Genomic DNA, 72,089 nt, shown 5'->3' with positions numbered 1-72,089 from the left:
TAGGTTACGAGGGAGGGACCCTTGCACTTGGATTAGTGCCCTTATAATAGGAGACTCTTGACAACTATCTAGGAACCAGGAAGCAGCCCTCATCAGCCCTCAGTGCCTTGATCTTGCACTTCTTGCTTGCAGAACTAACTATGAGGAGTAACTCTGTTGTTTGTGAGCCACCTGGTCCATTATATCTTATTATAGTCACTCCAATAGTTAGGTATCAGAGTCTTCAAGGAGCTAGAACTAGCTATAGAGAAACAGCTGTACTCAGAATTCTGAGGAATGCTCAGAACTGTAGAACTTGGGAGTTGAAGGAACAGCCCAGTCAGAGTTCCCCATTAGGAGGACTTAGTACAAACGTTCTTTGACTCTGGTCTCCAGATTTTGGAGCTAGAAGCATAGCTCATTGGTACATTGCCTGCTTAATGTGTGAAAAGCCCTGGGTTCTATTCCCAGGACCATTTTGGGGAGGGGAACCATGTTTTTCAGGAAGTATATTCCTGCCTTCAGCATGCCCTGGAAGTTACCTGCACACAATTCTTTTATGTGTTTATGGTTTCCTGTTTCTTCTGCCTGTCTGCAAGTATTTTTGGGTCACCACCTTGACTGAGGCAAGCCAGCAGGTGGAATTCCTATGCCCCTGGAATTAGCCCTCTAACAATAAGAGCTGGAGTTGAAATAAGTGCCCCAATTCTTTGCCTCCCAGCTTACTCTACATGGCTCCAGCTTATGTGCTCACGAGAGTCAGTCGCTTTTTCAGAGAATCTGATAGCCTGTTGTGCAGCCTGTTCTGTCTCAGCATTCAGTGATGCCATGTTGGTGGCTGGAGATGGCTGTGGGGAATATTTATACGAGGATGATTGGCGCATGCAACACTTCAGATGCTTTAATGTTCTGGAGCCCATTCTTAAACATGTACCATCACACCACTGACTTACACACTTTCTTTTATTTATTATTATGTTTTTGAAACAGGGTCTCACTGTGTAGTCCTGGCTTTCCTGGAACTCACTCTGTGCATCAGGCTGGTCTCAAACTCAGAGATCTGTCTGTCTCTATCTCCCTAGTGTTGGGATTAAAGGTGTGTACACCACCATGCCCAGCTTCTTCCCAACCCGACCCTCACCCCTCCCCACACATGGTCTTTAGCCTAGGCTGGCCTGGAACTCGTGTAGTTGAGGATGACTTTGAATGCTGGATCCTCCTGCTTTCATTCCCAAATACAGACAGTACAGGTGTGTATCACCGCACTGGGTTTAAAAGCAACCTCTCCTGTAGCTGGAGTTTTCTCCAGTCCCACTCAGGCACTCAGGCCCACAGCCACTCAGACCTAAGTAAACACACAGAGACTTATATTACTTGTAAACTGTATGGCCATGGCAGGCTTCTTGTTATCTAGTTCTTATATCTTAAATTAACCCACTTTTATTAATCTATAAGTTGCCATGTGGCTTGTGGCTTACCGGTACTTCACATCTTGTTTCTCATGACAGTGGTGGCTGGCAGCGTCTCCTGACTCAACCTTCCTTCCTTTCCCAGAATTCTCCTCTCTCTTTATCCCGCCTCTACTATACTTCCTGCCTGGCTACTGGCCAATCAGTGTTTTATTTATCAATCAATCAGAGCAACACATTCACAGCATACAGAAAGACATCCCCAGCACTCTCCTCCTCCACCACCACCACCCTTCTTCTCTTAAGACAGGGTCTTCCTTTATAGCCAGACTGACAGAAAATGCTGAGATGACAGGTGTGTGTTACCAAGTCTGAGCTCTCTCTTCCCTGGTGTAAGTGTGTGTGTGTGTGTGTGTGTGTGTGTGTGTGTGTGTGTGTGTGTGTAAGGGTAGAGGACTGGTAATTTAACCTACAGCACACACTAGGCTGGTGCTCTGTCACTGAGCTACATCCTCAGCCCTGGTTTGCTTTTTGTTTTTAGACAAGTTCTTACTAAGTTTTCTAAACTGGATTTAAATTTATTCTGTAGCCCAGGCTGGCCTTGAACTTATAGTTTTCCTGCCTCAGCTTCCTGAGTAGATAAAATTATAGGCCACATTATCCTGGGATTTCATCACAATTTTAATGGGCATTTTACTCTTTTAAAAGTAGAGATAGCAAAATAAATAAAATATAAATAAATTGTGGAGACTCACAGAGGCTTCCTAATGAGAACTTATTCAGGGTCAGAGAATCTGAGCTTGCTTTACTGAGCAGGGCTATATAATGGGATGATTTGACCACAGGCGTGGTTACCAGGTGTTTGGAAGGGTCTATACTTGGCTGTACAGTGTACTTTGATCTTGTAAGGAGGAGGTCTTTTGCCTCTCCCCTCAGCATTTGTATAAAAAGTCCTTTTGAATAAATGCCTGAGGCTGTTGGGTATTGACCCAGGCCCTCCCGAAGCTATTTTGTGTCTTTGTCTTTCTTATTGTCTCCTTCTATCTTTCTACCTAATATTTCCTAATTCTTCTCTCCTCTTTCAATAGGTGGGAGCAGGTCAGAGCCGGACTCCCACAGACTCCCACAATAAATAAAATAGAAAATAAAAAATAGAAATAACAGAACATGGTAGCTCCTGTCAGTAATCCCATCATTTAAAAGGATTGCTGTGAGTTGGAGGCTAGCCTGGGATATATAGTGAGTTCCAGACCAGCCTAGGCTACAGAGTGAGACCTTGTCAAAAAAGCAGAGATAAATCAAGCATTGTGGCATAGTTCTGTAATTTCCCCATCTTTCAGGAGGCTGAAGCAGGAGGATGAGTCCAAGGGTAGCCTAGGTTACATAGTGGAACCCTGTCTCTCAAAACAAATAAGGACCCCCTCGGAAATACAGACATCTACCAAAGGACAGTTTCAATGCTGTATATTTGTCTTTATGACATTAGTGGGATGACTCAGTGGTTAAAGGTGCTTGCCACAAACTCTGACAACCTGAGTTCAGATCCCCAAACCCACTCCTGAGAGTTGTCCTCTGACTTTCATATGTCCAGTATGGCATATGAATGTCCCTCTAACACACACACACACACATAAATGTAATAAGTTTTAAAACTTTGTCTCATTACCCTTCTTATGTATCCTAATTGTTCTCCTTAGCTCGGGAACTTGTCTATTGGTCTCACCACCTGTTTGAAACACTGACTTTGGGGAGGTTATTCTTTTAGTCAAAGACTATTAAGGTTTGACTCTGAAATGTCCCCTACAGGCCCATATTGTGAAGGTTCAGGTCTCCAACAGAAGTTTTGAATACTGTAGCTTCTTAGAATGGAGACTGGGTGGTGACTGGGACTGAGACCTTGAAGGTTATGCCTACTTCTGGCCCTACTCTAGCTTCCTGTGCTTCCTGGACAGAGGACCAATCCTCTGCATCAGTCCTCTGTCTCCGCTCTGCCGTCCCCATCATAACAGACTGTATTCTCTGAAACCAGGAGTCAAGACAAAGCTCTCCTCCCTCCAGCTGTTTTTAGTCAGGTATTTTGATCACGGTGACTCATCAAGAAACCAACGCAAGGCCCTCTATTGTAGGTTGTTGTTTGGCTTTTTTCTTCTTTTTGGGGGGTGGGAGGGGCTGCCACACAGCTTCCAAATAAATCACTCATGGAAGCTTATTCTTAATTATCAAGGCCTGGCTTTAGCTTGGCTTAGTTTCTTGCCAGCTTTCCTTAACTTATTCCGACTACCTTTTGCCTCTGGGCTTTTCCTGTTCTCTTACTTCTGTAAATCTTACTCTTACTCCGTGGCTCGCTGTGTAGCTGGGTGGCTGACCTCTGGAGTCCTCCTCTTTCTCTGGCTCCTAGCCAGACTATAAATAGAAGGAGAAATCTGAAAGAGGTGATTGGTAAAAGGGGAGGGAGGGAGCCACTGGCAGCAACGCAATGCAGACCACACTCTCCAGTTTTCAGGGGCTGCTCACTGTCTGCTCTACACAACATGAATGTTTTCACTGTGTGTCCTTTTGACTCATGATGGACTTGGCCTAGTTATTTACAACCTCCTCCCCGACTCTACGGCTCTTAGTGTATAGTCTCTTATATAATAACACTCTTAGTATCTCTCACAGGTTGAGTGGTGTCCTGTTCAAGTCCCAACTCCCATGCCTGTAAATGTGCCTTGACCTGGAAACAGGGTCTTTGCAGATGTAATCAAGTTAAGGTTAGACCATTAAGAGTGGATCACAAGTTAGGATGGCTGCTATCTTCATAAAAAGGGAAAACAGATAGACACACACTGGGGGATGACACCGCAAAGACAGATACATAAGGAGAATGCTGCCAAATGACAGAGATTGAAGTGACACTTCTACAAATCAAAGAATGCCCCAAACTGTTGACACTATCCAAAGCTACACCACAGGCCTAGAGAAGTTGTGCGCTTAGAGCGCTCAGAGGGAGTACCTGCGGCTTATACTGTGACTTGAACTTCTCAGCCTCTAGAATGCTGACAGAACTCATTTCTTTAATTTTAAACCACTGAGAAGTCAGTACTTGTGGAGATAAGCTGATTGGCTGCCTGTTGATCACATGGCTAAATATGTGATCAATCAGAAGCCAGAGCTTTTTTTTTTTTTTTTGCTTCAGACCTACAATGTCAGATGCTGTAGGCTGCAACCCCTGGAGAATGCCAGTGGTGTGGTCAGAGGATTGAAGATGTGTGTGTTAGCGGAGTAGTTTGAAACAACACAAACACACACACACACACACACACACACAAAAGAGGGAGTGGAGAGTTTTCAGGGGTTGGAGGTCAACCACAGAAATAATGTTGGCTAATACTGCATTATTCTAATAAAATATCTTGATTTCTCTAAGTCAACCGTTCTTACAAAACATGGTCCTGTAAACGAAAGACTAGCACCTGGTTAATAAGCAGCTACTACAAGGCGTAAGCATGACAAACAAAATCGTGTTAAAAATCATCAGTCTGGGTCCTTTTGGGCAGCAACTGGCAGCATAGAGGTTTTGTGTTTTGTTGTTGTTTCAAAGCTCACATCCACACCCAGATATATTGTGCAAAGTATATTATGTTTCCCTAATCAGATTGAAACAGCTGTAAAGTGAAAATCCTTTTCAGGGGCTGCTTTCCCATGCTTGGAATTACTATGTATGAAAGCCGGGGAAAACAGGTCTCATGGCGTGCAGAGCCAAGTTATCAATCAGTGCATCTCATAAAAGAAAAGAAAAATCTGAATTTTAGCCAGCTCAGCAAATCCATGGTCCCTCACTCAGTCTAGGAAGTGTGGTGGCCATGAAATAGTGAACAACAGTCTCTTCAGGAAGAAGGGCCCTGATTGGTAGTGTTTCCTGGTTCCCACCCCCTTGGAGGCCAACTCTAAGATCCCAATCCAAGAAGGCTGAATTTGGGTCAGAGGAGGGGTATTCAGCCAGCCCCTGAGCTACCTCCAGCACACTATTGCTAAGGCGTCTTTTATAGCTGTATTTAACGCCTATAAAGAAATGTTAATTTCTCCTTTCCCTAGACCAGGTGCTTTATACAAGAACTCCTTCACACTCAGCATTCTTTTTTTGATTCTGCATTTGATAAGGCAGATTCTATCTTGATTTTCTAGATCAAAAAGAAACCTGAAAATAACAAATAGGAATTTGTGTAAGGCCAGTCAGTCAGACAGAGGCCGCCAAGTATTTACCTCACTGGCCTTCATTCTTGGCCTTCATCCCTTTCAGAAATGCTAACGCCATCTCAAGGATGCTTGGGAGGACTAATAAGATCATGCCTGCAAGATGTCTCCTATGCATCTGTTCTCCATTTGAAAGACAAAAGAGCCACACATGAAATCCTAGCACTGGGGAGGAAGAGGCAGGAGGACAACAGCTTCAAGCCAGCCTGGGCTACAGAATGATCTTATTTCAAAAAGCCAGAAATTGGAAATTTAAAACATAAAGTAATATAAATGTTCTTAGGAAATACTAATCTACCAAGGGGGGAAAATGGTTCTTAACTACTAATGATTTCGGTGCAGAATTCTTTTGTTAAGTACTACAACTGAGGGACTGTCTCAGTAAGCGAGGGGGGAGGGTGGCAAAACAGCTTGACCACACAGCTGCCATGACAGGCTTAGAGGCCCAGATACAGCTTCTAGCAGGCAACACCTGGACCCAGGAAAAGCCATAAGCTGACCCCACCCAGTGGGGCCTGCATCTAAGAGGAAAGACCTGGCATTCCAAACATTCCCTAGAATGACCCCTCCACCCCAGACAAATGTCAGCCAACCTGACATAAACCCTGGAAATCCCCTCACCCCAACCTCTGCTATGATAAAAAGACCCCACCCTGCCTGGACTCCAGGCTCTCTGTTCTCACTGCTGAGAGTCTAAGCTCTGTCTGAGCTTGAAAAGAAAGGTTCGGGGCTGGAGAGGTGCCTCGGCGGTTAAGAGCACTCACTGCTCTTCTAGAAGGACCCAGGCTCAATTCCCAGCACCCACATAGCAGGTCACAACGGTCTGTAACTCCAGTTCCAGGGGACCTGACACCCTCACACAGACATACATACAGGGAAAACACCAATGAACATAAAATAAAAATAAATAAATTATTTAACCGGGCGGCGGCGGCGGTGGTGGACATCTTTAATCCCAGCACTCGGGAGGCAGGAGGCAGAGGCAGGCGAACTCTGTGAGTTCAAGGCCAGCCTGGGCTACAGAGTGAGTTCCAGGAAAGGCACAAAGCTACACATAGAAACTCTGTCTCAAAAAACAAAAAACAAAAACAAAAAACCAAAATCACCTATCATTTTTGAAGAATCAGACTGCAACCCACAGAACCAGGGAGGCTACATAGCAGGGGGGACCCTAGGATGACTGTGGCTTATAATAAGTTTTGGTTTTACTCAATCACTGGGCAAGCCTCAGTGAGACATTTCACTATTAGGATAAGAATTTGTACTGTATCAAGCTGATAATAGAAAAAAGACAAAATAATTAAAAATAAAAAAAAGAAATAAAAAAAAAGAGTTGCCATGATCATGGTGTCTCTTCATGGTAATAAAAAATAAATAAATAAAAAATAAAAGGGAAGGGGCTTTTTATAACAATGTCCAGGGGCATGAGGCAAAAAGGCCTCCCCCTGGTAGAAACAACCAAATGTAGACCCTTCCAAACACCTGGTACACAGGCCGATGGCCCACTCATCCTCATATGCAGTCCTGCTGGGTAAAGCCACTAGGAAACCTCTGCAAGCTCTAACAGGGATCCATCTGGATCGCTGTGAGTTCAAGGCCACACTGGGCTACGGGAGAGAAACAGAACCAGGCAGTGGTGACACACGCCTTTAATCCCAGGAAGTTATACGGCAGGACACAGAAAGGTATATAAGGGGTGAGGAAACAGGAACTCAGCTCTCTTTAGGCTGAGGATTTCGTAGAGGTCAGAACTAGAGGCTGCCTGATCTGCTTCTCTGATCTTTCAGCTTTCACCCTGATATCTCACTCTGGGTTTTTTATTATAAGACCTTTTAAGATTCATGTTAGAGGTGCATGTCGAGGTCAGAGGACAACTTTTGGGTGTCAGCTCTCTCCTTCTACCAGGTGGGTTCTGGAAGTTCAGCCCAGGTCTTCAGACTTGGCGACAAGCCAGGCTTTACTGGCCCGACCATCTCATCTGCCCTGAAATACTTTCTCTATGACGAAGCACTGCAGCCATCTCTGACCACAAGTCTGTTTGCACCATAACAGGAGCTTAGTCCCAGTGCACGCAGGTTATGTTTAAAAATAAATTAGAGCAGGAATAATAAAGTCAGTGCCACTCACATGTGCTAGAGTGCAATCGTGTTCTCTTTGGAGAGAGTTACAAGGAAAAGTGATGCAGTCAAGGCCCTGAGGATTTAATAACCATGTGGGTGGGACACACACACACACACACACACACACACACACACACACACACACACGAAATAAGATTAAGTGTAAAAATCATATCAGCCCCAGTGTGATGGTATATGTCTATAATTCTCAGCACTCAGGAGGCTGAAACAGGTAGATCTCTGTGAATTCAAGGCCAGCCTGGTCTACAGAGTATGAGTTCCAGGAGAGGCAGGGCTATGTAGAGGCTATGTAGAGAAACTCTGTGTGTGTGTGTGTGTGTGTGTGTGTGTGTGTGTGTGTGTGTGTGTGTATTTTTTTCTATAACCTGGATTGGCCTTGAACACCTATGTAGCCAAGAATGGCCTTGAATTTCTGATCCTGTTACCAGCACCTCTCAGGTGCTGGGCTTACAGAGGTGTACCAAATCTGGGGAATGAACTGGGTATAGTGGAGCCAGCCTTTAATCCCAGGACTCAGAAGGTAGAGGAAAGTGAATCACCTTGAGTTCCAGTCCAGTCTGTTCTACATAGCAAGTCCCAAGCTAATTAAAGCTTCATAGTGAGATACAGTCTCAAAGAAAGGAAGAGGGAGAAAGGGAAGAAGGAGGGAGTGAAGGGAGGGAGGGAGGAAGGAAGGAAAACCAGTAGATCCAATCACCATTATTTTATCATTGATAATAAAATAATGACGGTTAGAACTAACACTTCCTTAGCAATCTCCGGAACTTTTCTCTGTTCTCCGTACATGCATCTACAACTGCTGTGTGCCAGGCCTGATGCTGGGGTGTGATGATCCGTGTCCCAGCTCTTTCCCTGGCAGCCTGATTCTAGGAGGGCCCAGCTGCAGATACAGCAGATAAGCACCGAGTGGTGTCAGTTCTCACTCTCATTTTTGTTTTATAGGTAAAATGATAAAGGAGGGGTGGGAATCTGTATGTCAGGAATAGATAGAGAGCAGAAACATTGCCTCTAATCTTCTCATCAAAAACATGCACATAATTAATGCACCACGTTTGCCAAGAAACCCTGCCTCCCTGGGTCCAGTCCCAGCTCGCTTTGGCTGGCTGCCAAGCTGCAGTTGGCAACTGGGTATTTAAACCCAGTGCATGGTAACAACACTTTTAAGAGTTCTTTTGTTCACAGGCAGGATACATTCTGAAAACAGTAGCTCACTTTGAGGAAAGTTATCAGTATTTTCCATAAAATAAAATGAGAACTAGTCAATTGCTGAATCATTTAAAAAGTGTCTCCTGGCTGGGTGGTGGTGGTGCATGCCTGTAATCCCAGCACTCAGAAGGCAGAGGCAAGTGGATCTCTATGAGTTTGAGGCCAGCCTGCGCTACATAGTGAGTTCCAGGACAGCCAGAGCTGTTACACAGAGGAATCCTGTCTGGAAAAACAAAAATAATAAATAAATAAATACATACATACATACATACATACATAATAAACAGACAACAAATAAGTAAATAATAATAATAATAATAATAATAATAATAATAATAATAATAATAAAAGTGTTTCCCCCCAAAGTGCTGGGGATTGAAGCCAGGGCTTTGTGCATGCAAAGCACACACTTTACTTACTATTGAACTCTAATGGTTTTTTTTTCTCTGAGATAAGATCTCCTATAACCTGGATTGGCCTCGAATACCTAAGTAGCCAAGAATGGTCTTGAATTTCTGATCCTATTGCCACAGCCTCTCAGGTGCTAGGCTTACAGGAGTGTACCACCATATCTGACCAAATCCAGGGAATGACTCCATGGCCTTGCACAAGCCTGGTAACTTCAGTTTGATCTCCGATACTCTCTCTCTCTTTTTTTTTTAATTAAAGAAAGCCAGATGGGTGGTTGGCCTCTGTGATTCTAGTACTCCTAGGGAGAGATGGAAGAGAAAGAAAAATGGTGGAGAAGCTTATGGTCAACTAGCCTGGAGTACACAACTTAGCAGCAGAGTGAACTGCACACGTGTGCTATGATATATGCATACTCATACACACATATCATATATATCACACATGTATACATACTAAGAAAAGTGTTCTCAGCTGGGCAATAATAAAATTAAAATATCCATAAACTCTGAAAAATGTTAAGCTATTCTATATCCTGTGGTTCCGAAGTTCAGCCAAGTTTTGTTGGGGTTATCTATTTGTGGTACTGAGAGTTGAACCTAAGGCCATGCATGTGCTAGGCAGGCGCTCTACCACTGAGCTGTGTCTTCTGAAGTCTTTGGAGACAAGGTCTCACTGTGTTGCTCAAGCTGGTCCTGAACTTACTCTATCGGCCCCTCAGGCCTTGAACTTGTGATTTTCCTGCCTCAGCTGACTTTCCCAAGTAGCAGGATTGTGCTATCAGGCCTGGGCAAAATTTAATTCTTTCTGTTTTGCTTGTTTTTTTTTGTTTTCTGTTGTGTTTTGTTTTGAGATAAGTTTTCTCTACCCGGTTCTGGCTATCCTGGAATTGTCTATCTAGGCCAGGTTGGCCCCAAACTCACAGAGATCCACCTGTCTCTGCAGTGTGTGCTACTATGCTCAGCTCAAGAGTAAATCTTTATGTAAAAATAAACAAATTTTCATCTGTCTTTAATAAATAGTAAAACTGTATGTATACCAAAGAGTTACTTTAAAATAAATTACTTTATGCTTTATTGCCAATAAATGTTTGATTTTTATACCTACTTTACTTTTTATTTTATTTTATTTTTTGGTTTTTTTGAGACAAGATTTCTCTGTATCCTGGCTGCCTGGAACTCGCTCTGTAGACTAGGCTGGCCTCAAACTCAGAGTGCTGGAATTAAAGGTATGCACCACGACTGTCCAGTTTTTATTTTATTTTTTTAGGAAGGAAGGATTTGTTTCGACTTGCAATGTGAGGGATACAGCCCCTTACAGAGGAGGAAAGCCATGGGCAGGTGGCTCTGGGGTGGTAGGAGTATGTGGCTGGACTCCTCACCTCCCTGCACATTGGCAGAACCTGTTCAACTATTTTATACTCCAGGTCTTGTAAAACTCTCAAGTAAACACAGGTCTTGAGCATTAGAAGTTCAAAAGGCCTTGACCTATGAGACGCATTCCACAGTGAAGGCTATGATTTAGGACTCCCTTGGAGTAGCAGGGCCACCACGAGGTACACAAACCACTTAACTGATAACGTGGAGAATGATAAATATGCTGATAGTAGAACTATAGTAGAATGTGGGACAAAAGATAAGTATCAGCCTTATATCTAAGTCATAATACTTCTAGGGAAAAAAATGCACACAAAACAAAGCTGATAGTAACTATAACTGCCAAGGAAGAAACACACACACACACACACATACACACACACACACACATACACAGGCACACACACAATACATACATACACAGGCACACACACATACATATACACACATCACATCTGAAAAATCAGTATTTATGACAAAAATAGAGTCTTGCAATATTAAACTCAGTAAGATAGTAGCCACAAAAGGCCACTAACAACAGTAGGAGCAATAATTGGTGGTTTGTTTAAAGCTAGTGTCAACATTGTTATTTTCATGTTAAATGCATATGAAAAATTGAATCAAATAAAACTAATTTGAGTAACTGAAACTGGAGCAGTTTAGCACCAAACAGCCTGACCCCACCTCTAGGAAATTAAGAGAGTAAACAGGCTTCCTGGAGTTCTCAGTCAAAATTCATTAGTAGCAATAAATCTTTTACTGAAGATTTATATTTGTAATGTCACAGACAGAGATGGGCAGAAGACAAATCCAGGCCTAGTTCCTAAATTGAGAACTTTTCCCATGAACACATTTAAAAATGAACATACAAAATGAGATTGTGTGTGGATTCCAGACAATCCAGAATACATTTCATTATTTAATCAAGTAAAATGGCAAGTGTTAAGTATTTTTGTGAAATGTAATGTGCTCAGTGCCCTTTTGGTGATAATAATAAAGTTAATCCTCAAATTAATCTCATGAAAAATGTGTTCGTGGGATTATAATGTCCCTCACATGGAGAGGGAGCACACTGCCAGGTCTTGTTTTAGGATCGATGGTGACAGACTCGTATTGCGATTGGAATAAATGATGCTATCAAAGAGTTCCAAGGTAGGTGTTAGAATTCTGCCCTCACGCCAGCTGCATGACTGCACATGTGCAGTTCAGGAGTAAAGCAAAGGGTCTTGGGTCTTACGTCATCAGTGTGTGCTGACAACTACATGCTTGAGGCGTGGTCACGAAATCAGCGCATGTGTGGTGTAGCTCTGTAGGTCCACCTGTGCCTTAAAGAGCGTGACTCAGACCCCACCCTCTTTCTGTGTTCTGTTCTCTCTCCCGCAGGCCTGGTTCTTCTCCCCCTACTCCTTCTTAATTAAGCTCTCTGCTACTAGGCCGGGCCTCATAACCTTTTCTTGTGGAAACTAGCACCATTTATCACTCATTTCAGCAGGACTATAAAACGTTCCCAGGAACCCCTTCCTCACCTGTGTGGATTCAGGTTCTTTTGTAAATCATCTCTTGTTACTGGCTAGCTGTCTTGCAGAATCCCTCTGTTTCTGGCTCTAGGCCATCCTTCAAATGTGTATGCAGTTATTCCTCAGAGTCTGTAGGGGTTGGCTGCAGGACTCAACTAGGATTACCAAAATGCCCAGGTTTCTTATATGATTAATATAATATCTTCATCTAACTAAAGCATATCCCCTGTTTTTAAAAAGTTACTTTAGGTTTATTTTATATGTGTGTATGTGTTATATGCATGTATGTGTATGTGTGCATCACATGGATATCTGTTGCCCTTGGAAGACAGAAAAGACATTGAAGCCCCTGAACTGACAGAAGGTTGTGAGCTGCCATGTGGGTGCTGGTAACTAAAGAACAAGCACTCATAACTACTGAACCGTGTCTCAAGCCCAGCATACTCCTTTATTCTGAAGTCATCTATTAGTTTCTTATTATACCTAATACAATGGAAATGCTTCTGAAGTATTCCCTATACTGTATTAGCTAGAAAAAAGGCTATGTTTAGTACAAATGCATGTTTTCCTATTTCTTGTCTGTGATTGCTTGAATCTGCCAGTGTGGACCTCATGGATGTATTGGGCCAACCATTTTTGTTACTGTTTTGAGACAAGGTCTTGTTCAGTAGTTCTATTTGATTTGGAATCCACTATGCAGCCAAGGCTAGCCTCCAACTTGTAGCGATCCTGACTTAACTTCCAGAATTCTGGAATTACAGAACTGCATCAGACCCAGACGTTCTGTTGTTATTAATTCAAGAGGATTTGGGGGAGGGGCATGGGTTAGGTCTGCCATCATTAGCCATAAATATTCCACAATAGTAGCTTGACTAAATGGTGATTACAGAAGAATAGAGTTCTACTATATAAACATTTAAAGGAAGTAGACTCTTGAAAAACTTCATCACTGAAGTATGACTAACAGAGAAATGAAGTACAGCTCTTCAAAGGAAAAGGTGGTTGTTTGATGTTTACTATCTCAATTGAAGTGAAACCCGGTTACATTTTCCAAGTTACCTAAGTGGTTGATTGGGGACTGGAGGAAAACGGGAGGGAGAGCTGTTGGGGGAAGGAAGTATAGTTTTAGAAAACAAAGAACAACTCTGGAGAGGGAAGGTCTCTCTGGTTTATTTATTTGATTTATTTAATGTTTGTGGTACCAGGGCTTATAGAAGTCAAAGGGTGTTGGGTCTCTCCCATCCTATTGGTTCCAAGGGTTGAACTCAGGTCTTGTTTGGTGGTTAACCTTTATCCACTGAGCTATCTCAAGGCCCTTGTTTCAGCTTTAATGATTTTTGTTTTGTTTTGTTTTGTAATACATGGTGTCTTTGTGTGTAACAGCCCTGGATGTTCTGGAACTCACTTTGTAGACCAGGCTGACCTTGAACTCAGAGATCTGCATGCCTCTGCCTCCTGTGGGCAGGAATCAAAGGCGTGTGCCACCACCGCCCGGCAGCTTTAGGGTTTTGATCTAAGTATGATTGTTTTGTAAAGAAAGCAAGTTTCAGTCGGGCGGTGGTGGCACACGCCTTTAATCCCAGCACTCAGGAGGCAGAGGCACGCGGATCTCTGTGAGTTCGAGGCCAGCCTGATCTACAGAGCGAGCTCCAGGAAATGTGCAAAGCTACCCAGAGAAACCCTGGCTCAAAAAACCAAAAACCAAAAACAACAACAACAAAAACAGAAAAGAAAGCAAGTTTCCAGAACACACCAGGCTCCTTCATCTTTCTTTTTGAGACAAGGGGCTCCCTTTGTAGCCCAGGTTGGCCTTGAACTCGCTACCTTCCTGCCCTGATCAACCTCCCGGATGCTGGGATTTCAGCCGCACCCTCATGACCTCCTGTCCTTAGATGAGCCAGACCAGGCAGGCAAGGGACCCTCCCTGGTCAGCTCAGGTCTCTGGGCCCGCCTTCCAGGAACGTGCAGCCCGGTCCCCCCCCGGCCCCGCCCCGCGCCCCGGCGCGCGAACGCCGATTGGCCAGGACGAGACCGGGCGTGACGTCAGGCCCCGCCCCTCCGCCCTTCGACCCCGCCCCGTGGGGGGTGGGCTGGCAGTTTAGTCTAGGGCAGCTGAAACCGGTTTGAGAGGCCGCTGTCGCTGGGCTCCGCGCTGCTCCGGGCCACCTAAAGGAGCGCTGGCGAGGCGCTGACGCTCGGCTCCGTCGGCCGCGGCCCAGGTCTCGGCGCGGCGCGGCTCGGCTCGGCAGGTGAGGGGGGCCGGCGGGCGGCGGTGCGGGCGGGCGCTCGTGCGGAGGTGCGGGCGGGCGGGCGGGCCTGGCGTCCCGGAGCCGCGCTGCGCGGCTGGAGCCCCGGCTGCCCCGCGCTGCCGCGTCCCTCCGAGCGGCGTGACCCAGGACGGCCACGGAAATACCGGGCGGAAAATTGGGGAACAAAGAGACGGCAGAGCTGGAGCCGGAGCCCTCCGTGCCTCCCTCCTTCCTTCCCTCCCCGGGCGCCACCTCTGCCATCTCGCGCCGGCGCTGGTGACTCGCGCCGTTTTGACAGCTGCTTATTTTCCCAAATTGCCTAAAATTAGTGCCCACAAAAGGAACTCCGGGGAACAGTACGGGAGGGTGGGTAGAGCCCAGGGCTGCTGGGGAACTCGGTCGTCGGTGCCGTTTTAGGGTTGCGGTCCTCTCTTTCTCGGCGTCGCCGGCTTCATCAGCCGGGTCCGGCCAGAAGCAGAGGGAATCCAAGGATTCTCTGAGCAGGCGAGCCGGCTGGTTGGGGCTAGTGGACCCCTCCGTACTCCTTGTCCTCTGTCGCCCCGCTTTTGCCCACTTACTCTACCCTTCAGGCTGCTGCTTGTTACACTTTTAACACTTACATAACGAAATAGATACAAGCTATTAGTCTTTCCCTCCCGCATTGCCCAATGTTCCAGAAACAAACAGCACAGAAGAAAACAGGTAAACTGCATGCATTGGCTTAAGTACTAGGGGAAATCGGTGTGTTAAACACAATTGAAATCTGCCAAGAAAGCTGCAGGAAACTTGGACCCAGAGTTAATGAACACAAAAGAGAACTAAGTAATATTTGCTGTGTACAAAAAGTTGGCGGGTGAATCAACTATTGGCATATAGCAAAACTGTACGATAAATACATATGAAAATAATATCAACATAAAATGAAATGGATAAATGTCTAAAGTCTAAAGCTGATGAAAATGTTAATTTGGCTTAATGAAATCTCCATAATTGCTTGCTTAGTGGAAAATCCATTCTTGTTTAAAATATTGGCTTAAAGTATATGGAGGTCTGAGAAGTGGGGCCATAATGATCCCCTGTCAACACGAGCAGAAATCAATATGGTCACTTAACCTGTTTCTTGATTGTAGGATATTCTGAGGATCAAAGCTGTGGGAATCTAGGGAAGAGTGAGGAGAATTAGAAACAACTTCTTAGTTTTAAAGGAAAACAGACGTTCCTTTGGCTAGAAATACACGCTTTAGCTAAAAATACCCACTTATACTTCATCTGTAAACGAAATATTCCTGTACCCTTGGTTAGCTTAAATCTCCAGTTTGTTTCTCAAGCTGGTAAACTGGTTAGGTCCACTTTTGAACGTTTAACAAAAAGAGAAAACTTTATTTTGCCAGGTAGGGCGAACTGAAAAGTTTTCATGTAAACAAGTTACAGTGGCATTTAAGAAACCCCCCAGTCTTATAATAACGTTAAAATGGGCCAGGCCTGGTGGTGCCACCTCTAATCCAGGCACTTAAGAGGTGGAGGTAGGCAGATCTCTGAATTTAAGGCCAGCCAGGGCTTCAAGTGAGATCCTGCCTCAAAAATAAGTAAGCAAATTAAGTTAAATAACTGCTCAAATTCAGCTGAAAGTGCTTTGTAGTATCTATCTCTGGACAGTGCAAATTGGAGGTTGTATTGGAAAGAAATTACCAAAGCCTAAACAACAAAAACCTCTCCAGAAATGTAGTGTGTAATAAGGTGATTGGTAAGCTGGTTATCTGTCTGATCAGCGAAGTATGCAAGGTGACAAGAATTTTTTACTACTTTATATAGCTGAAAGACCTCCATCCAAGTTGGGATATTTTTGTTTGTTGAGCAGCAGAAATAAAGGTAGATGTGTCAAGTTTGGGATTCTAGGTAGAAAGATACTTTTTAAAACTGTTACTGTTGTTTTGGAGGCAGTTGGGTGCCAAGCTATATGCTTCAGTCCTGCACCAAAATTTTGGCCTCTGTCCATCGTCAAATAAACTGCCATTGAAGCAGCTTCCCAGGTGACAATTGAACTAGATTGCTGACTTTTGACAATTCAAGTGGACAATTCAATTCTCTCCTGGGGTGGATCAGTGCTTCCTTCCTTGTGTGTGTGTGTGTGTGTGTGTGTGTGTGTGTGTGTGTGTGTCTCTGTCTGTCTGTCTGTCTGTCTATCTTTGTGTGATGCATGCACTGCAGCTGGTCACTGCCGACTTGCTGTAGCTATTTCATTCACAACTGAAAGCTTGTTGGTTTCTCTTTTATTAAATATACAGACTGTTCCTGGTTGTCCTAATATAGTAGGCGTCTAGAGCTAAGTTTGTACCGCTGTTGGTTTGAATACGTGAGAATAATTACGAGTGACTTACTTTACTGAATTGGTTATTGCCAATTGATGAATAGTTGGCTGAATACCAACTCTGCAGTCTTCTCTATAAGATTGTCCTTAAGTTTAGAATTGTAAACACCGGGTAAAAGTTCAAGTTACTGTTAAAAATTGACAAGCTGGTTAGACTCAGCAGAAAGGGATGATTGCTTTTCAGCCCCATTTCAGAAGGCCTAAATTTAATTTCTAGGACGTTCATGGTAGGAGAGAACTGACTCCTGCAAATTGTCTTTTTGACCCTCACACATATACCTTGGTTCTCCCTCCCTGCCTTCCTTTTTTTTTTTTTTTTTTTTTTTTGCGCATACATGCAAATAAATTGAGCATGGTTATTCAACCACATTGCTGAGTTATGGGTTTAAGCTGTTCCTTAAAATTAATTCAGTATTCCAGGCGGTGGTAGCAAACCTTTAATCCCAGCACTGGATTGGCAGAAGCAGGCAGGCAGATCTGAGAGTTGGAGGCTAGCCTGATCTACAGAGTGAATTCTGGGATAGCCAGGGCTACAAAAAGAAACCCTGTCTTGAAAAAACAGCCCCATCCGGTCCCCCCAGATCAGTAACTTTAAATCTTTTTTTGTTAGGTTTAGGGTTTTCTTGATATAATTTGGATCTGTTAAATGGAGGGTTGCAGTGGTTCAATGAACATTTTACTTATTAGAAAATGTTTGTATGGTCAGGATCATACTCAGGTTTTTGTCAGTTATCCTAAAAGAACTATTGAAGTGTGCAGGTAGCAGGCTAATTAATCTAGAACTGTTTTTATATGAAGATGTTCTTGAACAGTTCTAGCACAGGATATATTCACATGAGTAGATCTTGTTTACTCTTAGACACAGGAAATCAAATAAGGTTTTTATAAATTATTTTGCTCACGGAGAAGTTTTCTCCTGTGTAGTCTTGGACTTTTTAACCAAAACCAGTATTGCCAAATATGGGACTCTGTTCAAGTACAGCATGATACCACATTATTAATTTTGTTTTACCTCTGTATGTAAAAATATATATGATATTGTACATTTATAAAATAACTTTCAGCATTACATTTTCTAATTGGCGTAAATGTGACGATGCATCCATAGTGTGTAGCTAATATTAATTATGGACTCTTGATTACTTACCAGCCCTCTCTAGGTATTACACATAGATAAGGTTTTAGGACCTCAGACCTATTGCTGTGGAGGACTGCTCAGTCACTGTGTGATGCTAGCAACACTATTGGCCTCTGCCCACTAGATTCTAGAAGCATCCCTATTCATAAATAAAATGAAATTTAGCTGGTAGATTAAGGGATATGATGCCAAATAAAGATTTTACTGAAATTCTTTTAGAGACCTGGATTATTTCTGCACAAAAGTCTATTTTTTGGATAGTTGAATAATTATTTGAATTGTTATGTAAACCATATGAAGAATGTGTTCTTCGTTTAATCTTAGTAACTATCTTGAGATGTATGTGTTTATGCATATGTATATATTTAAAAAGTAATTTCCTGCCTTCCCTTAGTTATTTAAGGTAGGCTATGGTGAACAAATGTACTTAGCTAAGTCTGGAGGCGGGAAGGAAAAATTAGAGAGAAAATATGAATAAAAAGGCAAAGGATCTTAGCCTTAGAAGTATAGATTTCTGTAAATAAAATCTGTGCAGTGAGGAAGAATGTTCTCCTTGGTTAAGACATAGTACTGAGAAGAGATTTAGAAGCCAGAGTACCGGGAGATGCGATTTTGAATGATGTTGACTGGAGAGAATGCTGTAGCCACATGAACATCAGATCGAGTTTTTTTGATAATAGATTACAGTTAAACTAAATTTAAAGAATCAGAGTGTGCTGTCTATGAAGAAAAAAATCTGAAAAGACATAATTTTGAGGAAAGATGTGTGTGGGTAGCAAGTTAACATTGTATATTAGAAACAGATTCATAAGCTTTTTACCAAACAGCTAGTTTCTGTAAGATGTGCTGAAGGACTTCAGTTGCTTTTTTGTTACTAAAATAGAAGTCTCTAGTTGAGCTTTTTCTGTTTATAGGTTTTCTTTCCTTTCCACACTAACCTGGGCCTGGTTAGGAAAGATAGGTTGACTTAGCACAGCTGCTTATCTAAAGAGAAAGTATGTGGCAAGAGAATCTTGACTCCCTAAAAATAAAAAGTTTGAACACATTTGTTTTGCAATATTTCTGGTCCACACCTTCTTGGATTTTTGGAAAGTGTAACAAAACTGTAAGTCTAGCTGGAAACTTCCTCCTTAATGCAATCAATTTGTATATTAGGACTCTGAAATGACTACTTGAATATTTTGTTTGTATCCTTTCTTTTTAACCTTTTTCTTATCAAAGTTTTTATTTATTTATTTAGTTTTTAGTTTTTAGTTCTTCTAGACAGGGTTTCTCTGTATAGCTTTGCGCCTTTCCTGGATCTTGCTTTGTAGACCAGGCTGGCCTCAAACTCACAAAGATCCGCCTGGCTCTGCCTTCTGAGTGCTGGGATTAAAGGCTTGCGCCACCACTGCCCGGCTAAAGATTTATTTATTTATTTATTTATTATGTATACAGTGTTCTGCCTGCACGTATCCCTTCAGGCCAGAAGAGGGCACCAGATCTATTGTGGATGGTTGTAAGCCACCATGTGGTTGCTGGGAATTGAACTCAGGAACTCTGGAAGAATAGCCAGTGCTCTTAACCTCTGAACCATCTCTCCAGCCCCAAAGAAGCAGCAGCCAGAAACTGATTGTTCTGGAACTTTTTTTTTTTTTTTTTTTTTTAAGATTTATTTATTATGTATACAGAAGAGGGTGCCAGATCTCATTACATATGGTTGTGAGCCACCATGTGGGTGCTGGGAATTGAGAAGGCATTAAGTTGGGATAAAAGGTAGAGGGCACTAGAGGGAGCTGGAGTGAGGTAGTAGGATGTGGATATGATCAAATTGTATAAACATTTTTAAAGAAAAGGTTATTTTAAAAGTTTTAAAAAATTGTCACAGAATTGCATAGTCATTAAATATCTTTTTTTTTTTTGTGGTCTGATTGTTCTTTATTTTATATCTAGAATCCACCAATGAGTGAGTACATACCATTACTGTCTTTCTGGGTTTGGGTTACCTCACTCAGGATGATTTTTTCTAGTTCCATCCATTTGCCTGCAAATTTCATGCTTTCATTGTTTTTCTCTGCTGAGTAGTACTCCATTGTGTATATGTACCACATTTTTTTCATCCATTCTTCCGTTGATGGGCATCTAGGTTGTTTCCAGATTCTGGCTATTACAAATAGTGCTGCTATGAACATAGCTGAGCATGTATCTTTATGGTATAAATCAGCATTCCTTGGGTAGATGCCCAAGAGTGGGATGGCTGGGTCTTGAGGTAGTTTGATTCCTAATTTTCTGAGAAACCGCCATACTGATTTCCACAGTGGTTGTACAAGTTTACATTCCCACCAACAGTGAGGAGTCATTAAATATCTTTTGCTTGTTTAAAACAAGATCTCTTTATAGTCCCGGCTGTCCTGGAACTCAGAGATTCCCCCCCCCCACCTCTGCTTCCCAAGAGCTGGGATTATAGGTGTGAACCAATTAAATATTTTTGTTTGTTTGTTTATTTTTTTAGACAGGGTTTCTGGAACTCCTCATAGACCAGGCTGGCCTTGAATTCTGTAGATCAAGACTACCTCTGCCTTCTGAATGCTGAGCTTAAAGGCAGGCACCACCACCACCACCACCACCACCACCACCCCAGTCAAATAAATATTTTTCTAAATAACACTTATTTAAGTGTATGTATGTATAGAGCGCCGGTCAAGGACAGTTTTCAAGAATCAGTTTTCTTCCACTTGGGTCCTGGGGATCAAACTCATCAGGCTTGGGGCTTTTACTCTCTGAGCCATCTCATTGACCCCCTTCTTTGTTAAGACAGGGGCTCATATATTGTAGGTTGGCTTCCAACTGACTGTAACATGGATAACTTTGAACTTCTGATCTCTCACAGCCACCATGCTAGGTTTATGTGATACTGGGGATTGAATCCAGGGTATTGTGCTCTTGATCAACTGAACAACACCCCTAACCCCATTGTGTACCAATGGTAAAATACTATTATTTTTGTATACAATTAGTGACTATTTTTCTTTTCTTTCCTAGCAGAAATTCTAAAATAAATCTATCAGAATGACACCTTCTCAGGTCACCTTTGAAATAAGAGGAACTCTTTTACCAGGTAAAGTTTTACTCTAGAATATTTTTAAAAAATTAATCATTTAAAAAAATGTCCCCCTTTATGTGTATGGGTTGCATGTATATCTGTGCACCATGTGCATATAATTGCTGTAGAGCCCAGAAGAGGGTGTCAGATTCCCTGGATCCTCTGGAACTGTTGTGAGCCAACATTTGAGTGCCTGGAGTTTAACTGTGGCTTCTGAAGAACAGCCAGTGCTCTTAACCTGAGCCATCTCTGCAGCCCCTCTTTCTGCTTATTGAAGCAGAGATCATATCTGCCCCAGGAATGTCCTTCTTGGTGTTCTCAGCATTGTCCACCAGTGCACCTTCTCAGGTGACACCTGTGCTCCTCTTGGCACCTACATAGAAGGATACAGCAGCATGCCAGTTTGGTGTCGTCCTGTGCTTCCCTCCCCTTTTAAAAATTGCCACAAAGACCTTGCCTTTTTTTTTCTTTTCTTTTCTGTTTTTTTTTTTTTTTTTTTTTTTTGTTTTGTTATTTTGTCAGCTCCCTCCCTCTCCAAGCTGAGGACCGAACCTAGGGCCTTGCGCTTGCTAGGCAAGCACTCTACCACTGAGCTAAATCCCCAACCCTGACCTTGCCTTTGTTAATGTTACCTTGGCTACCTCTTTTTTTTTTTTTTTTTTTTTTTTTGGTTTCTTGAGACAGGATTTCTCTGTGTAGTTTGGTGCCTGTCCTAGATCTTACTCTGTTGACCAGGCTGGCCTGGAACTCACAGAGATCCTCCTGGCTCTGCCTCCTGAGTGCTGGGATTAAAGGCATGCACCACCACCACCACCACCACCACCACCACCACCACCACCACCACCACCACCCCGGCTTGGCTGCCTCTTTTTAAAAACAAGGTCTTTGTATCTCTGGCTGGCTTGGAATTCAGTGATCTTCTTACCTCTGCCTCCCAAGTACTGGATTAAAAGTGTGTGCCTCCCCACCTGGTCAGTGTCACTTTTTTTTTTGGCAAGTGGACACACAGGTGTCTTTTAAAATTTTATTTATTTACATTTTATGTATGAGTGCTCTGCATACCTGTAAGCCAGAAAAGGGCATCAGATCCTATTACAGATGGTTGTGAGCCACCATGGGGTTGCTGGAAGTTGAACTCAGGAAAAGCAGCCAGTGCCTTAACTGCTGAGCCATCTCTCCAGCCCCTCAATGTCTCTCATTTTAAATTCTGCTACTTGTGAATTTTCTTTATATCATTTTCTAGTATCTGTTAAAGTACCATGAAGTAATTTTGTTGTAAGGTATCATACCAAAACACTGCCACACTTGGGTTTGAATATTGCTATTTGCTATGTTCTGCTTATATCAGCTGCCTTTCAGTTCTCCAGATCTGCTACTCCCCCCTCCCCTATTCCTCTTTTGTGAGTTTTTGTTTTTTTTTCAAATTCTGTTTTCCTCTGCCTCCATATGTGACCCTTAACTCTCACCTTTTTCGAGGTGAGAGCCTCTGAGACATTTCCTCAGGTTCTGGCACTATTTTTGCAGCATTTTCTAGAGATTTTTAGAATTACTTGAGTAATTTGCCCTATAGACAAATGGTAAGCTTTATGACAACATGATCTTGTCTTAATGATAAATTTCTGAACCTAGCACAGAGCTTGGTACAGACAGATGAGGAGCATAGTAAATGTCTTCAAAGAATAAATGATTGACTCATTCTATAGCTAACATGCTTGTTCTAGCAATCACCACAGCAATTGATTGTGTGTACCTGCATGTGTTTTCCTGTGTGCACGTGCATTTCTGGTTATGTCCTCAGCCAGAAAACCTAGTACAGCTTTACTCATTTACTCTGGGCTGTTATTCTTCAGACTGCATATTGCCAATGGTTAGCTGATGGTGTGGGTCTCACTGGCTGTTGCTCACCTCTGGACCTATGTGGAGCCTCCTTAGAGAGACTGCAGACTAAACTGTACTCTGTCTGAGACAGGGTCTCATGTATTTCAAGCTTGCCTGGAATTTTCTAGGTAGCCAAGGATCCTCGTGCTTCCATTTCCCAAGTGGTGGGATTACAGGTTTTAGGGATCAAGGCTAGAGCTGTTATACTTCCACAGCCCCCATACTATACTCTTGAAGGGAATTGTAAGTAGGCAGGTTAAGTTAAAAGAAACTGACCACATCAAGCAGATGAACTGATCAGAGTAAGCCACAAAGTAACCAACTTTGGGAATGGGCAGGCACTCAGTTTTAGGGAGTGAAGCAGAGATGGTTGATACTCATGACTAGATGAGAAGGGAGGTAGAGGAGCAGAGGTGGGTGTCGGAGGAGACTTCCCAACAGCTATTAATTAATATTTCTCTAGAATTCTTAGTATGTTTTTGGGAGCACAATGTTAACACTCTGGAGGTGGAGATGGGTGGCTCCCTGTAAGTTCAAGGACAGCCAGAGCTACATAGTAAGACCCTGTCTCCAAAAAACAAAATAAGAAAACAAAAAACAAACAAAAACCCTTTTTGGTGTTTATTTCTTGAAGTTGAAAGTGTCAATGAAGGGACTGCCTTGATCACTTTGCTACTTGCATGCTTGTTATTTGCTTACTAAGTAGTTGAACAAATGAAGAAAGGCTTGTTCCAGTGCCTATTTCTTTTTGCTGCCTCTGGTTCTGGAGAGATGAGTCACATTAACTTACAAGGGGATAGAATGGCAGTGGGTCAGAAGCCGTGCCTGAGGCTCCCTTTCTTGACTCAAGGAGACTCTGAAGACAGTTATAGCTGACTGTTCTCTTCTTGCTTCCTAAAATCAGAAAATTTCCTGTTTGGAAAAGCCTGGCGGTTCTGATTTCTTTTTATTTTTTTTTATTTTTATTTATTTATTTTTTAAAGATTTATTTATTTATTATGTATACAGGAGAGGGTGCCAGATCTCATTACAGATGGTTGTGAGCCACCATGTAAGTGCTGGGAATTGAACTTGGTTCTGATTTCTTTAGGAGAGGTTTTTGCAATATGTGGAAGCTGTGATGCCCTGGGAAACTGGAATCCTCAAAATGCTGTGGCTCTTCTTCCAGAGAATGAGACAGGAGAAAGGTGAGTACAGAAATGCCAGGTTATAGAATAATGGTGACATTTGTATTATAAACTAGGGACTACTGAGGTAATCTGTATATAGTGTTTCTTTTAGTTTAATTTTTATGAAAGTTGTCATGTATACAATTTCAAAGAGTAAAATCACTGTACAAAGTTTGTGGAAAAAGAGATTCCTTAACTTCCATTCCAAACTTTTAACATCTTTTGACTCTTATCATTCTCACCCCCCTTTTATTAATTAACATTTTTTATTGTACATGTATATTTGTGTACGTGTATGTTTGCTTGCCACTGTGTGTGTTTGAGTCAGGACAAGTTGCCCGAGTCAGCTCTCTTCTGCCATCTGGGTGCTGGGGATAGAACTCAGATGAGCAGGCTTGGCAGCAAGCACCTTTACTCACCGGTCCATCCCAAAGAACCCATCTCTCCTGAGAGAGCCCCCCTCCATTTTGGATGAACTGGGAATTTAACCTAAGACTTTGCACACGCTAAGCAAGTCCTAAACCACTGAGTTACACACACAGCCATTTCCTTTATATTTTGAGATGATATCTTGCTGAGTTACCCAGGGCTGGTCTTGAGCCGTGAACTTGAGACCTGTCTCAGCTTCCTCAGTTGTTTGGGCAGGCCTGTGCCACTAGACTGTCTTTACCAACCATTATGTTTCCAAATGGGCTTTTCTCATTTAAAACAGAATCTAGGTATTCTCTCTAGATTTCTCAGTCCATTGCTGCTTTTATCTTTCTTTGTATGTGTGTGTTTGTGTGGGGGGGATCAAATATTGGCCCTCATACATGCTAAACATGCATACTGCCATTGAACTGTTGTTATTATTATATTATTGTTTTGAGACTTTTCTTGAACTTGTGACCCTCCTGCTTCAGTTTTCTGAGTGCTGAGATTGCAGGCACACACATCCACACCTGGTATATGAAGTTATTTTTGTTTTGGGGGAAGTATGGGGGATTGAACATAGGGCCTTTTTGTACATGCAAGAGGAATGTTTTCCTACTGAGCTCTTTACTTGTCCTTTTTTTCACTCTCTTGTTTTTTTTAATTGTATTTGTTTATGTATATATTATTTATTTATGTGTATATATGTGTCTGAATTAACCCATGCCATGGCATGTGTAGACAACTTTTGTGAATAGGTTCTCTTCTACCAAGTGGGTCTTGGGAATCAAACTCAGGTTATCTGGCTTGGTGGCAAGTGTCTTTACTCTATTTGATTTTTATTTTATTTTATTTTATTTTTTTGAGGGTTTTTCTGTACAGCCCTGGCTGTCCTGGAACTCACAGAGGTCAGCCTGCCCCTGCCTCCTATATGCTGGGTTTCTTTCTTTTTTTTTTTTTTTTAAAAAAAGATTTATTTATTTATTTATTATGTATACAGTGTTCTGCATGCATGTGTCCTTGCAGGCCAGAAGAGGGCACCAGATCTCATTACGGGTGGTTGTGAGCCACCATGTGGTTGGTGGGAATTGAACTCAGGACTTCGGAAGAGCAGTCAGTGCTCTTAACCACTGAGCCATCTCTCCAGCCCAAGGTTTCTTTAATTCTTTAACCACTGCCTGGCTAACTGTCTTTACTCATTGAGCCATCTTGCTGCCTCTTAAAAAAAAAAAAAAAAAGAGAAGAAAAAAATTGTTTTTGAGACAAGATCTCACCATGTATCTCTTGCTGGCCTAGAGCTTACTATGTAGATCAGGCTGCCTTGAACTCAAAGAGATCTGCCCTTTTGGGTGCTGGGATTAAAGGTGTACACCACCATGCCTGGCTTAGCTTCTGTTTTTATTTTGTATTTTGAGACTGGATCTTAACTAAGTTACTCAGAATATACTTGGACTCATATTATAGTCCAAGCCAAACTTGATCTTGCAAATTTCCTGTGTTAGTCTCCAAAGCAGTTGGTGTCACAAGTGTGTGTCACTATACTTGGCTGAAACTACTTTCTGGGATGTATGTGATATTAATGAGTAAAACATGTAGTCATTAGTAGCATTAAATTCAGTATAAGCTTGTTGCTAGTGCAATGGACTAGGAAAGGGCAGATCTAGGTGTATGCAGTTAACTGTAATCTTGGGCAGAGTTCATGGATCCAGGCTTTAATTTTCTAATCTTCATGGCAGAGTGGTTAGGATAGAATTGATAGATGTCAACAAAGGTGGCACTTATTTCAATTGTGGACATTTGTGTTGCTGTTGTCCTAAATATTGTACGTAAACATCTAGTGTCCCTATGAGAAATACCAGCGGGGTGATTTTAAGTTAAAGGACAAAAGACAGTTAGGCTTGGGACTATAACTTACCAGTGTTCATGGCTCACTTATGGCCAAAACCTTTTAATGGCCAGTTGGAAGACAAGAGAAGATTGACAGTATATATTGCTTTGATTTGATTGTCTGAAGTTCTTGTGGTTCTGTGTATAGCTGATTCCTTCTCATTCTTTAGCTCTCAGTCAGATATTTTCTCACTGAGGATTCTGCTCTAAAGCTTCCTCCCAAATTTGGAGTGTTTTTGTTTTTTCTTTCTTCTTTTTTTTAAACACAGGGTCTTACCATGTAGCTGAGGCTTGCCTTGAACTTGCTATGCAGTCCACTCAGACCTAGAACTCAGAATTTTTCTGCCTCAACCATCCAAGTACTGGTGTTACAGACCTACACCTCCCTACCTGGCCTTGTTAGTTTAGTGTTTGTTTTTGTTTTTGTTTTTGTTTTTGTTTTTGTTTTTGTTTTTCAAGACAGGGTTTAGTTTTGGTGCCTGTCCTGGATCTTGTTCTGTAGACCAGGCTAGCACTAACATCGAACTCACAGAGATCTGGCTGGTTCTGCCTCCCGAGTGCTGGGATTAAAGGCATGGGCCACCACTGCCTGGCTAGTTTAGTGTTTGTAGTTTGCTATGTATTTGTTTACCCACACAGGAAAGCAAACTCCTTGAGAATGGGGTTAACACTGCATTCTCACTGCCTGCTGGACAAGCCTGGAGTAAAATCATGGGTAGGATGTAGTTGGATTTTTCTTTGAGCCGCCAGCTCACATATGACATGGAGACTTATTAATTATGAAAGTTTGGCCTTAGCTTAGGATTGTTCTCAGCTAGCTCTTATAACTTAAATTAACCTATTTATATTAATCTACGTTCTGCCATGTGGTGTTACCTTTCTTTCATCCTGCACCTCCTGTTTCATCTCCATGTCTTGCTGGTGAATCTTACATGCATACATTCAGCCCTATGTCTTCCTCTCTCTGCCTGGAAGTCTCACCTATTCTCTTCTGTCTAGCTATTGGCCATTTAACTTTTTATTACACCAATCACAGGAACACATCTTCACTTAGTGTACAAGTATCCCACAACAGTAGGGTCCTTATTTGAGAACTTTTGTGAATTATGAGTTCTTTATACATTTTACTTTGATATTGATGTTTGTTTGGTTTCTTTTTTGTCCCCAATCCACCAGTATGTTATGGAAAGCAACGATTGCTCTCAGTAGAGGAATATCAATTCAGTACCGCTACTTCAGAGGGTGCTTTTTAGAACCAAAGGTATGTTTTTCTTTATTTTCCAATTTCTTTAGGACTTTCAAAAGCAACTGCTTTAAGTTTGAAAACATTAGAAGTTAAATGAGTATGTTTTGGTCAAATAGGAATAGAACTCTCAATAACATTTTCATACCAAAAACAAAAACAGAAAAACAAGTAAGTACCTACTTCACAGACAAACATTGTCTGTCATGGGATTTTTAAAAGACTAATAAATAGTAAGTATGTTCTACAGTGTTATCTAATGCATGGATTTTCTGTAACTTTGTAAACTAGTATCAATTACAATTTTTTTCATTTGTTTTTAATATTATATGGCATAAATACATTTAGAGAAGTACGTTAGCCAACTTTAAGCAAGTTACTGTTTTTAAAAATTATTTCATGGCAGTCATCTGTCTCTTAGTGGCTGCATTGTTTAACACCTACCAAAAGCAGAGTGATTCCTCTTAGAGATTTCCATAGATGCTGCTGATCAGTCAGGGTCTTCTCCAAAAGTGTTGAGCATCTGTTGGTTCTCAATCTACCTGTTCACATTTATTATTTTAGGATTGTTTTAACTTTCAGAAAAGAAAATATTAACTTGTTTCCTTAATTTACAGACATTGATTTATTTAGTGAAAGGATTCCTTCTTTCCCTTTGGATTTTTACCTTTGTCACACTTGTGCATGTGAACAAGGGTTTAGCAGGGATGTAGGAAACAAAACATGGACTAGGCCTTTGGAAAAAAATGTATTTCCCTTGGGAATTACAGAATACTTTTATATATGAACATATTAGCAACCACTGTTACCTCACTCTCAGCTGTCATAAAAACGGACAAATCCACTCTAGCTGTCTTTTGCACCTATTACGTTTTTTATTCCAAGAATATTTTGTAAACATTCAGTAATTGAACTGAAATTACATTGTGGGTAATCATGGTGTTGGCTTATCTTGACAATAGTCTAACAAAAAAGAGCATCTGCTTATTTGGTTGGTCTAGGGGTTGTACCTCATGGTCCAGTCCTCCAGTACAAATTGAGCAATATGTATGAGTAAACAAACCATGGCACTCAGGATTACATGTATGAGAGTCCTGGTATACAGAAACTTTGTGTTATGGGAAATTAAATGTTATTTGGAAAGGAGGATCTGGACAGTGAAAGTGAGTCCTTTGGGCAGTTATATAAAACTATTGTCAACACAGGCCACAATAAGCCAACTTGTAGTGTGGTTATTTTCATGAAAAAAAATGTAACCAAAAGCAGCAGATTAGTCCACTGATACCTCTTGGAAAATTGGCAGGAAATCTGCCTAACAGTAACCAACTGAGTTTTCCCTTGTAATACTTGCAAAAGTTTACAGTATATGTTGGTGAGTGTGTTTCTTTAAGTAGGTGCTTGCTCTGTATCGTGTACACATGTACCGTGTGATGCAGGGGCTGCCCTGGTAAGTATGTTTTTCATGGACTAGAGTAAATAGCTACATAAAATCCCATGCATATGGCTACAGTCTTTTCCCCTCATGCCAGCTTAAAGTGACACTTCTAAAAGTTGCTAGCCTTTTTAAAATGAAACTTTTTTTTATTATAATTATTATGAAACTTTGTCTTAACAGTGTATTGCCAAATGATAGATGTAAGGAATCTTGAATAATGAAAATACATGAATGAGTTGAATCCATATCTTATAAATATTATGGTTGATAGGAAAGCTGAAGTGGAAGATAAGCAGGTCACTGGACAGGAGTTTTAGGAGGTCTAGTTAGGCAGCTATAGAACTTGAGGCAGATGAGCTTGTGATTGCTCTTCTCCTTTAGATGGATGCCAGCTCTATCTGTAAGATGAAGGGCTTGAATACAGGCTTCCTGAGTCCCATTCATTACTAAGTTTTATTGTAAGCAAATACAATGTCACAATTCTTGTTTTTCCATACTTTTCTTCTCCTCAACATGTTCTTTTTAGTTTGCTAGAATTGTAAAGTCCTTTTTATCTCAGTTTTTCTATTTTCTTTCTTGGTGTGTGTGTGTGTGTGTGTGTGTGTGTGTGTGTGTGTTGTGTGTGTGTGTGTGTGTGTATGTATGTGTGCGCACGCGCATGTGCACACATGAATGCACACATGCACATCCATGAGTATGTGCTCGAGTACCAGTGAGTTTGATTGCAATTGCTTACAGGTGCATGGGTGAAGGGTTATTTATAGGAGAATAAACAACTTGCCAATCTCTAGAACACTGCAGAAAATATCTATCCCTAGCAAATTGATGATCTGTGGAGCACAAGAAAGGGAGGGTATTGTGAGCTCCTCCTTTTTCTCAGTTTCTCAAAGCTGTGTTTATTCTTATAGGCATTGTAAAGTGAGAGTAAGGTGTTAATGTGATAAATTTCAGTAATTTTACAGGAAGCAATTGTTCCTTTATTTAAATATAGCAAACAAAGGTGATGGACATTCCTAGAATGGAAACTCAGTGTGGGTCCACATAGAGTCTGTTGATTTCACATCTTCACTAAATAATGAAATTTAAAAAGACTTATTTATTTCATTTATGAGTATTTTGCCTGTGAGTCTGCATGCCTGTGCAGCATGTGTGTGCCTGGAATCCCCAGAGGCCAGAAGAGGACATCACAGTTAGGATTAGAATTATGGATGGGTGTGAGCCACTGTGTGGATACTGGAACTGAACCCTGGGTCCTTTGGGAGGACAGCCAGTGTCTTTAACAGTTAACCTATCTGTTCAGGCCCTAAACTACTTTTTTAAGGAATTAAAATTTAAATTTAAGGAGTTGATGATTTTTTTTTAGAGTGAAATGTACCCAATTTTTATTATGTTTTTTGAAAAACTAATTTTTTGTGAAAACAAGCCATTATGTTTTAAAAGTATCATAATTTTTATAATGCTAACACTCATAATTTAATTCATTGTTAACTTTTATTTTGACTTTCATCTCTTAATTTTTAAAATGCTTTAACAAGTCAGTCAGTTATAAGATAATTGCTCATTGTTACAATAGGCTAGCTTGTCATTTTTTAGAGTGGCTTCTTGATATAATAATATTCTTCTGGATGCCAAATGCTTTACTGTTAACTTGAGGTCTACCTTTATTTGATTGTCGGGATGATCATTTTCTTATTGGACTTACTAGAAATGTAGTTACATAATATTGTATTTGGTATTGTAGAGTTAAAAAAAAATCTTCTTATATGCAGGTTGTATTTTAAATTGTGGGACGAATGGAATTAGTAAAGTTTGTCTTTAAGCAGTGCCTTTACCTGACTCACAGTTTGGTGTGCTGATGTATTAAAAACATACAGCAAACTCATCTCCGTGTCCTTTCTCTCTCCTGTTGCTTGTTGTACTTGAGTGGTGTTAGAAGGCAACAAGTGGGCTAGAGAAACCGATCGGTGGCTAGGGGCTGTTGCTGCTCTTCCAGAGAGCCTGAGTTTAGTTCCCCGCACCTACCACAGTTAGCTCACAGTGGTGGGTAACTCCAGCTTCTAGGGATCTGATGCCTCTGGCCTCAAGGGCACCTGCACCACACAGCCACATGCAGACACACCTATACATAATTAAAAATAATTTTTTAAAGAGAAAGCAATAAGTAAATCTTTTCAGAAATTAATGCAAACATTTTTGTTAGTAATGTTTAGAAATATTTCTATAGTCATGATTTTATATATTAAATTGTGAAGTAACTGCAGGTATTTATGTTAATAAAATGCTTGTTACTTTTTCTCCAAAAATAACCTACTGTATTCCAAAAGCTTAAAGTTATCACATCATTTGAAGAAATAAAACTATTCTTTCTCAAAATTTTAAAGAATAAGAATGAATGATTGTATTTAGCCTATAGATTAGCATATTAACATAAAGGATTTTTTTTTTTTTTTTTTTTTTTTTTTGGTTTTTCGACACAGGGTTTCTCTGTGTAGCTTTGGAACCTGTCCTGGAACTTATTCTGTAGCCCAGGCTGGCCTCGAACTCACAGAGATCTGCCTGCCTCTGCCTCCCAAGTGCTGGGATCAAAGGCGTGCGCCACCACTGCCCGGTGGATTATGTATTTTTGAATCATTTCTGAGATTTTAAATTTCCTAATATTTCAGTTTTTTTTTTTTTTTTTTTTGCTTTTTTTTTTTTTGTTTTGTTTTTTTGTTTTTTTGAGACAGGGTTTCTCTGTGTAGTTTTGCGCCTTTCCTGGAACTCACTCGGTAGCCCAGGCTAGCCTCGAACTCACAGAGATCCACCTGTCTCTGCCTTCCAAGTGCTGGGATCAAAGGTGTGTGCCACCACCGCCTGGCCAGTGTTATTTTTTTTTTAAGCCCATCAGTGAAATTTAAATTTAAGATTATATTCTCTAATGTATGTAAAAGTCATAGTCAACAGCTTAGAAATCAATGTACTTACTTTAAAACTAGGGTTTTTGTTTGTTTTTTGTTTTGTTTTGTTTTTGAGATGAGGGTCTTACTATGTAGCCTTGACTGGTCTGGAACTTGGCTATGTAGACCAGGCTGGCCTCAACTCAGATCTATCTGCCTCTGGCTCCTGAGTACTGGGATCAAAGGTGTGTTGTTTTTGTTTCTTTACTCTCTAATGCTGTATCAGCCAACACGTATCTATAGTGGGAATGCTTGTAGACAGAAAGTCACCTATTAAACTATTCCTCATAATTCAAATCTATGTGAATAATAGATCTGTTACTAATTGATGAAAGTCAAGATATTAAAATAATTACTAAAATAGGTTTTCTATGAAATATATAATAATTCATAAGACTGTTTGTAGGTGGTAGGTACTGTAGTCATCATTCCGTAGAGTTATCCTGACGCTGGAACGACACCAAAGCAAAACAAACTCTCTTTTCTTCCTGTTTTTATCCCTGTTAATAGTTCTATTCATGGCACTCTTTTATTTCATATTTGATTACTGATAAGTCCACACCATTTTTGAAAGGTAGTTTGGCTGCCAGGAGGTAGAAGGATGTAATAAAGAGGTAGAGTGAATGAGAAAAAGCTTAGATAACTCTTTGTTTTCATTACTAAGAAACATACCTGTTTTTAATGTATACATTTGCTTCTTTTGAAGATTAAAATAAAAGACAGATGAAAATATGCCTGCATGTGTGAGCATAGGAACACGCACACACACGCACTCACACTCTTAATTAATGTAAAAACAGTTTAAAGACAGTTTTAAGCATATAGCAGGTATTGTAGGATTAAATGTCCTTTTTTTAGTGTATTAGAAATTATAATATTCATCATATTTTAGACGACCAATGTAATGGCAAAGAGTTATTGTGAAAGAACATGTCATTTAGTATCTCAGAGTTAATGATTTGAGTAAACCTCCAGTGCTGTTGTAGTTTTTAACTGTTTATAAATTTTAGAAAAGAATTTACCTGTTTTAAGTTCTGGAATTATATTGTTTAATACTATGCCTGTTTTGTTGAATACTGATTAATTGACATATTTACCAAATTAAATCAATAATTAAATCCAATAAGATTGTGGAATACTTTTATGAAGAGCCATCTAAAGGTGTATAATATACACAGAGAAGCTTATATATTCCAAGTTCAAAGATTTATGTTGGTAGTAATTATTCAGAAATAGTGTAATAGTGAGTAATTTTTGTATTTCCTTTTTGCTTCTCTATATTTTATTTAAATTATCAGAGTATACAAAAAATTCTATCTTACAGGGTTACAGTTTCAAAGTCTGCTTTTAAAATGTTTAAGTACTTTTTTTGGCATATGATTTTAAATATGTAAGTTTCTTTAGTCTGCCTTGTATTTGTTCAGAGGGCCTTTGCTGTTGGTTCATTCCTGTTCTAAAATTGTGTGGCAGCAACAGCACATAATTTTCTTTACTAGTAAGGAAACATGATATCAACATAAGAAATTATTATACCATGGCTTTTAAATTTGAAAGCGTAAATCTCAAATTTGGTGTTAATTTAGTTTCCCTTTACCACAGTTATTCTTCAGACTTGGCTGTTCACTTATGTATTCTTCTAGGATTTCTTGTGCTCTTTGCAAACATGAGTTACTATAATATGAGAAATGTAATAAGCAGTATTCTTAAGTAGAAGATTTTGCTATACCTCTAGGTTCCTGCAGTAATATGTGCTAAGTGATCTTGTCCTGCTCTCATAGGTTGTTTAGGCTGTCTCTTGAACATGTAGGGGAATATTTAGAAACATCCCTTTGACATACCAAAGGAAGTATAATTGATGTTAACTTTAACTTAAAATAGAATTAATATTAGTGCAAAGTTAATTTTTCTTTAAAAAAAAAAACAAAGTATTGTAGATAAATTTGCATTTGGGTTAAAGAGAGTTTTGTGTGCCAGTTCATCTCAGTTCTTTTTATTTATTGCTTTAACTCATTTTTTTTTTTGTAGTATTTCATCATGTTTTGTGACCTGGGTACAAGTCTGATTTGGGACATAATAGTATTGATAATTAGCAAGATGAATTTCTTGTTCTCATATTTAGTGTAAGACTTAGGCCACAAACATCTAATGAAACCATGGGTAGAAATAAGATATAAGAAATTATTGCAGACGTTTAACTTTTAAATTGCAGACTATCGGTGGTCCATGTCAAGTCATAGTTCACAAGTGGGAGACTCATCTACAACCACGATCAATAACCCCTTTAGGTATGGGCATTAACTGCATCTGTTTGAGGCGTATGCATAAAGTTACTAATGTGCTGCACAGTGGCTTAGGGACTTAGTGCATTTTTATTCTGAAATTTAAAATCAATGCATTGTCAGTACTACAGATAATCACTTAACATTTCATGGATCTTATTTCCAAAACTAAACAGTTTGTATAGCCTTTCTTTATAAACTATTAGAAATGCTTGTCTACTTATTTTTATTTGGGGGTTTTAGATTATTATGAGACATTGAAATTTGGAGTTGTTAGAAAGTTAATATTCTTTACTGAGGATTCATGGCTTTATTGTTCAAATTTAGAGAACATTTTAAGAAAGAATTTATCTAAAACAAAAACTCTCAAGAGTTCAATTTTGAATGCTAATAGTTATATTTGTTTTTTTTAAATACTAGTAAATACTTAAATGAATTTACATTTCTTTGTTATAGTTGATATATTCTTCTAATTCATTCAAACTCCCTCTTGGCTGTGCTATTATTTATATTCAGAGGTTTTTTTGTTTTTTAATTCAATTTTCTGTGCCAAAAAAAAGGCAATTCTCTTCATCCAAGTGTTTTAGTTCACTTGTCTATGCTGAAATAGATCTTGACACTCATTTTACATACATGAAACTACTCACTTGTAGTTGTGAAGTGAATCAGTCTGAGAAGTACATGTTTTAGTTCCTCCAGGAAATCAAAGTTGAGGAGTAACAACTGGTTGTGGGGTTTGTAGCTTAGATTAGGAAGTGGTAGGAGTTTCTGCTTTGCCCTCTTTAAAGGACACATGGTGTTTAAATAGATGTCTCACTCCATCTTCCTTATTGGATTTTCTTCTTACATATAATATATGTAATACATTTAATATATTTCTGATAGATTTTACAGCAGCATCTTTACAATTACAATAGTTCATATTGAAGTTGGAGCTTAATGAGAATTAAGTATTTTAAAACACAGTTTACATTTGGATGCATCTTGAAATTAAATATATTTTTGCATTGTGAGAAGTGGGATGACTTTATTTCTGTTCTCATAGAAATTAATGTTCTGCTTTGGGGGGGAAGGTGATGTAAACTTAAAGGCAATGTGCAGTCTGCTGGACAGTGTTCAGGAAACACGCCATTTATTCTAACATGGTTTCAGGCTTGCTTAAAGTAAGCTGAGAAGAGTACTAAGAAGGAAACGTCTTTCATGTTTTACTAGATACAGCTTTGCAGCTTTTTTCATGATCTTGAACTGTTAGTGAAGGGCTGTGCTAGCATTTACTCTTGGTAGCTCTCCACAGCTCTGTATGTACAGGTAAGTTGATGCTGTTTATAAAGCTTTTGGCTGGCTGCAAGAATGTTGGGGTTTGAGGACATTAATACTTAGCCAAGTTCTGGATGTGAACCACATAAGAATAAGCATTTTAATTGTGCCAAGACTGTTGGTTTGAGACATAAGCAAGGAGCTTGGTAGGCTCATGCATGGTGGGTGCTGAGCTTCGTCCCATCCCACAGAGCACCTTCCCAGGACCTTGTCTCTCCTTGTGAACAATCACTCAAGTCTGTAGGACCAACATTGCTTGCTGGCCTCCTGAAAGGGAATACTTTATCCAGGGCCACAATAAACATGCTTATTCACGTAGGCTGCTTTACATTATATATATAATTACCATTGTAAACAGTACTTAAAGTGAATTTTCAGTTGTTCATTCGTTCTGTAGACATCATGAGTTTTTAACTAGGCCTTTTATTTTCCTTGAATTCCAGAAAGCGAAATCATTATTGATGATGGACAATTTGGAATCCACAGTAAGTGAGACTGTATTTTGAAAACATCTAATGGTATGATTAACCTGTTGCCTTAACATCTCATTGGAGATACGTAACATACTGAGATAACACAGTGCGACACTGAAAATAGAGACAAGTATATTCTGTTAAATCATAAATAGCTTCAAGGTTTGCATTTAGTGTTTGGTCATTTCAGATTTAGGAGTTTATATAATTATAAAGAAGTATACCTGGTAGAGGAGGTAGATAATGCTAATTTCTCTGATTTGATTACACATGGGATATATGTTTTAAATTAATGATACTATACCCATAAATAGGTACAAATATTTTTAAAATTATATATATTAGTATTAAAATGTTAGCTTACCATTTCTTTTTAACACTTATATTGAAAATATAATGGTTCTAAACATTTAAAGAGCTAAATGTTGCTTGTGGGCTAAATTGGCAGATTTTATATGTTTAAATAATGTGTTTACAATAAATCCACACAGCCAGAATTTTCTAGTAATTCTTGCTAACTCTTCAAAAACTAATTTATAATAAAGAAACACATCTTCAAAATATGCTTAAGATGTTAATTGTTTTTATGCCTTTCTGCTCCGATAAGTACTTTATCCTCAGAATTCAAACTTCCTGCATGGCGGTGGTGGTGCACGCCTTTAATCCCAGCACTTAGGAGGCAGAGCCAGGTGGATCTCTGTGAGTTCGAGGCCAGCCAGGGCTACAGAGTAAGTTGCAGGAAAGGTACAAAGCTACACAGAGAAATCCTGTCTCAAAAAAACAAAACAAAACAAAACAAAATTCAAACTTTCTCTAGTGGTTTGAAGCCTCCCAGTCCATCAGACTGCCTTGCTGCCTTGTCTTATCCTGAGTGCTGTACCTAAGGATCAGAAGTGGTCTAACTCTGAACCAGAGATGAGTTGCTGGTAACCACTGTACTTTCCTGACAAGAATGCTCTTTAGAGGATTTACTATATACATTAAACACAGAGGCAATATATATGCTATGGCAGTATTTGAAAAGGAATTGAACCTTTCCCCATATATTTCATTAGGAAGTATTATATTAAGAAAATAATATAGTCTAAAGTGTTTGAATAGTTTTAATGCTTATTTTTAAGGTCTTGTCCTATTATTTACTATATATATATATATGTTGTTTTAAAACTTTATAGAGAATGGGTTGTTTGGTTGGTTTTTTTGTTTTTGTTTTTGTTTTTCGAGACAGGGTTTCTCCGCCTTTCCTGGAACTCGCTTTGGAGACCAGGCTGGCCTCTGCCTCCCGAGTGCTGGGATTAAAGGCGTGTGCCACCACTGCCCGGCTAGTTTTTTGTTTTTTTTTGAGACAAGGTTTCACTATGTAGCCTTGGCATGCCTGGAACTCATAGAGCTCTATCTGCCTCTGGGCCACCACTCCCAGTTAAGATCATTTTATTTTTAATTGTGTATGTTTCTGTGCACCTGAGTGCTGGTGTCCACAGAGGCCAGAAGAGGGTGACACTCGGAGTTGGAGTTACAGGTGGTTGTGACCTGTCTACTGTGGGTCCTGGGATCTGAACTCAGGTCCTTTGTGAGAGCAGATATACTCTCTCCAGCCCCTAGAGAATAGATTTTTCTTCAGCTGTAATGTATGACATAATATCTGTCGTGTTAATTACTTTTTATGGCCATAAATTGTAGCATTTCTGTCTTTGTTGCTATCTTTTTCATTTCCCAGTGCATTTTAAATTTAGCTTTAGTTAGTTTTCAGGGTGGAAAAGCATTTCTTTGACTTTGTCCATTTTACAAATAATGTTTGAAATTAGAAGATTTTAAGACATAAGTTACACCTTTTGATTTTTTTTTTAAGTCCTGTTGATTTAAAAGGTTAGGTTGAAAACAGCACCACTGGTATTTGAAAATTTTATTATCTTCATTAGTAGGCAACTTCAAGTTAAGTGGTATTAACAGAATGTTATGGTGGCTGGCACATATTAAGCGTGAGAATCAGAGCTGACACATTTTAGTTCTTCTCTTTTCTCCAGTCTTTTATACTAGTCTCATAGTCAGATTTAGTTGGATATGAAGACTTTCAAGTTTTGTTTTTTGTTTGTTTTTAGACCAGGCTGGCCTCAAACTCAGAGATCTTCCTGCCTCTGCCTCCTGAGTGCTGGGATGGAAGGGTGCCATGCCCAGCAACAATCCTTATATATATATATATGTATGTATGTATGTATCTTCCCCCCTCCCTCCCTCCCTCCATCCTTCCCTCCTTCCTTCCCTCCCTCCCTCCTTCCTTCCATCCATCCTTCCATCTATCTATCTGTGAGATAAGTCTCTTACTATGTAGCTTTGGCTGGCCTGGAACTAACAGGGTACCATGCCCAGCTGAGATGGAAGGGTGCCATGCCCAGCAACAATCCTTGTTTGTTTGTTTGTTTGTTTGTTTGAGACTGATCTCTTATTATGTAGCTTTGGCTGGCCTGGAACTAACAGAGACCTACCTGCCTCTGCCTCCAGAGTCTTGGGATTAAAAATGTACAGACATTCCCAGGTTATAATGACAATTTTTACAGATTTACTCAAAGTTCCAAGTAGCTGACTATTAGTAGTCAGTTCGCTTTGTTTCTCTAACTTCAAATGAAAGTTCTTTTTCAGTGACACATTTAAGGTTTTTTAAATTACGGTTAATGTATTAATTACATTTTATGTTGGAAAAGGACCAGTATTAAATAATCTCAGTGTATTGAAATATGAATGTGAAGTAGAATTGTTAATATGTATTAAACTTAACTGGATTGCTTACAGCTGTGTAATTATATTATCCTTCTTTTTTATCCCACCAGATGGTGTTGAAACACTGGATTCTGGATGGCTTACATGTCAGACTGAAATAAGATTACGTCTGCATTATTCTGAGAAACCTCCTGTCTCAATTACCAAGAAAAAATTCAAAAAGTCTAGATTTAGGTATGACCATGTGATTTTATTACTTAGGCCATTTATTTTTGCTATTACTGTAGATATCTGACCTTTAAAATGATAGCATTCTAGGATGAACTGTTTATCTCCCTCAAATACTACTGTTACACACATTTATATTAGCCTTAACCTCTAAATTTGCAACCAGAAAAATTCTCTTTTATAAAAACAAGTAGTTTCTGTCAATAACCTTTCATACTGTAGAGATTGCTTTAAAGTTGATAAAATAAGTAATTTTATGGAGAGAGGAAAATGGCATAAACAGAAAATGATTGTCAGAAATGGCTTTTAGAGTCCCAACTTTGTTATGACTTAGTTTTTGACAGTGAAAGGTAAAAGTTATCCTGGCAACTCCAGAGTCTGCTGCTTTCCTTCCTCTTCTTCCCTTCCTCCCTCCCCACTCCCTGTTTTAGGGATAGATGGAAAAGCTTTGCTAAGATAGTTAAATTAGTTTTGAACATAAATCTGAGTAAGCTGGCTTCCTTAAGATGTAGCCTACTTTGACTCTTGACTTCTAACCATGGGATTTTGGAATCAAGAATTCTAAGTTTTGATATATAACAAGCATGCTTTTCTGGTATATCAAGGCTGGGTAGAAATGTCCATTTGCAGTAACGGGAGACCTTGATATTATCTTTTTAATATAATTCATAATGATATACCCTATAAATCTTTAGTTGTTTTGCTATACTTACCTAAATGTTATAAAACATATCCCAATCACAAGAAAAAGTGGCTGCCAGAGACCTGCTTGAGCAGGGGTAGGTAGTAGGTGAGTGTTCAGTTACCAAAGAGGATGTGTGGAGTTGGGGGGTGGGGGGACTGACATGATCTCAGGGTGAATCTGGATGATTGCCAGCAGCATTTATGGAAAAATGATTAAACCTTTTATACTCTAGAGTTGCATATAGGATTAAAGTGGAGAAAAGGGGTGTGTGAGCTGGGCTGTGGCTTGAGATCTGCAATTGAGGAATCTAGCACTGATCTTGACAATGGGCAGCATCATATGTTAAGTTCCTCTTTCCAGAGACCAGAGTTAACTTTCTTTGTAGCAAGCTGGAACTTTTTTCAAGCCCCCGAGGAAATAGGGACCCTTTTCCAAATGCCTGACCTTGGGAAAAGGACTTCTGGGACTAGATACTCCACTACAATTTAAGAGCTATTTTCATCCCTCCAAGGGATAAGTACTATCCTCAATGTGTCCCTTTGTGTCTTAGTCTTTTATATGGACCTGTTTCCGCTAATGCACTCCTGAAAGGGAAGGTCCTAATGTCTTACTGTTTTCCCATTATACCATACCATACCATTCTGATTTCTCTATACTTATTAACTGAACTTTTGCCCTTGATGGCCTCAGGCTGTGCATCTGACTTGTAGGCATTTCATCCTTGGGATCAGTTGTGTCTAGTAAATATCTAAGTTTCCTGTTCTTTGTGTAATTAGGAGGACACAATGTGATATTTTTTTCCAGAGAATTAACTTTGTTTAGAGAAGCTTCCATTGTACACATTTTCATCTTTTGCCAAGGCCCACACAAATTCCCAAAGGGAAAGCCATTAATAGTGAGAATCATTAAAAATAAAAGTAAAAACATGCTGGAGAAGTGTGGTCTGCAATGTCAAAATACTGGAAGTTTGTCAAACAGTAATGGTCACCTTGCAGTAGCACTTTAAACCCCCATATATTAGCTATTGTGATGAGAGAATTTAATATGTGTGCCTTGTCTATTTGACTTCATTTTTTTAAAGTAGTCTGCTGTGCATAATTAAGTTTTTGTTTACAGATTGTTTTAAATGAAGGGAAGATATGTTACACATTCTTTTGAGTGTGTGTGTGTGTATGGGGGGGTCATTGTGTACCCAAAGTGGCCTTGAATTGCTGCTTTAGCCTGATCAAGTGCACAGGTTGTAGACATGCACTACTCTGCAGTTTAGTGAATTGTCTCATTAGAGTAAGACTTTAGGATGTTTTTCCTGTGCTGCATTTAAGAAATAATAGTTGGGGGTCTGATTTGAATGAAAATTAGTACTGTATCTTACGCCATTCTTGTTTATATAGAAATCATTATGAGGGTTTTGATTGCTACTTTGCTCATTAGACTTGAACCAAAATATTCTCTTATAATTCTATGTAGTTGGACTCTATATGATAAAAGATTTGATTCTTTTTGAAATAAATGTGCATAGTTAGAAATAGGTGACTGTTCTGGTCATCTTTTTCACTGAAATTTATATTAATGATAGACTTAGCCATCATGGTTTAGAAAACAAATGTGTCTGTAATGGCCTCAGTAATTTTAAAACTTGGCATAGCATTTGCATTTTAAGTATAGCAGTGAACATGTATTTCAGTAGTACCTTTTTTCTTTCTTTTTTTTTTTTTTTTTTTGATCTGAGGATCAAACCCAGGGCCTTGCGCTTGCTAGGCAAGCGCTCTACCACTGAGCTAAATCCCCAATCCGGTAGTACCAAGTTCTAAAGAAACCTTTCTTTTTTATTCTACTCATCCATAGATGGGAAATGTATCTTTGTAGCGGACTACAGCATCATATAGCTATTTGAAGATTTTTTTTTATCTTTGTTCCATCACAGATCCCTTTCCTTTGGACTTGCTCCCTCTTTTAAATGGTTCTCTTGTCTGCTCATTTCTGTATATTTCTGGTCTCTCATGATGTATCCCTCTGGCTGATTAATAGTTGTCCAGAACTATTCCTAGAGTTTTCTTTCTGAGAGGAGATAATGGTTTTTGACAGGCCAAACATGCAGATTACTTCATTAATAATACTGTTCTGGTATTGCACCCCAAAACACTTCAATAACTTAAAACAAAAACCATCAATCCATCTATCAAATTGTCTACCTAAAATGTGATCTCCCAAATGGAGTTCTTGTTCTTTGAAGGCTAAGAAATCAAAAGCTAGCTATAATTGGTATTACAGTAAATAGTCCTGACCTCAATATACTTCTTGACATTAAAAGTTTCTACAACTAATTGCCTCTCTTTAGGAGTAAACTAGTCCTTGTGCCCTATGGTTTGGGTAACTGATCTTTGTGTTCATTACTATGAGGCTTATTACAGATTCTTGGGTCGATTAAAAAAGAAGTGGGTACATATATGTACAAATAATATCTATGCATAAAGCCTCAAGTTGTGGCTCATGCCTATAATCCTAGCACTAGGGAGGCTGAGATAGCAGGATTACTGTGAGTTTCAGGCCAGCCTGGGCTACATAGCTAGTACCAGGCCACCTGAGGTACATAGTGTGAGACCCTGTTTTAAAACAAATGGGCCAAATAAAAAACAAAGAAAATATTTATACATATACAAAGTGATGTTTGCTGTAATACTTTCTTTAGTAGTTACTTTTTATAAGGTACCTGGGCTATTACTGTGGTAGAGAGGAATATGACAAGTGTTCTGTAGGTGGATATTTCTGTCCTTCCTGCCAGCTCCCAAATAACCATACAGAGACTTCTTATTAATCATGAAAGCTTAACCGATAGCTTAGGCTTGTTTTTAGCTAGATCTTATAACTTAAATTAAGCCATTTCTATTCATCTTTGTGCTGCCTTGATGCTTGTTTACATCATCCACGTTCCTCCTGCCCTGTTCACATCTGCATCGCTCTGCCTTCTTCTCAGTGGTTCTCTGCCCTGACAGTCTTGCCTAGTTATCGGCCATTTAGCTTTATATGAAACCAATCACAGTGACATATCTTCACACAGTATAAAGGAATGTTCCACAAGTGTTCAGTTTAAACCTCCAATTCTAATGTACATTTAAAATTGCTCTAGTAGATTTTGATTTAGTTTGTGCTTAGGAGATCAATCCATCTATCAAATTGTCTACCTAAAATGAGATCTCCCAAAAGGAGTTCTTGTTCTTTCAAGGCTAAGACATTGAGAGCTAGCTATAAGTAATATTACAGTAAATAAACTTGCAGTGTGGATAGTCTGTCTAATATGTTATTTTTGTTCTTTGAAAAGCACTTTGTATTTATGTACATTCTGTGATTTTTTTTTTCCCCCTTACTGGGTTTCATTATTTTCTCCTGTCAATACAGGGTAAAGCTTACACTAGAGGGTCTGGAGGAAGATGATGACGACAAGGTGTCTCCCACTATTCTTCACAAAATGTCCAACAGCCTGGAGATATCTTTAATAAGTGACAATGAGTTCAAGTGCAGACACTCACAGCCAGAATGCGGGTATGGCTTACAGCCTGATCGCTGGACTGAGTACAGCATACAGACAATGGAGCCAGATAACTTGGAATTAATCTTTGACTTTTTTGAGGTGAGTAGTTATTTCAGTGAGGGACTAGACAAAGAATTCAGGCATGAACTTATTTTTGTAAATGGTTAGATTTTGCTCCTTAGAAAAACTTAGTGGAGCAGAATAAGCAACCTCAGTAGAATTCTATTTTAAACCAGGACAAGATGTCTATGCCTATTAAGTAATATAAATATAAAACGTTCAAAGAACTTTCCATGGATTGGGTAGAAAGGGTGGAAGTTTTTTTTCTCCTAATGAGGCCTTTTGTAGCCCATTCATGGGGCCACGTGGGAGACAGGAGGCCTTGCAGGCAGCTCTGAGGCAGGAGGTGCAGGCACTGCAGACTGGGGCAGGGCTGTGCCTAAGTAGCACCTGTGATGGCTGCAGTCTGCTGCAGGCCCCGCCTCTGGTGGGTCCACTGGCTCCAGGTCAGGAGCAGAGGGGATTTTAAAAACCTGGACTTGGGCATGAGAGGTGTTGTGCTCCTGGAGCTGGCAGGAACTGCTTGCTGGACCAAAGCCTGAATGCTGGTGGGACTCTGCAGGCTGCAGAACTTGGGACACCAGGCTGTGGAACAAAGGTGGGTGGAGGGGGATGGCCGCACAGCCCGGGTGTATGTCTGACAGAGTGGGGATTTTAAAAGATGAGTTTGAGCATGCAGCTCACTGCGCAGGTAGTGGTGCAGAAGCACCCAGGCAGGCCACACAGGTTTCAGGTGGACGTGGGTTAGCCCCACATTGGACCTCGGGACATTGGTAAGGTGCCTGGTAAGAGTTATTAAGGAACGAGATTTATAAGGTACGTTCACAACACAGAACAAGGTAGACACTGCTGTTGATCCAGTTGTCCTGCTGTTCTGCCCAAGGGCGGTGAGAACCAAACTTTAAGCCACACTTCTCAGCAGCTTGCTCCTGCTCTGACCACCCAAGAGAGCCTGTGACCCCAGCCCCACAGTTTTTAAGGTGTCACATAGCCTCAGAGCAGTCCACACCCATAATGCCAAAAAACACTTCATCCAATTGGTTATTGGGCTGAATGGCGGAATTCCCTCAGCAGGCCTCTAACTCAGTGTGTAGTCAAGGATGATCTTAATTATAGGCATGGACCTCTATATGCCCAGTTTTGTGGGGCTTTATGCATGCTAGACAAACATTCTCAATTGAGTTACACCCTCAGCTTCAATGTACCTTTAATTATAACAATTCACTGTGATGGTAGATTTACTTTATAACTTAATATGTTTAGCAACAAGTTAATAAAATTTTTTATTTTATTGTGTGTATTGGTGGGATGTGCATGCCACATTCTCATGTGAAGGTCAGAGGACACTTAGCAATTTGGTCCCATCTGTATGTAGGTCTGGGGTTTGAACCCAGTTTTCCAGATATACTGGTTGTTTTTTTGTTAACTTGACACAAACCTAGACATACCTGGGAAGAGGGCATCCTAATAGAGAAAATGTGTCCATAAGGTTGGTCTGTAGGTGAATCTGTGGGTATTTTCTTGATTAATGATAGATGTGGGGAGCCCAGCTCATTGTGCCACCCTCGGGCAGGTGGTCCTAGATGGTATAAGAAATCAAACTGAGGTCTTAAAAAACCAAAAAAAGAAAGAAAGAAAGAAATCAAACTGAGAGAGGCATGCAAGCAGTGCTTCTGTATGGCCTCTTCTTTAGTTTCTGCCTCGATTCCTGCTTTGTCTTTCCTGGATAATGAACTGTAAGTTGTAAGCTAAAATAAACCCTTTCCCTCCCTAAGTTGCTTTATTTTAGGTCATGGTGTACTATCGCAGCAGTGGAAAAGTAACTAAGACATCAGGTTTGCATAGCGGGACTTGCACCTGCTCAGCCATCTTGCTGGTCTAAAAAGCTAGTAAAACTTATGTCAGGTTTTAAAGACTCTATGCTAAGGTCCCAACCTAATGACACTTGTAATAGAAATTGTTAGCTCTTTTGCTTCCTGCAAGTAATACTTGCTTGATACCTTCCCTAATGCCCTTATACAGTGTGCCTGTCCTGTTAATTATATGTACCGGTTCCTTAACCTCTAGCTTCTTTGCTGCCTCTGCTGATTTCTGTTTTTTGAGGGAAGAGAACATGCTTTGATAGTGGTATTACCTAGCTACATTTTCTTGATAGCAACAGAATCAAGGTAGACTTAAACATATTGAGTGAAACTTGTTACATATTAAAAGTTTTGTAATCTTTAAATTATTTAATTTGATGGTATTTTTAGTTTTTTTGTGAGTGTCTTTTTGATTGCCTCTTTTTTTTTTTTGTTTTGTTTTGGTTTTTTGAGACAGGGTTTCTTTGTAGCTTTGGACCCTGTCCTGGACTAGCTCTGTAGACCAGGCTGGCCTTGAACTCACAGAGATCCACCTGCCTCTGCCTCCTGAGTGCTGGGATTAAAGGCGTGCGTGCCACCAATGCCCGGCTTTTTATTTTTTTATTTTTTTGACTGCCTCTTATTACATAAGATCTCATGTGAAAATTATAGATCTAAACTTAAGATGATGGAATTTATAAAAATAGAGTATGAAGTTTTGGTTGAACATTTTTTTAAATTACTTAAGTGCTTATCTTAAGATCTCACTATAAATATACTCCCGCCTTGGCCTTCTGAGTGCTGATTACAGATATGTGTCATCATGTGTACATTTATCTTTGAGGTGGAGTATCATGTAGCTGAAGTTAGCTTGAACTGTTCTATAGTTAAAAATGACATTGAACTGAGCCCAGTCCTCCTGCTTCCTCTTCCCAAGTGCTGAGATTATAGACATGTACCCCCATGTCTCGTTTTGTCTACATTGGGGATCAGACTTAGGGCTTCATAAATACTTGGGCAAATATCCTACCAATTGAGCATGTATTCCTAGGTTCCTTGCTCATTAGTTGTCTTCCACAGACTCCAAGTTCACTTCAAAGTTCTTTTGGGCATGAAAATTGACAGTGTTTAAATATTAAGGGCAGTCAAGAAAGGTGGCTCAGTGTAACAGGTTTTCTTGTGGGACTATCTTTGGACACCTAGCCTGCAAATAATGACCCAAAGATTTAATCTGTTATGAAAGCTTGGCTTTAGCTTAGGCTTTTTTCCAACTAGCTTTTATAACTTAATTAACCCATACTTTTTAAATCTGTTATGCCACATGATTCAGTTACCTCTTAGTACAGTACGGCATATCCGCCTTCCTGCCAAGATCCCCACCTCTCTTTCCAGAGTTCTCGATCTCCAGAAATCCCACCTGTTCTCTCCTGCCTAGCTATTGGCCGTTCAGCTCATTATTAAACCAATCAGTAGGCACCTTAGGCAGAGAAACATCTTTACAGTGTACACAAATATTCCCCAACAGCTCAGTGGTTAAGAGCCCTTTTCTGTTCTTGTGGATGGCCTGAGCTCAGTTCCTAGTATCTAGGTGGGACAACTCATTTCCTCCTGTAACTCTAGCTCCTGGGGTTCTGGTCTCCTCTCCTGGCCTCCACAAGTAACTGTACTCATAGGTATATATCTACCACCCCCAACATACTATTTAAGAACTAAATCTATTTTAAAAATTTTTCCATTGGAGCCAGTGAGAGCATGGCTCAGTGGGTAAGGGTGCTTGCTGCTAAGCTTGATGGCCTGAGTTCAATCCTGACACTCACATGATGGAAGAAGAGACCCAACTTTGGCAAGTTGTCCTTTGACCTTTACATGTATGCAGTGGCATTTGCATGCCAAATCTCATTCACACACACACAAACACACACACAACTTTTTTAAAGTGTAAAAAATATAAATAAAAATTCAGGACATTCTGAACTTTTTTTTTTGTTGTTGTTGTTTTTAGGAAGATCTCAGTGAGCATGTAGTTCAGGGTGATGCTCTTCCTGGACATGTGGGCACAGCATGCCTCCTGTCATCTACCATTGCTGAGGGTGAGAGGAGCGCTGGAGTCCTTACTCTACCCATCATGAGCAGAAATTCCAGAAAAACTATAGGCAAAGTCAGAGGTAAGTTGAGGAGAAGCAGATAGACCCTTAAAACTAACCTAAGGTTATGCTAGAATTTTTATTGTTTTTTTTTTAAAGATTTATTTATTATATATACTGTGTTCTACCTGCATGTATGCCTACACACCAGAAGAGGGCACCAGATCTCATTATAGGTGGTTGTGAGCCATCATGTGGTTGCTGGGAAATGAACTCAGGACCTCTGAAAGAGCACCCTGTGCTCTTAACCTCTGAGCCATCTCTCCAGTTCAAGAATTTTTATTAGTTTAAATAGAGTATTTGCAAATGGTGAAGATCAAATAAACAGTTTACTTTCATTATTAATAGGACAATAACACTTTAAGGGGTATACTTACTGAATTTTCTGGGTTTACTCTGAATCAATTTTGCCTTGATCTTTTCTTGTTTGATAGCTGGTTCTATTCAGATGCCACTTTGCTCATAGTGGTCTTTTTAATCATGCCTCCCTCCCTTCTTTTCCCCTATGGAAGTTGATTTTATCATCATCAAGCCATTACCAGGATACAGTTGTTCTATGCAGTCTTCATTTTCCAAGTATTGGAAGCCAAGAATACCACTGGATGTTGGACATCGTGGTGCAGGGAATTCAACAACAACTGCCCAGTAAGTTGCATATTTGGGTGAGATTACCATTCAGTAGCCCATTTTTGGTAAGGTTAATAGATTTACCTGCTTAATATCAGAAGATGCCTTTTTATTACCTTTAGAAGTAAACAAAAGCGGTTATAAGGAAAAGGGTTTACTATTTCAATAGAAACCAAGTCTCTCCTGAGATAATGTTCAATCTTTTTGATGTACTGAATACATAATGAAAAAGACATTAAAAATTGAAAGCCAGGAGGGAAATTTTGATGCAGAAAGCTTTTTTTGAGTCTCTTATGGTTGTTGCTTTTGCAAGCTGCTCTCAATTTCCTCCCCTGAGGAAGGGTTTGGTCAAGGTTATCCTTAGTGCTTCTTTCTTAGCTGCATACCCATGGTTCTAAGCATAAAATTGAATCCTACCTTAAAAAAAAAAAAAAAAGGTTGTTTTTTTTTTTTGTTTTTGTTTTTTTTTGGTGGTGGTGGGTTGTGTGTGTTCATGTGTGTGCAATGCTCATGGAATTTAGAGGATGTCAGATCACCTAGAGCTGTAGTTACAGATTGTTAGCTATCCAGTGTATATTGGGAACCAAACTCAGGTCCTCTAGGATAGCAGCAAATGCTCTCAACCACTGAACCACCTCTCAAGTCCCCATATATATATATATTTGGTTTTTCAAGACAGGGTTTCTCTATGTAGCTTTGCGCCTTTCCTGGAACTCACTTGGTAGCCCAGGCTGGCCTTGAACTCACAGAGATCCTCCTGGCTCTGCCTCCTGAGTGCTGGGATTTAAGGCGTGTGCCACCACTGCCCAGCTATTCGTTTGTTTTTTAATGTGGTTGCTAACATTGTGGGTGCTGCAATCTGGACTCAAGTCCTTATGCTTGATCTGCAAGTACTCTTTCCCATTGAGCTATCCCTGTAGTGCCTTTCCTTTTTCTTCATGGAATCTACCCCTTGGTGTGCCAGTCAGTTCCAGTTCCCAATGGTTTGCCAATGTGAGGACATTTGGAGACTTTATTACAAGTAGTAAATGTCTTCTGTCTCAGTTTCTCCATGCCCTGCCACCTTACTTGTCTCCAAGAAAAATCCAAGTACAGGGAAGGTATTTGTTATGATGTGGAATACCTCTATCAGTAGTAGTAGTAGTTAGAGCTTGTATTTATGCAGTGCACATACCAGCTACATTTGTTCACTATCACACTTTGAGTATAGGAAAATTAGCCTCAGCATAGAAGGTAAGTCCTGTTTTCACTGTTGAAGATAAGAGGCAGTTGTCTTACTACAGTGTTTCTTTTCTTTGGTCCTTGATGACTACATTTCTTCTCTATTTCAGGCTGGCTAAAGTACAGGAAAATACTATTGCTTCCTTAAGAAATGCTGCCAGTCATGTAAGTATCATTTCTTTAAACAATTTAAGAGTGTTGAGATGGAGACAAGGAGCTCTTCCAGTTTGTACTAAGAAAGAAAACTATTCCTCGTTCTGAAAATGTTTCTAAGTGAAAATAAAATATCTTTTGGTGTTTGTGTTTAGGTTTGTGATGAAGATTCACATGTAAATAACAGAATAATAACCAGCCTTTAAAAATATTTTATGTGTATGAGTGTTCTGCCTACATGTGTGTAAGTGCACTGCACGTGTTTCTGGTTTCCTTGGAAGCCAGGAGTTGTCATATCTCCTCCAGCTGGAGTTACAAACCTCTGGAAGTCATCCTGTGGGTGCTGGGAACTCAGCCCAGGTCTCTGAAAGAACAAGTGAATAAGAGCTTTTAACCACTTTCTCCAACTCCTACCCTTTCTTTCTTTCTTTCTTTCTTTCTTTCTTTCTTTCTTTCTTTCTTTCTTTCTTTCTTTCTTTCTTTCTTTCTTTCTTTCTTTCTTTCTCCTTCCTTCCTTCCTTCCTTCCTTCCTTCCTTCCTTCCTTCCTTCCTTCCTTCCTTCCTTCCTTCCTTTCTTTCTTTTTTTGAGACAGGGTCTTTCTGTCTCAAAAATAGAAGCTGACCTAAATTGCATGATTTAGCCCATTACAAGTATGAGCTACCATGCCTCCTTTCCATCCATTTTTGAGGTTAAAAGGTTCCTAATGATTGGTTTTACTTTAGAAATAATGCTTAACACTTCATTGCATTTAATATTTATTGGGGGTGGGAAGCTGGCATACATCTGCATGGCATGGTATGCATGTGGAGGTCAGAGTACAACTTGTAGGAATTCTGTCTCAGCACCTTGCTCCCACCATATATGAGTTCTGGAGATTGAACTTAGGTTATCAGGCTTGCTGCCAAGTGTCCCTACTCATACTATCATCTGGCTGTCTCTCTATAACACTTTTTAAAAAAATGTATCAATATATGTGTGAAATACCATGTTGAAATACATTATTCTGTACTCTTAAAAGAAAATAAACTCGAAACTGTTAAATTTCTTCTTTTATCCAATCATAAAGTATTAGAGTTTATTTTGCTTCCTCCACCTGACCATAGAGACTCAGACTCTAAACTTAACTGAGGTGGGGGATAAGAAGACATCTCATTCTTTTCCTTTCCACTGTTTTCCACAGTGGCCTCCATGTTCCTGAAAAAGTACTTTAAGCCGGGCATAGTGACACTTGTCTTTAATCCCAGTACTTGGAGGCAGAAACAGGAGGAGGATCTCTGAGTTGGAGAGTTCCAGGACAGCCAGAGCTAAATAGAAATATACTGACAACCCCCCCCCACCTCCCCATCCCGCCAAAAAAGAGAAGAAAAGAAAAAACTGGGTGGTGGAGACATAAGAATTACATGTATTTGAGGCTAGCCTAGGCTATATAATAAGCCTGTCTCAAAAAGACCAAAAAGAAGAAAAAGTTCAATTAATTTTTTTTTCAATACTAGAGATTGAATCTAGGACCTTAGGCAAGTCCTAGATCATTGGACTATATTGACCTCATCTTGCTTATGCTGGGATTATTTAATGAACTAATATCTGTTCTAAGGTAATTCATATTTTAGCACCTCTGAAATCAGAATAGCTTGAGTCATGGTTTAATTGGCAACATTTTCCTTCTTTTTCCTAGTAGTATATAACATTTTATAATTTATGTCACCCTAAATAGTTTATAGTAATTATTTTAGTATTTAAAAGTATTTGGAGAGCTGTGTATGGTAGCACATACATTTAATCCCAGCACTTGGATAGGGCTACACAGTGAGGTCCTGTCTCAAAAAAATTAGTATCAAGTTTTTCCTTTACTTGAAAGATATACTAATCTATGATATACTGGGCCATAGCTCATAATTTGGAACTAGTTTTAGTTCATTGTTGCTAACTAAGCAGCATTTACCGTTTAGTAAAATTTTTGTGGCTAATTTACACAAGTCAAGACTTTATTTCCTTTAACCATGGCCTCCTTAAAGGCACAAGAGTTCTTTCTTGTACACCATAACTAGACCTTAGAAGTTTGATCTAGAGCTGAAAACATCAAATAAATTCAAAGCTGCAGTATTTCTTTTTTTTCTTTTCTTTCCTTCCTTCTTTCTTTCTTTTTTTTTTTTTTTTTTTTTTTTTTTTTTTTTTTTTTTTTGGTTTTTCGAGACAGGGTTTCTCTGTGTAGCTTTGTGCCTTTCCTGGATCTCACTCTGTAGACCAGGCTGGCCTCGAACTCACAAAGATCCACCTGCCTTTGCCTCCCAAGTGCTGGGATTAAAGGCGTACGCCACCACCACCGGGCCAAAATTTTCTTTCAAATGGATGATTATATACAAAAAAGCATTTTAGCCAGGATGATGTGACTCCAAGTGCTAGAACTATGAAGAAATGATGTAGTTTGTGCTCTTGCAGAAACTGTGTGGTATTTTCTTATTTAGAGCCCCAAAACTAGCTAGCTATGTTTCCTTGTTTGGAAATGAACAGGAAGAGGGCGGGAGAGATGGTTTGGTGGGTAACAGCACTGGCTACTCTTTCAGAGGACCTAGGTTCAGTTCCCAGCATCCATATGGCAACTCACAGCTGTTTGCAACTCCAGTTCCAAGATATGCAATGCCCTTTTCTGACCTCTGGGACCAGGCATGCTGGTGGAGCACAGACATGCATACAGGCAGAGCACCTATACACTGTTCTGGAATATGATTTGTAGATTAGACTGGCCTTGAACTCACAGAGACCCGCCTGCTTCTGCCTTCCAAGTACTAGGATTAAAGGTGTGCTGCACCACCACCACCACCACCACCACCACCACCACCACCACCACCACCACCACGCCCTGTACATATTTTTTTTTAAAAAAAAAAAAAAGGTAGATAACACAGTCAGCTCCCAAGCTCCTTCATTTCATGTATATTCAGAAGTTGGACCCTTAGTGCCTGTGAGCCACTGCAGAGCTAGAAATGAAACCATTCACTATGTGTGGCTTTTCTGTGGTCACAGCAATATTACATAATTCACAGGTTTTGTTTTTGTTTTTAACTTGACTGGCTTTTTTCAGTGAATGTGTCTCAATTTATGTTCTTGGCCTTTACTTGGGTTAATTTGTAAGACATGGGTAGCTTTTAAAATTAATGCTGTTTTTTCTTCTTTCTCTTGAACCAGAGTCTCACTATGTAGCCTGTAACTCACTGTGTAGGCCAGGCTACCTTCAAACTCACAGAGCTCTGCCTGCCTCTGCCTCCTGACTTCTGGGGTTAAAGGCATGTGTCACTATGCCTAGCTAAAATTAACTTTTTAAACTACATCCCTGTTCACTTTTTAATCAGTTAAGGCCTCTGTCTAGAATTCTACATGTGTATCATTCTTGTCATTTATTCTCTGACTATTGTACAACAGTTGTAGCTTCTTAAATTGTCATCTTTTTCTTTTTTAAAGAATTTTAATTTGCATGTATGTGTGTGGGTCCGAGTGTGTGTGTATGTGCACCATATGCATGCCTGTGTCTGCAAAGGCCAGAAAAGATCATCAGCTCCCCTGGAACTGTAGTTACAGATAGTTCTAAGTGATCTGATAGGTGAGCTAGTAACTAAACCTGGATAGCTTCTATTTAACTGCTGGGCCACATCTCTAGCAGATGTCATTTACTAAGAAAAACTTTTGAACTGTACTGCTTAGGTGAATCCAGGAGCAGAGTGAAGAGGTTCTATAGTGTACTTTTCCTTAGTTCTCCCTGAGGCTCAGCTGTTTAGCTGAAATATACAGAGTGTTCCTGTTCAATTCCATTTCCGCTCATAGCAGTGGCAGAGGCGGTATCTTGAAGGTTGTCTCACTGCTTCTGAATTGCTGTGAGTGTTTGCAAATGGATCAGGACACTCACTCTCTCTCTTTCTCTCTCTCTCTCTCTCTCTCTCTCTCTCTCTCTCTCTCTCACACACACACACACACACACACACACACACACACTTTTTTTGGGGGGGCAGGAAAAAATTGTGCTCTTTGCAAAATAGAAAATTGTAGGAGACTAACCATTTTGGAGAAGTTTGAAGTAAGATATTCTTGAAGAGGTTTTATGGTTTTGTGTACAATATTATAATTATACTCTAAACAAAAAAATTTTTTTAAACAAAATTTTTTTTTTTTTAGCTGAGGACGAAACCCAGGGCCTTGCGCTTGCTAGGCAAGCGCTCTGCCACTGAGTTAAATCTCCAACCTTAGAAATTTCTTTCCAACACTTGGTTCCTTTTCTTTTGTCAGGGTGCAGCATTTGTAGAGTTTGATGTTCACCTTTCGAAGGACTTTGTGCCTGTGGTATATCATGATCTCACCTGCTGTTTGACTATGAAAAAGGTATGTTGAAATTCCTGTGTTATACTTAACGTCATAAAATGTTTAAAGACAAGACATTTTATTACATGTTTAGTTACTTGTTGGAGTTATTAGTAAATTCATTCTTAGTGAATTACTTCCAATTCTTTTCTTAAGCCCTTATAATATTAAGACATAGGTTTGATGGGAATAATGATTTCCCTGAGTCAGGTATCAGGGTTGGTAAATTTGCTTTTTGATAGTACTGATGAAGGGACATGCCAAGTGTTTTCTGCATTGCTGTCTTCTGTATAATATTGAGGCAAATGAGAATTTTTTTTCCAGAATCCTGTTTTTCTGCTTCATGTCCCAAATTAATCAGCTGGCATAGTTTAGCCAAAGTTACAAGATACCACAGTGGAGTGGTGTGGAGTGAGTATGTAGAAGGCCTCAGTCAAGGCAGGTTAGATGGGAGAGTTAGGGGAAAGGAAAGTCTGGCTGAGAAAAGAAATGTTCAGAGCTAAACTTCAATACCCATCCATGTCTAGTGACTGGAATTTCACGGCTACAGAGCAGTTAGACACAGGTGCAGTAGAGGTGGAAAGAATGGAGAGGAAGGTATGACATAGGGAGAGTCCATAGGGAGACTTGAAAATGCACATAAACATAGTTGTCAGTGCTATATACTCTGGCCTGGAGCATACAGATGAACCAAGTGTTTTCTCGGGGACTTAAATTAGGAAGGTTCTTCATGCATTTTTAAAGAACAGTTGAGTACATTTTCATGTGAGCTGCTTTAAAGTTAAGGCCAGTTAGTTTGCTGCTGTGTGGAGCACTGTAGCTGACATGGCTGTTAGACAAGAGTCTTTCAGGATAGCTGGCTCCCCCTGCTGCACAGGCCTGGATAAGGACTTCCTGTCTTTGTGAAATCTATTCAAATGATGACAGAAGCAGAATAACTAAGGACCAAGAGTGAATGTTGTTTTTACTACAAGAGAGTATTATTTCTAAAATGGCTTATTGAAGAGTATTACTGATCCCTTGTTTTCAACAGACCGTCTTGTGAAGTTGAATCTGAATTGAGTTAATGGGTGAATGAAAGTAATGAATTGTATGTAGTTTTACCTTGAGTTTTATTTTTTAAGTTGACATTTTCATGTAAAAACAGTTCATCCATATCCATTAAAAAATGCAAGTAGTTCAGAAGATGAAATGAATGACAAGTCTCCCTCCCCTCCCTTGATCTCATTCCCTTACTCTTAATAGTTTCTTGTGTGTCCTTCCAGAAAAAATTTGTGCATACACAGGTTTGTACCAGTGTTCATGAATGAATGTATTTGTGCAATGGCTTTTAATGTTTCGTTAATTTATTGGTGGTACCTTAACTAATTTCCTTAAGAGAGTGGTATACTTATACAGCATAACATTTGATATGGCTTTAAAATCTAGATTTGCCTGTGGAGGATACATGCGAAATCATGGTTCTTAAATATTGCTTATAGATAATCAGACACATTTTCATGGAAATTTCTTTGTGTGGCTGCTACTTTTAGTCAAGTTAGATACTTAAAAAGCTTAGAAAAATTGGAAACTTATTTGCAGCATTAATTTGCTTATAGTACTTGCATGTTGATTTCCTAGGCATGTAGCATGGTTAAGTGTCAAATGACATGAATACCGCATGGAGGCAGTAAAAATAATGCCTGACATCATGCTCTGTTACCAATGCTTCCACCTCTTCTAGATGCCGCCTTCTTCCAGACACTGAATGCCTGCAGTAAAAACAAAAGCCAGGGGCTAGGGATGTAGCTCAGAGAGAAAAGCTTTTGCCTAGCATGTGCAAGGCTGTGGGTCTTCTAAGTCTACAGGGTGGGGAGCCAGAACAAAAGCTCTTGTAGTGTGAGAAGGTCTTTTCTGCATGGGGTCACAATGGGGCCATGATGGCTACCTAAAAGCTATCTTGTCTTCAGTAAATTGGGGTTGTAGGTCTGTGTAGTACAAACATTCAGAAATAGTAAAACATTCATTTCTGTCCCTTCTCTTTTCTAATAGAAATTTGAAGCTGATCCTGTTGAATTGTTTGAAATTCCAGTAAAAGAATTAACCTTTGACCAGCTCCAGTTGTTGAAGGTATTAATTAACAGTGACACAAAATATGAATTTTCCTTCAGCTTTAGTATAATTTACATTTGTCTGATTTAGTAACACTCTCTGCACATAAGAATGAGTACATTCAACATACATGGAATATGCTTTAGCTTCTGGTCTAATTGAGGATGGGTTTATGCTCATCTCCATTTTCTTTGCTGTTATGTTATGGGTCCCATTGATTTTTGCCTTCTTACAAGAATCAGCTATAGAGTGCATGTTCACAATTTTAGGTTGCTTCTGTCTTCAGAAGCTCTTTATAGAACTGTCTTTGTTTTGCAATAGGCCTTTTATGTGATTGTTTATACATTCTTAGATCTTGGTATATTTTGTTTTACTGTATTATTTTGCATGATTCCTTATCTCATCTCTATTAGATACTTAAGTAAATGGCTAAGTACAAATAGTTTCCTAACTTAGGAGTTTTTGTTTTGATTTGGTTTTTGGATGTTCTTTGTGTGCATCCCTAGATGTCCTGGAACTCACTCTTTAGCCCAGGCTGGCCTTGAACTCACAGGGATTCTCTTTAGCCCAGGCTGGCCTTGAACTCACAGGGATTCTCCTGCCTGTACTTCACAAGTGCTGGGATCAAAGTCCTGAAGGCCTGTGGCACTGCTTGGCAACTCAGGAGTATTTTTATTCTTTTCCCCCTTGAGCATTTACTAATGATTTCATGTGCACGTATACATAGAGAAAATGCCTGTAATAGTGAGTGCTTATTAAAAACTTGTAATTCCTCATTTTGTCTGTTCTAGCTTGCTAGCTTTTCAAGTTACTTTTAATTAATTGCTTTCATAAACTATGGGTTTTTTCTAATTGCATTTTGTATGTATGTTTTCTAGCTTTCTCACGTGACTGCACTAAAAGCCAAAGATCGGAAACGTATGTGCCAGTTTGGAAACACTGTTTTTGTTTTATGATTGGCATTGATAGGATATTCCCCATCCATTTTAATGTATCCTTGGTCATCTTAATGACTACAGTATTGGTCCATCTGAATGTAATTTCATAAATGTGTAGCTCTTACATTGATTTTTCAACTGGAATGTTACATGTATAGTAAGCATTTCACTATTTCCCTTAGTTGTTTATCAGTTCTTTCCAGACATTCTTAAGTATTACAAAGTAGAGTGCATTTCAGGGAGAGTCCAGTGCAGGGAGTTTGAATTAGCCCTATCCTCTCTAGAAGTGATTGTGAGCAGGTCACTTTACTTAAGTACTTTGTGCCTCAATGTCCTCACACCTAGTCCTGCCTGCCACATTGCTGTGTAGTTCCACTTTATATTCCTCTCTTAGCAGATCTCAATCATTTATTGAAACCTTGAAATGCATTGCTTTTGTGCTCCTTTTCTTTAACTAGAATATGTTATCTCTCAAAGGCAGGACAGTGGTTTCATAGTCCCAGAGACTGACTTTCACAGTGTTCTGCAAAGGGCAGGTGCTTTGTGTAAACTACATGACTGCCTTTGTTTAGAGTTATGAGGTGCTTTAGACACCAAGATTATCTCAAAATAGGATTTCATAGGCTTGTAGATACTTTATGACTATAAACAAAAAATGAATTTTACCTTTAATTATTCATTTGCAGATTTTCACCTAATTTTAGTTTTAAAATAAATTTATAATCTACATGAATTGGTATTTTATTTTTCCTTTTAGGAAAATATTCTATGCTTCTTAAAATGTAATCTGTTTTGGATTAGAAATTTATGATAACAAAAGTAGCCATAGATTTTCCTGTTTGTTTTTAAGGCAGTTTTACGTAGTTCAAGCTAGCCTTGAGTTCACCATATACCCAAGGATAACTTTGAACTTACTATCCTGCCTTTATCTTCCAAGTGCTGGGATTACAGGTGTACGCCATGCCTACTTTTATTTGGTCCTGAGGCTGGAGCCCAGGGCTTCATCCGTGCTAGGCAAGCGCTTTCCCAGCTGAGTTATGCTCCAACTGTTAGATTTTCTTAATCTGTAATTTCTGAACTGGTTTTGATACAACTCCAAATTCAACTGAGAGCTAAACTACTGTTTCTGACTACTATTCAGAGAATAATCTTAACAGTTTTTATTTTATTTTATTTTTTTAAAAAAAATCACTTCTAGGGGCCACAAAGGATGATTTTTACATGAAGTATTATGGACTAGTTTTGTTGCTAGATGCTTATTTAGAAAATGGGGTTCTTAATAGTTAAAGGCAGTAAGTGCAAGGACCTTCAGAAATACTAAGCCTAAAAGATGTGATCATTACTTTAGTGCTCTCTTAGGGTTTAGGAGGTCTGTTTTAGTGCATTTTACTTACCAAGCTTTTCAATTTGAAATTTCAGAAAGTCTGGTGGAGGAAGAAAATTTCTTTTCTGAAAACCAACCATTTCCTTCTCTTAAGATGGTAAGTTCCTTGAGGTACACCTAGACAGGGCTATCTCATTGATATCTGATTGCATGAATGTTTTGTTTTACTCTTTTAAATGGGCACTAAAAGGGCTTTGTTAGTCATCATCAATATAAGTTTATTATCATGGGTGCTTTAGGGAGGTTTTGAGGCATGATGTCACATAGCTCAGGCTGGCCTAGGCTTCTTGAACTGGTTTTCCTGCCTGCCCCTAGTGCTGGGATTGCAGGTGCTGGCTATCACCCCTGAGGCTGTGCAGGTTTTTAAGAAGCACTTACCTGTTGAGCTGAATAAGACTCCCCCTCATTGGGCTAATTTGGTGACAATAACAAGTTTGCATGTTTCTGTATAAAGAAAAGGAGAGGGCATAAAGGATAATAGGAGAGGTAGAAAGAAGATGTGATGGTGGAAGAGGCCTTTCTGTAGTATTTTGAACGTAAGAGGCTTCATTATTTAAAAGAAGAGATTTCAGAAATTAACTATGAAAAGGTTTAAGCAAAAACTAGTATAAAGATTTTAAAAATTGGCTGGGCGTGGTAGTGCACACCTTTCATCACAGTACTCTGTGAGGCCAGCTTGATCTACAGATAGTTCCAGGACAGGTAGGGCTACATATTTGAGACCCTGTCTTAAAAATAATAATAGACCAGGCAGCAGTGGCGCACGCCTTTAATCCCAGCACTCGGGAGGCAGAGCCAGGCCGTTCTCAGTGAGTTCGAGGCCAGCCTGGTTGGTCTACAGCTTGAGATCCAGGACAGGCACCAAAACTACATAGAGAAACTCTCTCAAAAAACAAACAACAACAACAAAATAATAATAATTTAAAAACTGGAGACAATTTGTATAGCCTCAAGAAAGTTCATATAGGTGCTAGAGAGATTCTAGTATACTTTCATAATGATCTCTCTTTCAAATCAGTTGTTTATAGTTCTGTCTAGTAACTAGGCTTCTGTTCATGATTTGTATCTGTTTTTGCTTTCGATGGTATTGGTAGGAATTTACTTAGGACCTCAGGCAAGCAAGTACTGTATCATATTTTTAATTTTGATTTTCCAGTTACAACTGCCAAAATATCTGATTGCCATGTGTCCAGATTTTTTTAGAAAGAATGAGCAACTTGTTTATTCGTGTGTGTGTGTGTGTGTGTGTGTGTGTGTGTGTGTGTGTGTGTGTGTGTGTGTGTTAGCCTTTTTGATTTATGGACCTCAGAATACCATTGTGTATTTTCTGGAGGTTATCAATCAGCATGGTATTTGTTAAACAAATACACCATTAACAAAAGCTAAAAGTGATGGCTCTCATTTAATCTTATCCTAGTATATTCCTAGTATATCTAAATGTAATTTAAAAAGCGTGACTTAGGTAAGGGTTAGGGTCTTCCTCAATTTTTGTTTCCTATAACTCACTTTAGATATTTTTTAAAGGAATGATGAAAAATATTTTAGGTTCAGGGTCTATTTTTATGGTGATAATTGAGTTATCAAAGATACTACTTGAACCTGCTGCTTTTTGAAAATCCTTTTGACTTTCTTATTTAATAATAACAACAAACTACCATGTTTTCGGTTCAGTATTAGAAAAGTTAATGGATTATAATGACAACAAAACATATTGGTAATATATTCTTCCTGATTTTTGTAATTGTTTTTCTTTTTTTTTCTTCTTTTGCATCCATCTTACCAAAACTAACACAATTCATCATCAACAAACAACACTGTAGGTTTTAGAATCATTGCCAGAAGATGTAGGATTTAATATAGAAATAAAATGGATTTGCCAACACAGGGTAAGTAATTGTTTTGTTACTCTCTTTTGCTTTATTGTCATTGAGTAAAACTGAAGTCTTATAGTTTCTTTCTTTGAAGTGCACTTTTTGCAACACAGGAGAAGAAATTTTTGGGAATATGTTTTAAATCATTCCCAGGTTTAATTATTCATTATCTCCAACTATTTACTGCAAAGTTAGTAAACGCCACGCATTTTCTGAGTGCTGAGACCAGACCATGTGCAGAATAAGAACAAATTAGTTCCTGTTTTCCTAGATTTTTATGCTAGTTGAGGAAAACAAGGACTAATTAATTAATTATTGGGACTAGAAAGCACTTAACTGTTTTTGTAGAACATTAGCATTCAGTTAAGCATCAGGTCCTCAGAACTGTCCTTAATTCCAAGTTCAGGAGGACCCAATGTTTCTGGCCTCCAGGCACCTGCTCTGATGTGCACACGTCAACCCAAAACTTAGAATAAATCTTTTAAAGAAAGAGCCAGCTGTTGAATGCATCTGGGGCTGGAGGAAGGTATATATGGTAAAAGGTTGTCTGCAATGTGGAGTCCTGAATTATTGAGTCATAATTGGCCATTTGGACCAACAGCCTAGATTTGTTTCATTTAGGAAATTTGTATTTGCCTTCAAATCAGGCTAAGGTAGTCCTGGTTCAGGTGGCAGATTTTTTTACCAAGATTTTCCTAATATGTAGTTTTTGTTTGTTTGCTGAGGATTTGAGAATTATTTTGACTAATATTTAAGATGTTCAATATTTTGTAATAAAATTAATACTTGATAATGACTGATATCTTATGGTTTGTGAAGATTATGTCAAAATAGTTAAGTCATAGTGAACTCTAGAAACTTGAAGGTTTCCAGAAATGTATCTTTTGTTAAGTTTAAAGTCAAAGCCTATTGGTTGTTTAATCGATCCTTGTTGTCTCAGAACCTGAATTATTATTGCTGTGCTATCACTAGATAACCGTGTGGTCTTTAGCTTCTCATCTGTGAAATAAGTCATAGTTCTACCAGCAGGTATCATGCCTCATGTCTTTAACATGGTTGTCAAAAAAGTTAGAAAGCAAATAATGGACACCATGTGATTAAAATGGATCTCCTGAGCACAATTGGGCAGGAATATAGATGGTATAGCTATTGTGGAAAAAGCAGGTTTCTAAAGAAATTAAAAATAGAAATCTACCATATGACCTAGCTGTCTCTAGCCCTCTTCCTGGGTGTCTTTGAGTTTCTGTTGCTGTGAAGAGTCACCATAACCATGGCAACTCTTAGAAAGGAAACATTTACTTGAGACCCGTTTATAGTTCAGAGATTTAGTTCATTATCATCATGGCAGGTGGCATGGTGGCATGCGGGCAGACATGGTGCTGGAGAAGGAGCTGAGAGTTAATACTTCCTGATCTGCAGGTAGCAGAAGCAACTGTGATGCCACACTGAGCATAGTTTGAGCAAAGGAGACCTCAGAGCCCGCCCCCATAGTGACACACTTCCTCCAACAAGGCCACACCTCCTCATAGTGCCACTCCCTATGGGGGCCATTTTCTTTCAAACCACCACACTGGGTTATCTACCCAAAAGGAATGAAGTCTCTACCTTGTAATGGTAATTATTGCCTACTTGTTCACAATAAGCAAAATATAGAGACAGCCTAAGTGTCCATTACTGGACAAACAGGCAAAAAAAAAAAAAAAATAAGCTGTATATAAATGAGAAAAAAATGAGATCTTGCTGTTTGCCACATATTAAATGGGCCTTGTGGAAATTATTTGCTAAGTAAAAGTAAGGCAGCCACAGAAAAATACTTCATGATTTTACTTTTATAGTGAATCTAATTTTTTTATTACAAATAAAGAGAACAGAACTAGTTACTGATTGGCAGTGAAGGAGTAAAGGAATCAAAGGTCAAAGAATACAAAATAACAGATGTATAAGATAAGTTTCGAGATTCATATACAGGTGAAAACTACGGGTCATTTGCTGTGCATGAGATATGTGTTAAATAAGTTAGTCGATCTGCTCCTCCCACCAAAGGGGGGCAACCATGTAAGCAGATGGACACAAATATGTGCTTTGATTTAATAGTCTGTTTATTCTCTGTATGCTGTAACATCCTATATGCCTCTGGGAAACACATCATTACATTTTTAAACGTTGGGCTAGTTGTTCTTGGCACTAGTCTACCACTGCAGCTCCAGCATGTGTCACGGCCTCTCGTTTCCTTCCTTCCTTCCATATAGGATGGCGTGTGGGATGGCAATTTATCAACATATTTTGACATGAATCTGTTCTTGGATATAATTTTAAAAACTGTTTTAGAAAATTCTGGGAAAAGGAGAATAGTATTTTCTTCATTCGATGCAGATATTTGTACAATGTGAGTACTGTTCAGGTTTTTGTTTGTTTCTGTACCCTCTGTGATAGCTAGGATTTGGGAGGCAGTATGGGGAGGTTGTCCAGATGGTAGCCTGGTTTGTCCTCTTAGTCAGTTGCCGTGTCTTCTTTCCTCCTGAAGAAGGGCGCTTCTTTCTCAAGTGCCCCCGCCACTCCTTTGATGTCTGTATTGTACTGGGTCATGTAACCCCACGTCTGGCATTTTGTCCTCCATACCAGATGGAAGCCCCTCAGGGTTTCCCATTTCCAATTTCTGAGATTATTTTAGCTCTTGTATATAAACACTTTAAAATTTTATGTTTGACTTGGTTGTATCTGAGTAGTGGGATTGGTCTTTCTTGTTTGTTCGGCTTTTGAGTTAGTTTCTCAATCTGTAGACCATGAACTCACTGTATAGCCCAAGCTGGCCTTGAGCTTACAGTGATCCTCCAGCCTCAACCTCCTGAAGCTGGGATTGTGGGCAAGAGCCATGATGCTCTGTTTCTCTCTGTTTTGTTTTCTTTTTAGTAGTTTCTAAAGTTTCAAAGTAATTATCTTCCTACCATTTTTTTCCCTCTTTATCCTGTCTATTTAGGGTTCGACAAAAGCAAAACAAATATCCCATATTATTTTTGACCCAAGGGAAATCTGATATTTACCCTGAACTCATGGACCTCAGATCTAGGACAACACCCATTGCTATGAGCTTTGCACAGTTTGAAAATATTTTGGTAAGTTATGTTTTAATTTTCTTCTTTTTTTTTATGTATGCACTATATTTCTATCATTTCCCTCTCTTTTCCTCCAAGCCCTCACATACTGTCCTCACTCCCTCTCAAATCTCCCAAATGCATGGCCTCTTTTTCTTTGTTTTTGTTACACACACACACACACACACACACACACACACACACACACCGAATAAATATATAAACACAGCCTACTAAGACTATTAAATGTTGCTCATATGTAAATTTTCACTTTGTTTTGTTTTATGCAGTATTAAATAATGTTTCCTAGTCTAACAACTGGTTAAAGGTTTAACTGTCCATTAGAGAAATCATAGTGACTACAAATTCAATGTGCTTATAAATTACATATAGCTATTAATAATATGTTGTGTATATACATACATATATATAATCCATTAAATAAGGGAAATTATAAGAAAAAAAATCTGCCTATTTTTCCCTGTTACATCTCCTAGAGAGCACTAACCTAGAGTCTGAACATTTAGCATTTGTAATGACTCATTTCTTTTTTGTAAAAAATGAATTTTTCTTCTTCAGGGGATAAATGCTCATACTGAAGACCTGCTTAGAAACCCATCCTATGTCCAAGAGGCAAAAGCTAAGGGATTGGTCATTTTCTGCTGGGGTGATGATACCAATGACCCTGAAAACAGAAGGAAACTGAAGGAATTTGGAGTAAATGGTCTAATATATGATAGGTATTTGTTTTTTGTAAAAAATCTCCATGGAATGTTATAAAAAGTGTTGCTTTTTTCTTCTAAACTATTAAATGTAGTTGGGTTAAAGTTAGGTAGTTGATACTTTGTGAGCTTTTCCCAGATGTTGAAGTATGTCAAAGCCACTTGAAAAGCCTTAACCCAAGTAAATAAGTTGTCTTGGGTTGAAGACAGCTGCCTGCCCCACGCCTGTTTTCTGTCGGTCAGAACTTTCTCAGTGATTGCCTTAGTTACTTTCTATGCTGTCAAAAGACACCATGACAAAGGTGACTTATAAAAGAAAGCATTTAGTAGGAGGCTTGCTTGCAGTTCCAGAGGGTGAGCCTATAACTATACGTGGTGGCGACCATGGCAGCAAGCAGGCAGGCAGGCAGACAGACATGGTGCTGGAGCAGTACCTGAGAGCTTACTTTAGATCCAGAGCAGGAGGCAGAAAGAGAGGCAGACAAACAGAAACAGAATGGGCTTGGCATGGGCTTTTGTAACCTCAAAGTCTACCCCTGTGACCCACCTCCTCCAACAAGGACATACTTCCTAATCCTTCCCAAATAGTCTACCTACTGGGAACTGAACATTTCCATTCAAACCACTACAGTGATCTCACTTGAATTCTATAGCTTTTTATATCGTTATACATTCCCAGTGAGGTATGTATCCAACTCAGGACATTTCCTTGACCTTTTAAAACTTTGGTCCCTTCTTATCATCTTGCTTTCACTGTAAATGGCCACTCTGCTTATTCCACTTTGTTAGTCTAAATCCTTGGAGTCTTCCATGACAGTGTTCTTTAACCTCTCAATCCTATTTTTCTCTGGGATCTTTCCTCTCACAACTTCCTTCTGTGTGCTATTTCTTTTTGCTTCAGAGAGAAACTCCTGTATGCTGATAAGTCACTTGCATGGGGTCTCTTTGACTACACTAGTTAGTAGCTTCTGTTCACAGGGCACTTCTTTTACTTTGCTCAATATCATTTATCAATGACTGACACACAACATGTATGTAATGTAGTATATCATGTGTCTACTTTCCTTCCTGGCCTCTTTGAACTCATACCTACCTGTTCCCTAATGCATACACACAGAGAGAATGTTGGCTGCACAAGGGCAAGGCATTTTGCTTGTTTTGTTTACTGTCTTCAGAGGCTAGGGCAGTAAGATCAAAGCTGTGGGATCAAATATTTATTGACTGGATGTAAGAAACAGTTCCCTAGCTGCTGATACTCAAGGTTGCTTTAGTAGAAAGAGGTTTGGGGGTTGAAAAGAACATTGACTTGCTGGAGGAAATGATAAAGTTTTCACCAGACCTGCTTAAAAAAAAACAAAAATATACATTCCGTGGGTTTAATACATAGTACTCTTTGTCCTACTAAGTTCTATCATTCTTTAATAAAGATTTTACTCCCACTATTTTGTCTGAACTGGTCTAGTTTATTCACTTACTTGTTTAACTTACTTATTTTGGTTTTGGAGACAGGAAGTGTTTCAGTGTGTAGCTCAGGCTGGCTTAGTCTTGTGCAACCTTCCTGTCTCAGCTTTCCAAAGACTGGAGTTAAAATTGAATACCACCATGCCTAGCTGCTCTGCTGCCTTAAATTGTAGCCTACATGCTGCCTACCTGTCTGCCTGCCTCTTAAACTAGTTGGTTAATTTTGATTAAAACAGAATGATTGGCCATTTTTTTTAAATAGGTGTTTCCAAGTAACAAAATAAAAATTTTAATTTTATATTAGCAATTTTATAAAAATACTGGCTTTAGTAAATGTTGGAAATTTTTTTGTGTATCCATGAGTATGCAGAAGGAATGACTGCATATATATATATATATATGTATGTATGTATGTATACACACACAACACACACACACACACACACACATATATATATTTGGGGGCAAAGAAAAAGATGGTGTGAGGTAATTCCATGGATGAATATATTTAGACAGCTCCTTCCTCTCAAGGGCTTAAATGGCTGGAGCTGGATGTTGACCTGTAATAATAGCAGGTCGATATTATAACAAGTGCTGAGGAAGATTCTTCCTGGCTCAGCACCTTTGAAGAGGAAGAGCAGAGTTGGAAGTTTGGGATGGGCAGATTTTCTTTTGATAGAACTTATATTTCAGGCCCAGGTCCAGTATGAATGAGGCAGGGCAGGACTGCTGGCATTTGGAGGGCTAGCCTGGTATAGGCTGTAATTAGGGTCCGAGAGACAAGGTGTGAAAATATGTGCATATCACATAATGATTCTAATAGTTGTCTAAGGCTTATAATAAATTTAAAAAAAAAAAAGTTTTTTATTGACCAGTTGCCCCTGGTCAAGTTCTTGTCTTTTTTTTTTCTTTTTTCTTTCTTTTTTGTTTACTTGTATGCTTTTTTTTGGGGGGGGGGTTGAGACAGAGTTTCTCTGTAACAGCCTGGCTATTCTGGAACTCTGTAGCCCAGGCTAGCTTCAAACTCAGATCTGTCTGCCTCTGCCTCCCTAGTGCTGGGATTGTAGGCGTGCACCACCACCGCCTGTTACCTGTATGTTTCTAAATGGACAAACTTAGAAGGTTTTGAGTGGTTAGTGATTTGGAGCCTTTGGGCATTTATGAGAGAGGGGTGATAGGAGTGTATAGGTTTTGTTTTGTTGTCATCCCAGCTGGTCTCCATACTTCCTGTGCAGCTGAAGTTGATCTTAAACTTAGAGTCCTATCTCCACCTGATGCTGGGATTATAGTCATGGCCACCATACCCAGTATACATGATGCTGGCTATGCATCCCGCCTTTGGTGCGTGCTGAGTAAACACTAGAGTACCTGACCTGCAGCCCAGCCTTAAGTATGCAATTTCAATGTTGAAAAACTGTTTCTCTACAAAAGCATTAAAGCACAGATTGGACAGGTAGCCCCAATATGTGATGTAAAACTGTTGTGTTTTATTTTCTGTCATTTCCTTGGGAGTGATTAATTTAGGATGGCCTTTGTAGCCTTGTCAACTGATCGTCTGGCTTTGGTACAGCAGACAGTACAGGGTCTAGTATAGCAAAGCAGGCCTTGAAGTGCAACTCCTGCCGCTGTGCAAGCTCTGGGATTGTAGGCATGCCCCCCAGTGCCCGGCTTGACCCACTCTGGAGGCTGGGAGTACATAGACCAGTGACAGCACCTAAGTGGCCTTGTGAATGGCCTAAGTTCAGCCTCAAGCACCACCACCACCAACTCCAAAGAAGAGAGGGAACAAGAGAGAAGAGGGAAAAATACAACAGACACTTGTAGTGAATTTAAAGGCAAGTGATTTTAAGTCCTCATGTGCTGTGTGATCCCAGTTTCTCCCTCACCTTTCATCAACCATTTAATTTTCCTCTGAAAAAACTTTAATCTTATTTCAATCCTTAAATAATAGGACATTTGGTATTGGTATGAATTTAATCTTTATACTTTATTATGGTCTTAAATTAATCCATTTTTGCATAAAGCTATAAATCACTTCATTTCTGGCTATATAATGTTCTATTGTTTATTCTACTACTTAAGAACATTTAAGCTGTCAGTGTTAATATGAATGTTATTTACCAGGTCTCCTGGAAGATAAATTTCTCCAGGGCAGTGACTCAAAACTTTGCTTACTCACAATACACATACAAATGCATGTCTGTAAGATTAAAAACAAGGTTCCTGAGAGTCTCTCCATTACGTGTTATGTACTGTTTGATTCAAATCTTGATTTTGTTGGCTTTGTGACCCACTCAGCTACTAGCTTAGCAAAATCAGGCATCTACCTCTAGATCAGACGTTTTCAGAAAGTGTCACAAGACAAGTAAGTTGGAGTGTCTGTCATAGCCTACTACCGGTTCTCAGGGTGAAGTCCTGCCAGTGAGACCGAGACTACACGAGCCTGTGGTCCAGACATAATGTGTGTAAGCGAGGTTTTGGTTGAGATGAAGTGTTTCTTAGATTACAAGAGCACTGAAGTGGCAGTGGATGTCCTGTCTTCACCAGGACTGTTCTAGAACAGAGAAGCTGGCTTCTGTGAGCACAGGCACTGTCCTGAGAGCAGGCACTTGGTGACAGTTCGTGTCTTTCCACAGCCGTATCTCTTGTGTTACTAACATTGATATGGCGCACATCCTTTACATCATCCTGAGAAAGGAGGATATGGGACTGTTGTAAATATTTGTATGTTTTCTTTGAAAGTCTTGTCCCGGTTCATGTTACTGTATCAGAAGTCATTTCTTACTAGGATTTTCTAACATTTCACCATCATTGCTCCATTTTCAATGTTACCGTTGAAAACGGTGAAGTCACATTGGTTGCTGTTTCCTCAAGTATAATTTGTTTTCCCCATGAGGCTTCAGAGAAACTACTCTGTTACCAGTGTTCTGAAATCCCAGAGATGGACCTTCTATCTAAGTCTGGTTTCACCCTTGTCCTGAGAGCACTGGGTACACTTTCTAGCCTGTTGGTGTGTGTCATTAAAGACCTGGCTGGGCATGTAGCATAGTTGGTACAGTGTTTGCCTAGAATGCACAAAAACCCAGTGTGTTTCCAGCACAGCACAGACTTGGTGTGGTGGTGCATGGCTGTAACCCAAAACACTCACAAGACCAGAAATTCAATTCCAAAGCCACATGAGACCCTGTTTTGGGGATTGCAGAGATGTGGAACTTTGGGGTGGAATGTAGCTCAGTGATAGAGTAGGTGCTGGAGAAAATCAGGGGTGTTGTACAGCATTTCTGAGGTTCCTGTACTTTACATGTTTCTGGATTTATTTTCTTTATGTAAGTCCTCTATATTGTTAGCTCTTGGACCACACTTGTGATCCTTTCTTTGTTTTTCTCTTTTCATCCTATTCTGGAAGACTGAACCTTTCCACCTGTTCCTGTAGAGTTTTCCATATATGCTATTGTGTTTTGAATTTCTAAAGACATTGTTTTGTGCTGAAAGTGCTATTTAGGGAACATGTAGTAGCCTCTTCTCACATGATGGTTGTTTTATTTTTGTCTTTTTTTAAGTTTTATATATATATATTCCATGCTTAAAAGTATTCTTGGCCTCCCAGATGAGCTTGAAATCTAGGAAATTATTAGAAGCTCAGGGTGAGAGAGCGGGATTGTTGACTGGGGCATCGTTATAGAATGGATGGTCTTGGTGGCCTGCTTGTTCAGACCTCTGAGGTTAGTGTTTAGGGCTTTCTTGTTTGGCTGATGGGATCCTTCCTAAGAGAATGTCTGCATCATACCTGGGGACTGACTGGCTGCCACTGTGGTCATCCGAGGACACCTGAGGACAGGAAGGGTTGCCTCTGTGTTTGACGAGTTTACATGTTTTTTTGCTGCTGGTAGAAGCAGTGGTGGTCTTCTAAAATACCAAGCCCTCCCCCCGGGCCTCATCTTCCATTCTAAGAGACATCTATTCACTTTAGAAGTCAGTGTCAGGGAGGGGCAGCTGTGGCCAGACAGAGAGAGATATTTAATTGCTGCTCAGACTCCACCTCATCTTTTCCCCCCTCCCCTTCACTTTCAGATCAAGGGGAACTTGTGCTACTTTTAAAAGCTATTTTCCTGTGAATGGCTGGTGATTGATCTTTTCACATTTTTGCTAACTGAAGTTTTTGTTTTTTGTTTTTTTGGTAACTAAATAAATATTTTTACTAATACTGCAGCCGCCGTGCGCGTCCCACCCCCCCACCCCCACCGCCACCCAGTTTCCACAATTTCACTGGTTTGTTATTTGGCATATTCCTGTGCTTTTAAAATTACCTTAAATTTTAATGGGATGTGAGAAGGGTGTGAAATTAGAAGCTGCTTGTCATCCTTTTGCACGTGTTCAATTTTGTCTTTTTCTTTGGTCGGTTGAATGGATGGATGGTTTTCAGTGCTGGGGACCAAACCGAGAGTGTCATTCATGCTAGAGAAGTGCTAGATCTCAAATCTTTGTCTTGCTGTGCACAGGTATTTCATAGAGTTTAAAACTGTCTTCCTTCCTGTGACATCATGAAGATTCTCTATGGCCCTGGGTTGTTGCTGGGCTTTCACAGGGCAGCATGTGAAGCTGGTCTCTGCTGTGGACATGCCTCATTCACCAGAGGCTCTCTGCTCTTTCCACACTAGATATTGATCATCTGTGACTTAAGTCATTGGGGACAAGTCCCAGCTTTCAGGAACTTTTCCTGTTGTAAAATAAGGCATCACTGATAAATCGACTTGGAGGCATACACTTCCAGAATTATTAGAAAACTACAGATTCCATTTTCTGATTTAAAGAATTACTTTAAAACCAGGCATATAAAAGAACAGTTTTATAAAGACTGTGGTCTTTATCATACAGCAGAGTAAAAATCTCTGTAATGAGGATATTCCAGGCACTTAAAAATGGATTTTCTTGAAAAGATTAAGTCATGCAGCCTTTAATAAAAATGGAATTACATTATTTTGTGTGTGTGTGTTTGTTTCACCATAGGATATACGATTGGATGCCTGAACAGCCAAATATATTCCAAGTGGAGCAGTTGGAGCGCCTGAAGCAAGAAGTGCCGGAGCTTAAGAGTTGTTTGTGTCCCCCCGTTAGCCACTTTGTCCCTTCTTCTTTCTGCGGGGAGCCTGATATCCATGTAGACGCCAACGGCATTGATAATGTGGAGACCGCTTAGTTTGTAGTGCGCAGAGGACGTTTGGGGCATACACCACTGCTCTGATGTTTCATCGTTGAGCACTGCTTCCCTGCCTTTTAGGTTTCTCAGTCCAATGAAGCAATAATGAAGTATTTTACTATTTCATTACAGTTCCTGCAAGAATATCAAGTATGCTATTTTTATCACTTGGCCAGGTATAATTACCAATCCATCTGTACAATGAGAAAATGTACTGTTAAATATTTTCAATGGAATATCTAAGCCTATAATGTCATTAAAAGCATAATACTTGGAAATTAATTATATAAATATCTGATATTTAAAGTTTAGGCTTTTCATTTAATTAGGTCTTAAATCTTCAATGCATGAGAAAAATGATTGCATAATTATACCTGACCATGGAAAAAATAAGTACCTCAAATGCATGCGTTTGCACTGGTGGCTCCAGCTATACAGATCCTTGTGTCCTCTGTGTGCATAGGTATCTTTACACGAGTTGATATGGACATGCACCCTTTTCATTCAGTATAAACCTCAGACTGCTGCCATTCCCCACTGACCCAAACCAGCCTGCAGATGAACCATGACATTTGTTTCACAAACCTTTCAAAACTGTTTTGCATAAATGTTAAAATTCAAGAATGCTGCAGGGTAACTTAATGTATAAAATGTTAGTAAGAAGTATATATTGCATATATAGTAGTATAGATCACAATATATAAATTTGACTCAATGCATGCTTTAGGTTTTAAGCATGAGATTGTACATGTTTACTGGTAAGTCCTTGCATCTGGTGCTAGGTGAGTGATAAGATGTCAAGGACTGAAAATATTTTGTCACCTAAAAAACAAAGTCTGTTTGTGGACACTTTGAATATGCTTATTTAGTGTCTCACTACCTAGTAAATTGCTGTGTGTGTGTTACACAGTAGTTAAATTCCCATGCAGAAAAATAAATGTCCTGAATTCTCAAATTGGTATTCTTTATTGTTTAATATATATATCATGTATGTAATTTATTTAGTAATGTAGAATTCTTACTGTGTATAAATGCATGTTTTTAGGATTATACTAAGACTTCTTCATTAGAAAGCAGATTGTATTGATAAAACTGTAACTTCAGAATGAATGTTAAATAAAATGACAGATTTATTTTTTTCTTTATCTTAAAAATGAAATTTCAAGAAGGTGTTACTTTTGTAGAATGGTTTATAATGGTATTTTGACAAATAGGAATTTCCTTCTGATCATACAGACTGGCTCACTCCTCTTTCTCAGTGTGTTCCTACTGAGGCAAGTTGTTCATGTACTGACAGATTTTGACAGGAGCCAAGACCCTAAGACTTGAAATGACAAAGTGTACCTTGTTTTTGTTTTTGTTTTTTCGTGACGACCTGTGTCGTCCTGGCTGTCCTGGAACTCACTGTGTAAACCAGGCCGGCTTTGAACTCTCAGAGCCATCTGCCTGCCTCTGCCTCCTGAGTGCTATTAAAGTCGTGCGCCACCACCTTTGGTTTCCTGGTTTGTTTTTAACGGTGCAGCCATGGGGTTGGTCAGCTCTTCACCGTGGGAAGATGGGTTCTGCCGTCCTGTGGCATTGCATTATAGCAATGTTTAATGGAACACAGTTCAGGAAATGACCCTCTGCAAGGGTGCTCCTA

At 39.5% G+C, this 72,089-nt stretch overlaps 1 protein-coding gene across 4 annotated transcripts; it reads left to right on the top strand.

Moving 5' to 3' along the window:
* The first annotated feature begins 14,368 nt into the window (after positions 1-14,368).
* On the top strand, positions 14,369-71,590 carry Gpcpd1 (glycerophosphocholine phosphodiesterase 1). 4 transcript variants are annotated; one of them, XM_028878626.2, is made up of 21 exons: positions 14,369-14,521; positions 21,052-21,124; positions 24,078-24,174; positions 27,631-27,715; positions 34,278-34,353; positions 36,108-36,149; positions 38,963-39,086; positions 43,162-43,393; positions 47,198-47,360; positions 47,852-47,984; positions 49,298-49,352; positions 53,620-53,712; positions 54,957-54,977; positions 55,723-55,800; positions 56,661-56,700; positions 58,140-58,201; positions 59,925-59,990; positions 62,225-62,361; positions 62,953-63,088; positions 63,647-63,807; positions 70,258-71,590. In XM_028878626.2, exons 2-21 carry the CDS (start codon positions 21,076-21,078, stop codon positions 70,445-70,447), a joined length of 2,040 nt encoding a protein of 679 aa, XP_028734459.1. In that variant the 5' UTR covers positions 14,369-14,521; positions 21,052-21,075; the 3' UTR covers positions 70,448-71,590. The 4 variants fall into 4 exon arrangements, with proteins under 4 accessions (XP_028734459.1, XP_028734460.1, XP_028734461.1 ...); XM_028878627.2 differs by having other exon boundaries at positions 21,049-21,124; XM_028878628.2 differs by lacking the exon at positions 54,957-54,977 and having other exon boundaries at positions 14,370-14,521.
* Positions 71,591-72,089: the final 499 nt, after the last annotated feature.

Source organism: Peromyscus leucopus, chromosome 4 (genome assembly GCF_004664715.2).
Source record: "Peromyscus leucopus breed LL Stock chromosome 4, UCI_PerLeu_2.1, whole genome shotgun sequence".
Classification (NCBI taxonomy): domain Eukaryota; kingdom Metazoa; phylum Chordata; class Mammalia; order Rodentia; family Cricetidae; genus Peromyscus; species Peromyscus leucopus.
The sequence above is the reverse complement of the archived record's forward strand: the minus strand, read 5'-3'. Positions and strand labels throughout refer to the sequence as shown.

Excerpts from the sequence above, each read along its gene's own strand:
- Gpcpd1 (XM_028878626.2), top strand. The coding sequence starts at position 21,076 with ATGACACCTTCTCAGGTCACCTTTGAAATAAGAGGAACTCTTTTACCA. Across the intron at positions 27,716-34,277 it reads GGTGCTTTTTAGAACCAAAG|ACTATCGGTGGTCCATGTCA; the intron begins GTATGTTTTTCT and ends TTTAAATTGCAG. Across the intron at positions 63,808-70,257 it reads AATGGTCTAATATATGATAG|GATATACGATTGGATGCCTG; the intron begins GTATTTGTTTTT and ends GTTTCACCATAG.